This window comes from Strigops habroptila, chromosome Z, assembly GCF_004027225.2.
Source record: "Strigops habroptila isolate Jane chromosome Z, bStrHab1.2.pri, whole genome shotgun sequence".
Lineage (NCBI taxonomy): Eukaryota > Metazoa > Chordata > Aves > Psittaciformes > Psittacidae > Strigops > Strigops habroptila.
Window position 1 is genome coordinate 60,836,774 of NC_044302.2, and position 72,089 is coordinate 60,908,862.

At 41.9% G+C, this 72,089-nt stretch overlaps 2 long non-coding RNA genes across 2 annotated transcripts; one reads left to right on the forward strand and one right to left on the reverse strand.

The window, feature by feature from the left end:
- Positions 1–18,005: 18,005 nt before the first annotated feature.
- LOC115601209 lies at positions 18,006–28,933 on the forward strand. The gene is made up of 3 exons (XR_003989261.1): positions 18,006–18,022; positions 26,827–26,832; positions 28,850–28,933. It is a non-coding gene; the product is annotated as an uncharacterized LOC115601209 (long non-coding RNA).
- Positions 28,934–32,614: 3,681 nt separating this feature from the next.
- LOC115600806 lies at positions 32,615–47,569 on the reverse strand. Its single transcript, XR_003989165.1, has 2 exons — positions 47,535–47,569; positions 32,615–32,725 (listed from the first exon to the last, which is right to left on the reverse strand). It is a non-coding gene; the product is annotated as an uncharacterized LOC115600806 (long non-coding RNA).
- Between the last annotated feature and the right edge of the window lie 24,520 nt (positions 47,570–72,089).

The window sequence follows — 72,089 nt, forward strand, 5'->3', positions numbered from 1 at the left end:
AGCCCTAGTGGCGGTGGAGCCATGGCTTTTTGGTCCATTCTACACTTCACTCATCCAAAATCCATTGTTTTATGTGGCATTTATCCTCCAAAATTTGATACTCCATTGGTTTAGGTTTGTGGTTAAAAGCAGAATTAAATACTGTCTTTAACTTCTTTTAGGTAAAAAATTGAATTGGAATGAATTGATTTATGCAAGTAAATATGTCATAGTTTTCCTTTTGCTCTGTAGGATAGTATTTTGAAGGACTAATATATGCTATCAGTCGTGGTATTTAGAAACTTATAGGATCCCAAGTATACAAAAGAAAAACATATGCATGTAGGTGCTAAATAGATGTAGCTGTAGTCTATCATTTTCAGATGGAAAAAATAGACTGTAAGACTCACTGGACAGGATCATAGAGTTAAGGGAGGCTTACAGTTATTATGAGGTAGCTGTCTGTAGTGATCTTGTGTAGCCTATCTCAGAACTACTGTGCGGAAAAAACTCAAAAATAACTTGCAGCTGAGGTGATTTTGAGTGGCCACATTGTTGTACTTCTAGGGAAAAACACATCCTTTGTATTTATAGCGTAATCAAGCAAAACTGTCAGAACACACCAAGCAGAAGGAGACACACAGAAGATAATGTCCAAAAAGAACATCTACCAATCTAGAAAAAAATGCGTCCTGTACTGTAATGTACATATCTGATGGTATGCACACAAGTGAAAATCTTGGTATTGCTTCATTGAAACAGGAAATGAGTATATTGACATATATTTGCTATGAGGTCACACAATTTTTTTTCAAGGAAGAATATTGTTGCAAGAGTGTCTGAATGAACCTCTCTAAAACAAGTTTTGCCACTACAGCTGAGAATTCTGTGCAGCTGTCGTGGTTTGAGCCCAGCCGGTAACTCAGAACCACACAGCCGCTCGCTCACTCCCCCCCCCCCCCTTCTTCCTCCCCCCGCTCCCGGAGGGATGGGGAGGAGAATGGGAAGAATGTAACTCCCACGGGTTGAGATAAGAGCAGTCCCGCAACTAAGGTATAATACAAAACCACTACTGCTACCACCAATGATAATAACGATTAGTGAAATAACAAGGGGAGAGGATACAATTGCTCACCACCCGCCGACCGATACCCAGCCCGACCCGAGCAGTGATCTAGCCGTTCCGGGTAACTCCCCCCGGTTTATATACTGGGCATGACGTGCTGTGGTATGGAATACCCCTTTGGCCAGTTTGGGTCAGGTGTCCTGTCTCTGCTTCCGCCCGGCTTCCCCTCCTCCCTGGCAAAGCATGAGACTGAGAAAGTCCTTGGTTGGAATAAACATTACTTAGCAACAACTAAAAACATCAGTGTTCTCAGCGTTGTTCCCAGGCTGAAAGTTAAAAAACACAGCACTGCACCAGCTACTAAGCAGGAGAAAAATGACTGCTATAGCTGAACCCAGGACAGTATCCACCCCTTATTCCATACCATTCATGTCATGCTCAGATCCCACATCTCTCAGCACGCCATCACCCCTGTCCCATATATATACACATATATATATACACCCACACCCACACACAGAGAAAGATATCATTCCCTAGTCCATGGACCAATCCCTGTAAAATTGCTGAACTCATCCAGTCCATGATGTCAAGCTCCATCTCTCGTAATAGTCTTTCAGGGCAGGAGGGACGGTATGTAGTGTTGGGTTGTGGCCTGCTGATGATACCGCCAAACTCGTCTGGTCACTGCTGAGCTCATCTGGTTTCCTCAAAATTCATTCTTTGTTGGGGTGATGATCGGAGGGAAGTCAGGGTCAATTGCTGGCGACCTGAAGATATCTGGCTGGTGGGCTATAAAAGTGTTATAGGGCAGGCAACAGCGTACAATTGAGTTCATTGGCTGTTTTCCCCCAAAATCAAATCCCCTTGAGGTACACATCGGACTTCCCCATCTTCCCGCATTACCCACCAAGTATATCCAGGTCCCTGAGCAAAAGCAACCCCACGAGTGGGTTTGCCTTTACCTGAAGCAGGAATAACCCAGACTGTCTTCCCCAACAAATTCTTTATGTGCACCACAGGAACTTTATCCCCCTTCTACAGTACGTAAAAGTTCTGATTGGGCTGGGCCAGCCCTGTTGGCAGATCCCCTACTGTTGACCAACCAGGTGGCTTTTGGTAAATGTGTATCCCAGTGTTTGAAAGTCCCACCACCCATTGCTCTCAGTGTAGTTTTTAACAGCCCATTGTACCGTTCGATTTTCCCAGAGGCTGGTGCATGGTAGGGGATGTGATATACCCACTCAATGCCATGCTCTTTGGCCCAAGTGTCTATGAGGTTGTTCCGGAAATGAGTCCCATTGTCTGACTCAATTCTCTCTGGGGTGCCGTGTCGCCACAAGACTTGTTTCTCAAGGCCCAGGATAGTGTTCCGGGCAGTGGCATGGGACACAGCGTATGTTTCCAGCCAGCCGGTGGTTGCTTCCACCATGGTAAGCACATAGCACTTGCCCTGGCGGGTTGGTGGGAGTGTGATATAGTCAATCTGCCAGGCCTCCCCATACTTGTACTTCAGCCATCGTCCCCCATACCAGAGAGGCTTTAACCGCTTGGCTTGCTTAATTGCAGCACATGTTTCACATTCGTGAATAACCTGGGCAATAGTGTCCATCGTTAAGTCCACCCCTCGATCACGAGCCCATCTATATGTTGCATCTCTGCCTTGATGGCCTGAGGTGTCATGGGCCCACCAGGCTAAAAATAATTCACCCTTATGTTGCCAATCCAAGTCCATCTGAGCCACTTTAATCTTAGCAGCTTTATCCACTTGCTGGTTGTTCTGGTGTTCCTCAGTGGCCCGACTCTTGGGTACATGAGCATCTACGTGGCGTACCTTCACCACCAGGTTCTGCACCCGAGCAGCGATATCTTGCCACAATGCAGCAGCCCAGATGGGTTTACTTCTGCGTTGCCTGTTGCTCTGCTTCCATTGCTGCAACCACCCCCACAGGGCGTTTGCCACCACCCATGAGTCAGTGTAGAGATAAAGCACTGGCCATTTTTCTCGTTCAGCAATGTCCAAGGCCAGCTGGATGGCTTTCACCTCTGCAAACTGACTCGATTCACCCTCTCCCTCAGCAGTTTCTGCAACTTGTCGCAGGGGACTCCACACAGCTGCCTTCCATCTCCGATGCTTTCCCACAATACGGCAGGACCCATCAGTAAACAAGGCATATTGCTTTTCACTCTCTGACAGTTCATTATATGGTGGGGCCTCTTCAGCACGCGTCACCTCCTCTTCTGGTGACATCCCAAAATCTTTGCCCTCTGGCCAGTCCATGATGACTTCTAGAATTCCTGGACGACTGGGATTTCCTATTCGAGCTCGTTGTGTAATTAGTGTGGCCCACTTACTCCATGTAGCATCCGTTGCATGATGTGTAGAGGAGACCCTGCCTTTGAACATCCAGCCCAGCACAGGCAACCGGGGTGCCAGGAGGAGCTGCGCTTCAGTTCCAATCACTTCTGAGGCAGCTCGAACCCCTTCATAGGCTGCCAGTATCTCTTTTTCAGTGGGAGTGTAGCTGGCCTCGGATCCTTTATATCCCCGACTCCAAAAGCCAAGGGGTCGACCTCGAGTCTCCCCTGGAGCTTTCTGCCAGAGGCTCCAGGTAGGACCATTCTCCCCAGCTGCGGTATAGAGCACATTTTTCACATCTGGCCCGGCCCGGACTCGTCCAAGGGCTACTGCATGAACTATTTCTCGTTTAATTTGTTCAAAGGCTTGTTGTTGCTCAGGGCCCCATTTGAAATCATTCTTCTTCCGGGTCACGTGGTAGAGAGGGCTTACAATCAGACTGTAATTTGGGATGTGCATTCTCCAGAACCCCACAACACCTAAGAAAGCTTGTGTTTCTTTCTTGTTAGTTGGTGGAGACATTGCTGTTATCTTGTTGATCACGTCTGTGGGGATCTGGCGGCGTCCATCTTGCCATGTTATTCCCAAAAATTGAATCTCCTGTGCAGGTCCCTTGACCTTATTCCGTTTTATGGCAAAACCGGCCTTCAGCAGGATTTGGATTATTTTCCTCCCTTTCTCAAAAACTTCTGCTGTACCACCCCACACGATGATGTCATCAATGTATTGCAGGTGTTCTGGAGCTTGCCCCTGTTCCAGTGCAGTCTGGATCAATCCATGGCAGATGGTGGGGCTGTGTTTCCACCCCTGGGGCAGTCGGTTCCAAGTGTACTGGACGCCCCTCCAAGTGAAAGCAAACTGTGGCCTGCATTCTGCTGCCAAAGGGATTGAGAAAAATGCATTGGCAATGTCAATTGTGGCATACCACTTGGCTGCCTTTGACTCCAGTTCATACTGAAGTTCTAACATGTCCGGTACGGCAGCACTCAATGGTGGTGTGACTTCGTTCAGGCCACGATAGTCTGCTGTTAATCTCCACTCTCCATTAGACTTTTGCACTGGCCATATGGGGCTATTAAAGTATGACTGGGTCCTGCTGATCACTCCTCAGCTCTCCAGTCTACGGATCAGCTTATGGATGGGAATCAAGGAGTCTCGGTTGGTGCGATATTGCCGCCAGTGCACTGTTGTGGTCGCAATTGGCACTTGTTGTTCTTCGACCTTCAGCAACCCCACAACAGAAGAATCCTCCGAGAGACCGGGTAAGTTGGACAGCTGCTTAATTTCCTCTGTCTCCAAGGCAGCGATACCAAAAGCCCATCGATACCCTTTTGGGTCTTTGAAATACCCTCTCCTGAGATAGTCTATGCCAAGGATGCATGGAGCCCCTGGACCAGTTACAATGGGGTGCTTTTGCCACTTCCTCCCAGTCAGGCTGATTTCAGCTTCCAGCATAGTTAATGCTTGGGATCCTCCTGTCACTCCAGAAATAGAAATGGGTTTCACCCCTTGATACCTTGATGGCATCAGAGTACACTGTGCACCGGTATCTACTAGAGCCTTATACTTCTGTGGGACTGATGTGCCAGGCCATCTGATCCACACAGTCCAGTAAACCCGATTATCCCTCTCCTCCACCTGGCTGGAGGCAGGGCCCCTCTAATAGTGATCACAAAATTCTCCACTTCTGTCTTGTAGAAAGGGATTAGTATTCCTTATCACAGGAGCTGGAGTAAAATCAGCTCTTTCGCTCCATCTGGGAAACTGCTCACCAGAGACTGGAGCAGCAGCTTTCCTGGGAGGATCATCCTTGACCATTGTTCTCCTCTTCAGTTCACGCACCTGTTATTCCAGAGCTGAAGTAGGTTTTCCATCCCACTTTCTCATGTCTTCTCCATGATCCCGCAGGTAAAACCATAGGGTGGCCCGTGGCGTGTACCTCCTATATTTTCTTTCTCGAGCAGTAGGGCGCCTTCTGTTAATAGCTGAGACATGGGTTGGTACACGTGGGGAGCTGGATAGATCGGATAAATCGTCTCTCAATTGTTTGAACTCCTGGGACAGTTTTTCCACAGCTGAAATGATGGAAGGGGTGAGATTGTCTTCGAACTCTCGGAGTTGACGAATCAGGCAATCCACTGTTGGTGATATTCCGTCATTCCAGGTCATTGATGCCAATGTGTGGGCATATGATGATGGCGCACTCCGTGTAAGTTTCCGCCACATGGGTCGTGTACATTCGACTTCATCTGGATCTACGGATGTGTTCCTGGCATCCGGCCTATGATAGATCATCTCTAGAATGGCTGATTCCCTCAGGGACTGGATGCCTTTCTCTATCGTGGTCCAGTTGGCTGAGCGATTCGTAATATCGTCTTTGTAGGGAAACCTTTCCTTCACAGCTGCCAGGAGCCACCTCCAAAGACTGAGGGCTCGCTTCTCTCTTGCAATCGGTTTGTCAATTCCTCCTTCCTCAGCAAGTGATCCCAGCTGCTTGGCTTCCCTACCTTCTAGTTCGTGACCGTCAGCCCCATTGTCTCAGCACCGGAGCAACCAGGTGACAATGTGCTCCCCTGGAAGACGGGTGAAATCTTTTCGCATATTCCGTAGTTCGGTTGAGGTCCGGGGTCGAGAAGTGACCTCTTCTTCTTCTTCCTCTTCCTCTGACCCACGTAGTAGTAACTCTTGTTCAGGTGCTGTTGCATGTAGTAATGGCATTGGGTCTTCATCTTTCTTCGCTTCGCGGGTTGCTTTTTGTGCCTTTCGTCTGCTTTTGCTTACAGGGGCAACAGACATTGTCACAAACTGGACATTTGGTTTAGCTGCAGTGTTTGTCACTGTGGTTGGAGTGGCTGCAGTGTCTGCCACTAGGATTGGAGTGGTTGCCATGTCTATTGCTGGGGTTGGTGCAGCTGTTGTGCTTGGGAGTTGAGTAACACCAACAGCTGCATTATCTGTTGCTGTCGGGGTTTGAGTAGCTACTGTGCATGTCACTGGGGTTGGTGTAGCTGCTGTATTTGAAGTTGGAGTAGTTGCGTTGTCTGGTGTGGTCAGGGTTTGAGTAGCTGCTGTGCTTGTAGTTGGCATAGCTGCATTGTCTGCTGCTTTGCCATCATATCCAGAGACATTTTTTTCCCTTTGAAGGTGTTGGATAGTGTTGAGCAGGGCTCTGTAGGCATAGGCCAAGCCCCAGCACGTTGCCAAGATTTGTCCCTCTCTGGTATAACCAGGACAACAGCACACCTCGTTTAAGTGTTTTACTAGTTTTTCCGGATGTTGCACTTGTTCAGTGGTGAAGTTCCAAAGCACTGGAGGGGCCCACTGGCCTAGGTACTTGCCCATACTATCCCACACACCCTGCCACTCATAACTGTCCAGCCTCAGGGAAAATCTCCTGGTGGTCCTCCTATATCGTCGTCTAACCCTAGACCAGATTCGAACCCTATACTGCTGAATTTTTGACATTAAACGAAATAGGATGTTCCTACGACGGGATGGCCGTGGGTAAAACACACTCCGTATGTTTGCCGACATGCTGATCCCCAGCACAATCAGCAGGCAGGTTTCAAGGGTACTCAAAGGCCATCTAAAACCTTCAGAACTCTCAACTGCTATTGCAAATAGGCTGGTGGGGGAACGGGGGGTGAAAGAGAATGCTTCCTTCGTAAGTTTACCCCCCGAGGAGAAAAAAAAAAGATATGCAATTGCTAAAATATTTCATTATATACCTCCCAAAGTATAGTGGTGATGGCCACGCTGGAAGCACAAACCAGACCAGTTTCATGATCAATGAGTCTATTGTATTACAAGTCATTACCATGAAGTACAGTGAAACAAGAACCTTAGCCCAGGCCCCCCAGCTGATAAACAGCAAATAGTGGCTGTAAGTAAGGTACAACATGCTGAAACTCTGAGATCAAGCGCAACAGCTCTGAGAGCCAATAAATCACCATTGTGACGAGTAGTAACAATGAATGCTTATCACAAATATGATTAAACACACTCTGGTCAGATCTGTCGTTATCTCAACCTTTCGAGCCCCACGTTGGGCACCAAAATGAACTGTCGTGGTTTGAGCCCAGCCTGTAACTCAGAACCACACAGCCGCTCGCTCACCCCCCCCCCCCCCCTTTCTTCCTCCCCCCGCTCCCGGAGGGATGGGGAGGAGAATGGGAAGAATGTAACTCCCACGGGTTGAGATAAGAGCAGTCCCGCAACTAAGGTATAATACAAAACCACTACTGCTACCACCAATGATAATAACGATTAGTGAAATAACAAGGGGAGAGGATACAATTGCTCACCACCCGCCGACCGATACCCAGCCCGACCCGAGCAGTGATCTAGCCGTTCCGGGTAACTCCCCCCGGTTTATATACTGGGCATGACGTGCTGTGGTATGGAATACCCCTTTGGCCAGTTTGGGTCAGGTGTCCTGTCTCTGCTTCCGCCCGGCTTCCCCTCCTCCCTGGCAAAGCATGAGACTGAGAAAGTCCTTGGTTGGAATAAACATTACTTAGCAACAACTAAAAACATCAGTGTTCTCAGCGTTGTTCCCAGGCTGAAAGTTAAAAAACACAGCACTGCACCAGCTACTAAGCAGGAGAAAAATGACTGCTATAGCTGAACCCAGGACAGCAGCAAAGACAAAAGTGATTCTCTTATAAGGAAGGATGCACTCACTGGACTATGTTACATCACTGTCACCCGCGTAGTACCCAGCATCATCTTTGAAACATATAATCTCTATCTGCAAGTGGAGCTTTGACTGGTGTGTGTCTGAAATGTTTATTCATGCTACAGTGTCTTCCCTGACTTATGGTACAAATTGCATGCCTGGAGAAAGGAACAATAACTTCAATATCTCTGTTCTCAGACTCCATTGCTCTTGTATGTGTCCCACTGGGCTGTGAAAATGCAGCATAAATTTAGAGCCACCTACTAGAGGTTAGTGTCTGCTGGGTAGTACCAGAGCTGATGTGGATGATATCCAAGCACTTGCAAAGCAGCCCTCAGTACATATTCCTTATAACACAGCTTTTTAACCATAGCCGATCACCAAAAGATCATAGTTAATAGTATTTCGGCAGGTTATTTGAAGGTCTTTTTGTTGTCAACAATGTTAGGCTTAGAGCTCGGACAATCCCATTACCCCATTACAACTCCAGTTGTGATTTCTTTGCATTCCTTTAAAAAATAATTATGAATTAAAAAGCTTTCTCTTTTGAAATGATGAAAATTGCATGATGCAATACAATTTTCAACACATAGAACATTTACAGAGAAATCATAGAACTAGAGTTCCAGCTGTTTTTATGGTATGCCTTCTGAATATGGTCCACAGTGGCTGGAGAAAAGTTTGTCTAAACATTTTTGTGTTAAAATCTTCGTGAAGACACATACTAAATTATTCAAGAAAATAGAATAAAGGATTTCAAGTTTCCTTGTCTATGTACGAGTGATTTAATGAGAACTACCTTTAGGGATTTTACACTGATAGTTGAAAACATATATCTAAAAATCCTGCACCTAACAAAAAATGATGACTTCATGCTTGAAAATAAAACAGATTTGTTAGTGAGGATATGAATGTAAAGGACAGTAGCATTACGGAACTTCTTTGGAAGAGTGACAAGATCACTTGGCTATGAAAAATAAGAGTAATGGAGAGGTTTTAAAGAGATACCCAAAAGGCACAGTCAGGAAGAATAAGATTATTTTGTTATTTATTTAAATGGAAAGTATATAGGTTGTAAGCACCCATAAAAATATAAAGCTGAAGAGTCAAATACATACTAAAAGAAAATGTTGAGAGTGGATAGCTTTTTATACCTATTTCTGATCAGTGGGGAAAAAAATAAAGGTAACGCCCCACACTCCTCAACTAATTCCTGACAGAGAACATATCCTCCAGAACTGTTTATATAGCAGCTACAGATGCCAGAGGAGTATTTAGGGTATGGATTTCAAAAAAAGGTTTATTTACTCTCCATAAACAGCATTTCCTTTTGTCACTGTCTCTACTGGGCAAGATGGGCCTTTCATCTGCACTAGTAGATGGAAATATTGGAGTAAATGTTTCTGTTATAGAAACAAACTTTTAGAAAAAGCCAGGCAATGTATTTGCATGATGTGGAGATCATGATCAAATGCTTTCAGAAAGACATGAGATAGTGAACTCAATTTTCTTTTTAAGGTCGGGCATTTTAGCTTTTGAATTTTATAACCTATCATCTGAGCTACTAAACTTTCTGGATTGTCTGTGTGTCGTGGAATGCTGGGACAGTTCTGGAGGATGAAAATAAACTAATGCTATGACAATATTTAAAGAGAGTAAACAAAGTTACTCAAGTAATTATAAGCTTGTCTCTCTTGTGTTGCTTGTGGACAACTGGAATGGCAGATAATAGATGTGACTTTTTTTTAAGAGTTAAGAAAAGTTAATTAATGCCAATAAGCACAGATTTATTGAAAAGAGATCTTGTTAAGCTAACTTAGAAAAAAAAAAATGCCACTGTAAGCCTGGATGCTAAAAGTGTTGATGTAATGCAATTAAGGATCTGTAAGGTATTTGAACTCGGTATTGTAAAGCATTTTGTCTAAGGAGCAAAACCAATTCAAATTAATATGTATCAGTCAAGTGAAAACATTACTTAAATTATGTTCTTTGATAAACAATTGATGGAGAACCATCGCTGAGTGGATGTTTCACTGGATTGAGTTCTGCGGCCCATGAGTTGTTCAACAGTTTTATCTATGGCGTAAAATCATTACTGATCAATTCAGTAATGATGTGAAAGCTGGAGGATCAATAAAAAAAAAGTCAGAGCACTGATAGCAAACAACCTAAAATCCTCTCTAAGCTGTGTGTAACCAGCAATATATACATCATACAGGAAGAAACAAATATTGCTGACTGAGTTAGCACGCCTAGTGCTCTGGCATCAGGATCCTCCGGAAATAAAACAGTCCAGTCACCTACAGTATGTCAAAGCCCCCTTTGGCAGAAAGTAGTAGCTCTGAGAAAGACTTGCAACTCATTGTGGATCATCAGCTGAATGGGACTATAGTGCTTTGGCCAAAGAAACACTGTTCGGAAGAGTTCGCCGTTATTTCTGTGCTTTGTTGGCACCCATGTGATTATTGCTGGACTAGTGTACCAAGAGCTCAGTATGGACACTGAAAGCTTGAAAAGGCTTTAAAGAAGAGCTATGGGGATGCCAAAATCTGTAAAAGAAACCTCAGATATCCCAACATCTGACATAGCGGATAATAAACATTAGTGACCAAATTGAAGCAACAAATCTTTATTACTTATGATGTCACAGAATCACAGAATGGTCAAGGTTGGAAGGGACTTCTGGAGGTCACCTGCTTCAACCTCCTTGCTAGAGTAGGACTGCCTAGAACAGGTTGCTCAGAACCATGTCCGTAAAACTTTTTAATATCTCCAAGGATGGAGACTCCGCAACTTCCCTGAGCAACCCGTGCCAGTGCTTGGTCACAAAAAGATGTTCCCTAATGTTTGGGAGGAACCTGCCATGTTTCAATCTGCTCTCATTGCCTTTGGTCCTGCCACTGGACATCACTGGAAAGAGTCTGGCTCAGTCCTTTTTGTACTTTCAGTTATTTGCATACATTAATAAGATTCACACTGACCCTGCTGTTCTCTGGGCTGAACAGTCCCAGCTCTCTCCGCCTTTCCTCACATATGCGATCTTCCCCTCCCTTAATCACCTTCGTGGCCCTTCACTGGAAAATATAATGTCAAATATACAGTAAAACTTTTATGTGAGATGCCACATGAAACCTGTAAAGCAGATTAGGGGAATATAAGTATATAAAAATGAAGCTGTTGCTTTTCAAAAGCAACAGAAATTTGCATATATATGCATGCATACATGTGCAAGCACTTAACACAAGTGTAATGGAAAAAATACCTCTTAGCTTGAGTTAATTGTAAGATTTTGCAAGTCTGCAAATTAATAGATGATTAAACATATGATTTAAACTCAAACCCATATATTAGAATAAAAACACTCTGCTGATCTGTAATCAGACTACTAAACTGCTTACATATACAGCTTTAAATTTTGATAAATTTTGTGTGAAAGAAGAACTAATGAACTAAGAACTAGTTAGTTTGCCTCATACTGCAACTAACCATAGCGTATTATAATTTGTAGTCTAGCATTTTGGAACATATGTATAGCAGAAAAACATAAGTTTTTTCATCAGTAATATGACTGATTTTTATGAGACTTTTATAAACCCCATATTGTTCAGCTTTTTGTTAATTATTACATTAGTAACATTAAATTGCTGTAAAATGCAATAATTCTAAAGATACAGCATTTTTTGAAAACTATTAGCCTTTGAATCCATCATGTGGTTATCTATCCTGATCTACTAACCCAAAATTCTTGGACAGGAAGTAGGTTCATCAGTTCCCTTTGTATTATTTCTAGTGGTGTAAAATGGAGATTACTTGTCAAAAGTCAAAAGGTTACAGCAGTAAAATTAGGTTCCCATATGCCATGGTTTGAGCCTTCCGCTGTACCACCCCACACGATGATGTCATCAATGTATTGCAGGTGTTCTGGAGCTTGCCCCTGTTCCAGTGCAGTCTGGATCAATCCATGGCAGATGGTAGGGCTGTGTTTCCAGCCCTGGGGCAGTCGGTTCCAAGTGTACTGGACACCCCTCCAAGTGAAAGCAAACTGTGGCCTACATTCTGCTGCCAAAGGGATTGAGAAAAACGCATTGGCAATATCAGTTGTGGCATACCACTTGGCTGCCTTTGACTCCAGTTCATACTGAAGTTCTAGCATGTCTGGTACAGCAGCACTCAATGGTGGTGTGACTTCGTTCAGGCCATGATAGTCTACTGTTAATCTCCACTCTCCATTAGACTTTTGCACTGGCCATATGGGGCTATTAAAGTATGACTGGGTCCTGCTGATCACTCCTCAGCTCTCCAGTCTACGGATCAGCTTATGGATGGGAATCAAGGAGTCTCGGTTGGTGCGATATTGCCGCCGGTGCACTGTTGTGGTTGCAATTGACACTTGTTGTTCTTTGACCTTCTGCAACCCCACGACAAAAGGATCCTCCGAGAGACCAGGCAAGGTGGACAGCTGCTTAATTTCCTCTGTCTCCAAGGCAGCGATACCAAAAGCCCATCGATACCCTTTGGGTCTTTGAAGTACCCTCTCCTGAGATAGTCTATGCCAAGGATGCATGGAGCCCCTGGACCAGTTACAATGGGGTGCTTTTGCCACTTCCTCCCAGTCAGGCTGATTTCAGCTTCCAGCATAGTTAACGCTTGGGATCCTCCTGTCACTCCAGAAATAGAAATGGGTTTCACCCCTTGATACCTTGATGGCATCAGAGTACACTGTGCACCGGTATCTACTAGAGCCTTATACTTCTGTGGGACTGATGTGCCAGGCCATCTGATCCACACAGTCCAGTAAACCCGATTATCCCTCTCCTCCACCTGGCTGGAGGCAGGGCCCCTCTAATAATGATCACAAGATTGTCCTCTTCTGTTTTGTAGAAAGGGATTAGTATTCCTTATCACAGGAGCTGGAGTAAAATCAGCTCTTCCACTCCATCTGGGAAACTGCTCACCAGAGACTGGAGCAGTAACTTTCATGGGAGGATCATCCTTGACCATTGCTCTCCTCTTCAGTTCACGCACCTGTTATTCCAGAACTGAGGTAGGTTTTCCATCCCACTTTCTCACGTCTTCTCCGTGATCCCGCAGGTAAAACCATAGGGTGGCCCGTGGCATGTACCTCCTATATTTTCTTTCTCGAGCAGTAGGGCGCCTTCTGTTAGTAGTTGAGACATGGGTTGGTACATGTGTGGAGCTGGATAGATCGGATAAATCGTCTCTCAATTGTTTGAACTCCTGGGACAGTTTTTCCACAGCTGAAATGATGGAAGGGGTGAGATTGTCTTCGAACTCTCGGAGTTGACGAATCAGGAAATCCACTGTTGGTGATATTCCGTCATTCCAGGTCATTGATGCCAATGTGTGGGCATATGATGATGGCGCACTCCGTGTAAGTTTCCGCCACATGGGTCGTGTACATTCGACTTCATCTGGATCTACGGATGTGTTCCTGGCATCCGGCCTATGATAGATCATCTCTAGAATGGCTGATTCCCTCAGGGACTGGATGCCTTTCTCTATTGTGGTCAAGTTGGCTGAGAGACTCGTAATATCGTCTTTGTAGGGAAACCTTTCCTTCACAGCTGCCAGGAGCCACCTCCAAAGGCTGAGGGCTCACTTCTCTCTTGCAATCGGTTTGTCAATTCCTCCTTCCCTAGCAAGGGATCCCAGCTGCTTGACTTCCCTACCTTCTAGTTCATGACTGTCTGCCTCATTGTCCCAGCATTGGAGCAACCAGATGACAATGTGCTCCCCTGGAAGACGGGTGAAATTTTTCGCATATTCCGCAGCTCGTTCGAGGTCCGGGGTCGGGAAGTCACCTCTTCTTCTTCTTCCTCTTCCTCTGATTCACGTAGTAGTAACTCTTGTTCGGATCCTGTTCCGTGTAGTAACTGCATTGAGACTTCATCTTTCTTCACTGCAGGGGTTGCTATTTGTGCTTCTCGTTTGCTTTTGCTTACAGGGGCAACAGACATTGTCACAGACTGGCCATTTGGTTTAGCTGCAATGTTTGTCACTGTGGTTGGAGCAGCTGCAGTGTCTGCCACTAGGGTTGGAGTGACTGCAGTGTCTGCTGCCAGGGTTGGTGCAGCTGTTGTGCTTGGGGGTTGAGTAACAGCAACAGCTGTGTTGTCTGTTGCTGTCGGGGTTTGAGTAGCTACTGTGCTTGCCACTGGGGTTGGTGTAGCTACTGTATTTGAAGTTGGAGTAGTTGCGTTGTCTGTTGTGGTCAGGGTTTGAGTAGCTGCTGTGCTTGTCACCAGGGTTGGTGTAGCTGTTGTGCTTGTAGTTGGAGTAGCTGCGTTGTCTGTTGCTTTGCCATCATATCCAGAGACATTTTTTTCCCTTTGAAGGTGCTGGATAGCGTTGAGCAGGGCTCTGTAGGTATAGACCAAGCCCCACCATGTTGCAGTGAGTTGTCTCTCTCTGGTATAACCAGGACGACAGCACACCTTGTTTAAGTGTTTTCCTAGTTTTTCCAGATGTTGCACTTGTTCAGTGGTGAAGTTCCAAAGCACTGGAGGGGCCCACTGGCCTAGATACTTGCCCATACTATCCCACATACCCTGCCACTCATGACTGTCCAGCCTCAGGGAAAATCTCTTGGTGGTCCTCCTATATCGTCGTCTAACTCTAGACCAGATTTGAACCCTATACTGCTTAACTTTCAAGATTAAACGAATTAGGATGTTCCCAGGGTGGGATGGCCGTGGGTAAAACACACTCCGTATGTGTGCCAACATGCTGATCCCCAGCACAATCAGCAGGCAGGTTTCAAGGGTATTCAAAGGCCATCTAAAACCTTCAGAACTCTCAACTGCTATTGCAAATAGGCTGGTGGGGGAACGGGGGGTGAAAGAGAATGCTTCCTTTGGAGGTTGACCCCCCGAGGAGAAAAAAAAGATATGCAGTTGCTAAAATATTTCATTATATACCTCCCAAAGTATAGAGGTGATGGCCACACCGGAAGCGCAAGCCAGACCAGTTTCATGATCAATGAGTCTATTGTATTACAAGTCATTACCATGAAGTACAGTGAAACAAGAACCTTAGCCCAGGCCCCCCAGCTGATAAACACTAAAACAGTAAATACTGGCTGTAAGTAAGGTACAACATGCTGAAACTCTGAGATCAAGCGCAACAGCTCTGAGAGCCAATAAATCACCATTGTGACGAGTAGTAACAATGAATGCTTATCACAAATATGACTAGACACACTCTGGTCAGATCTGTCGTTATCTCAACCCTTCGTGCCCCACGTTGGGTGCCTAAAAGAACTGTCGTGGTTTGAGCCCAGCTGGTAACTCAGAACCACGCAGCCGCTCGCTCTCTCCCCACCTTCTTCCTCCCCCCGCTCCCGGAGGGATGGGGAGGAGAATCGGAAGAATGCAAATCCCACGGGTTGAGATAAGAGCAGTCCCGCAACTAAGGTATAATACAAAACCACTACTGCTACCACCAATGATAATAATGATAAGGAAAATAACAAGGGGAGAGGATACAATTGCTCACCACCCGCCGACCGATACCCAGCCCGACCCGAGCAGTAATCTGGGCCTTCCGGGTAACTCCCCCCGGTTTATATACTGGGCATAACTTGCCATGGTATGGAATACCCCTTTGGCCAGTTTGGGTCAGGTGTCTTGTCTCTGCTTCCTCCCGGCTTCCCCTTTTCCCTGGCAGAGCATGAGACTGAGAAAGTCCTTGATCGGAGTAAACATTACTTAGCAACAACTAAAAACATCGGTGTTCTCAGCGTTGTTCCCAGGCTGAAAGTTAAAAAACACAGCACTGCACCAGCTACTAAGCAGGAGAAAAATGACTGCTATAGCTGAACCCAGGACACCATCTTAGTGAGTTTGTAAGTGCTGATATCTTCTGGTCACTTTTCCACATATTTTGAGCACTGAATCCTAGGATCATATAATGAGTTTCATGTGAAGCAAGTATGAAAGTAGATTTGGAGTTCAGTTTAAGTGAGGTGATTGTCATTGTGTGAGCCTTACATATCATTTTGAATTTTGACCTTTGACTTTTTGCTTGAAGATGTGCAGTGATTGTGGATTTTAGATGTCTTGCAATGTATGCCTGAGTGGTTGAGATTTAATTTGATTTGTGTGTATTTTCTTGGTTGTTACTAATTAAGCCACCTTTAAAATTAAAATTTCACAAATATTGTTTAGGTTTGGGCTTGTGTTTCTTGCTCTTGTTGTATAAGGAAGATACAAATAAAAAAGTAAAAAGAAATACCTTTTACCATCATTTCAGAAATAAGTGCAAACACGGTTTGTGGGGTGTTTTCTTTTTTTTTTTTTAAACGCGTTTAAAATATCCTTGATGGAAAATAAGGACAAAAGCAAGCTTGAAACACGCTTTAGAGACTCAAAATTAAGATAATCCTAGACAGCGCTGAAAATCCTAAAAGTTAAGGAAAACTTAACTATATACAGGAACATGATGATGGTGAGAAAAAATATGGTGCTGAAATTATTTAAAGTATCTGTTAAGATTCCCCATATGATTAAGAGAAAATAAAGAGGGTATGTAGTCAAATAATACTATAAACACTGTATGATTGTGGACTGTTTTGAGGGAAGATGCAGGTGTTCAGATCTGTGGAAAATTAGGCCGTTAAATGATAAAGTATCTGCTAGATAGATAGAGGTGGCAATACTGGAGAACATATGGCTATAGAAATTAAATCCTCTGTGTACACTTTCTGAGCCAGAGGCAACAATATTAAGAATGAAAACTAGGCAATGCTGCTGATCTTAGCGCCAAATGGTTCGGTGTGTAAGAGAGGTACAGAATCCTAACAAATACTGTTGATGGGAATGGTTCACAAAAGGAGATTTAACTCAAGTTTTCAAAAGCTCCATAGCTGTAGGTATAATCAGTATGCTTAGTTTCTACGTGGTAGGGGCTGAGATGTTACAGGAAAACAACGTCAGCTTGGTCCAAGAAGATACTATTTTTCACTTGGGGAATGTCAGCTGCTTAAGGAAGTCATATAAAATCAAAATTGCTGGTGCAAAGTCTCAAGGAACCAGAGCTGGCTCTCAGGAAAGAAAGTGAAGTGATTAATAAATGCTCATCACAAGTGTTTAAGACATCATGGTGTGTATTGAAATGCAACTTTTGTGAGTGCAATATAATAGCTATGTTTCATCTCTGCAAGTCACTAAAACACCATGTGACTGAGAAATAATATGGTTAAGATTTAGAATTTGTGCAGGCTGGAGGCTCCTAGAACTAAAGCATGATACATACCTTGTTGGTGTGATTCTAACAAATCACTGGGCATAGTAAAAAGGGTAATAAGGGCTTTCATGCTCCACCAGATTTCTGTGGCCACTGGTGCAAAATGCCAACCACTGTCTCAGTAAGGGTCAGTATTCTGAATCGGTATTTCAAGAAAAGATGAACAATTTCTTCTTAAATAATCTGTATTTCTGTCTTTGGTTGGTAACTGCCGTGCAGTAAATGTGGAAAAAGAATACAGTTGCCAATCAGTATGGAGCTGCTGCTGAAGTCTTATGAGATTCTCTAGACAGACAAACTTTGAAGGAACACCTAAGAGCCAATTTTAGTAGTGATTCAGCAACAGGTGATCTGGAACAAGGACAGCTGCTTGAATTACCTTGAGTAAAAGCAGTAGAGGGTAAGTAAAATGACCTTCAAATATAATTTGATGGAGTATATTAAAAGAAAATAGACAGAGATCAGATGGGTTGGATAACCAAAAAAAGACTTACATGTTCCTCTGTGCAATACTCTTCTACTCCAGAAAAAAATCTTCGTTTTACTTCCAAACATCACCTGTTGCAAACTGAACCCCAAAAATTTTGGATTCTGGGAGGAGGTCTGGTAATTTTTAATTTTTTTTTTTCAGTGTATTACAGGTTATAGAATCATAGAATCATAGAATCATAGAATAGTAAGGGTTGGAAAGGACATTAAGATCATCTAGTTCCAACCCCCCTGCCATAGGCAGGGACACCTAGCACTAAACCATGTGGCCCAAGGCTCTGTCCAACCTGGCCTTGAATACCTCCAGGGATGGAGCATCCGCAACCTCCCGTATTCCTTCTCTTCATTTTGGCAGTTTAATGGGGTTTTGTTTCTGAATTTGTACTACTTTTTAATTCAATGAGTACAATAGAAAAAAGCTTAGTAAGTCTATTTCTAAACGTATTTCTTTTTCATGGTACCAGAATATCATTGAACATGAATAAATAAATCTATTTTCTTAAAAAAAAGCCCAACAAAAAAAACAGAAAACTTCCCTGACCTTCCCTAGTATTTTCCAGAAGAACAAGTAAATGTTGTTGCTATATTTGGCAGTATTGATGAGGAACAAAGGTCAAATTATGTCAGACTTCTAGTGATACACAAAAAGGTGTTGAATGTTTCTAAGGTGGAAAGTTCTGCAGGATTATGTGGTGTTTAACACTGTTTCTGGTTTTGATGTGTCTGGAGAATTTGTGGAGAGTTAGGATTTCCTGAAGTTCTCTGCTAAACTGGCAAGTAAAGCCTTTGGGAGTCAATGTGGTAGAATCACCATTAGAGTGAGAAGTTTATTTCCTGCAAAAGCAATGCATCTTTGAAAAGTGATTTCTAGTTGTAAATTCACTGTTCTCAAATGAATTGTGAAGACATAATTGGCTGCAAAATTGAACAAAAATTTGACCCTTTTGACATCAGCTGTAAAGCAGACACTGAATTAACAACCAGATGCAATCAACTCTGCACACAGAACTGTGTGAATATGACTTTGTACGTCTAAAATAGAAGAGAACTTTGATGAAAATTTTCACACCAGCGAAGGTAAGAATATTTAACCTTTACAGCAATATAGGGCTCATCCTGCAAAATGCTTTAAAGTAAAAATTATATTTGACAATTTTGAAAATACATCAGATCTTCTACTGGTTTTCCAGCCTGTAAGATTATATATCATCTATATCAAGTTTTTCCATCTATACATTGATAACGTTAATTTCTGTGGAAGAGAAACAAATCTTGGGTTCCGAGTGGACCAAATACAAAACATAAGCCTAGAGGTCATTGTTGGCTGAAACATAACTGAGTTTCCAGATCTCTCTGCATGGGAACCTGAAGTTCTGCTAAAAAAAGTTAATAAACAGTCATAAAAAACACAATGATGCTAATTGCGTGAGGGAAACGAATTCACTGAGCGATTAAACTTACTGTTAAGGATTGAATGTGAACATCTTACCCCAGCTTTCTGCTAAGGTGATGTGTTGTAATGTGGCCTTTTGAACTCCTTATCTCTGCATAATTAAACAAGAACAATGGCAAAACATACCTTTGGAAGCTTACATGTTGCTGGGAGCCATTGCATGTTTTTCCAGATGCTGTGACCATAGCACAAATGTGCATTTGTTGGCATCATCTAGAATTACAGAACAGAAAAGGGAGCAGGATTGGCAAATGCTTTCCAACCAGCTTTTTACATTTGTTCCTTTTTGGCTTTTGCCTTGTGGATGTTAGAACAGGGAGATTTTTTTTTTTCTTGAGATAACTAAACCCATCTTAAAGAGTAACCGGTAGTTAATTTGGGGGGAATTTTCTAACATAGATTTAGAAAAAATGATCTTTTGGGGAGGAATTGGAGTCCACTTGTTACCTTTTCAAGTACTTAAATCTGAAGAGGAAACTGGTACTAGAAGTGGAAAGGCATGCTTTCAAGATTCCTGTGGGATGGCTTTCTTTATTATCAACTATGTAACGCAACGCTGAATAAAATCAGAGTAAGATTTCTAATTCGGCAGTGAGTAATTTCTCCAGTAAGCTCCTTTTAATAAAATTATTGCTCGGCTGTATTTCTTGACGATGTCTTTTCTATGTGGCATGTCAAGGATGCACTGTCTTAGGAATAAGATCATTAGTAAAAAAATTCTTTTCTCTTGATCAGAGGTTTCTCACATGATTTTAGAGATATCTGCCTTCTGCCCAGTGCTGACATTTTTTATACAAATGCAGACCAATAATGTGTACATTCTAAATAATGTTTGGGGTTTTGGTGGGTTTTTTCTGGTTTTTGTGGGGTTTATTTGTTTCTTTTTTTAATATTTGATGGTATATGCTATAACTTTATAGTTTTTAAACCACCTTAACTTTGGGTAATGAATGGACTGGTCCACTTTTGAGTTTTGATTTTCTAAATGGAAAGTGAATTCAGTAGAATTTAACCTTTTTGCATTAGTAGTTGAAATTTTCCCTGGTTTTCCTTAAACTTAACTGGTTATTGGACACAATTCAAGACTTGAACATTTCCTTACTGAAGATCCTATGATTTTTCAAATAGCAGAGCAATTAGTTGAGGAATATGTTTAATTCAGACAAAAATAATCTAAGCTTGCAGTAAAAGATTATATGTAAAGAATAGTCAGACTTTAAAGAGAACTAGTTACTGCCTAAACTAGGATTATAAACTGAAGAGACTGAAAGTCTACCATAGGAATCTTCCAGGGTTGGTGAAATAAAGCCCGATTTTCATTTGCTATGAAATGTTTTACTGCTTTTGTTATAAAGGAGGTAATGTGAACAATATACCTTACTCTGTGATTATAGTCACTCCTTTGCAGTGCTCGATCAGAAGTTTTTGACGCAACTTGGAGATCACTGTTTTCTCCCTGATACAGAGGTGTGCAAACACAAGCAGCTGTCGCATACATCCAGCTAGTTAACTGTTTAAGCATCTGGCTGTTTCTTAACTGATGTTGTATATGATATTGAGGAATACATTTTTTTTTTTTCCTGTGACTGTGCTGATAAGGTATTAGCTGAAAGCATCTCTTCTGTAGAATATTCCCATAAAAAAGCCATTTTAGATGGCTAGCAAACTCCTTTTACCTTTTATCTGTACTTGGTAGGGAGTACAATGTTTTAATTAGCAGTGGAGGAAGTCTTGTTTTTATAAATTTACTGCTTGGTTGTATTTCTTGGTGATGTCTTTTCTATGTGGCATAGTAGGATTCTAAGAAGGTTTTTGAGAGATTAAAAGGCTGAAGACTACGAAGGTAAAGCTTAAAAAGGAAAGAAAAAGATCATGACTTTGACTTCTTTAGGATGGCAAAACTTGAGGACTGTGCAGAGTTTTACAGGGACTGGTATTGTTCTAATAGTCAACAAGATTTTAGTTGCATATGTAAGCACATACTAAATACTGCTAAATTGTTCTTGTATGAAATTAGATACAAAAAGCCAGTACTGTATTTTACCTTAGAGGTAGCTCATGTGAGATGGTCTGTATAAACAGTGCCATCAGCATTGTTATTCTATATTTAAGGGATGCTGTTTCCTCTGGACATAGGATATTAGCTTCTAGAAATGAGTAATGAAAAAGGGTCTTAGCATTCATTTGTGAAAACTGTGGTGGGAAAACCAAAACACATCAGAATGGAAATAAGGTGCAATGCCAGCATCAGTATAGCATTTCACTGTGTCAGAACAAAGTGCAATAAAAATTCTAGAAGAAAACATGAAATCCCTATTATAATTACGGTATTTGCCATCCAGAGGGACCTTGACACGCACATGAGGTGGGCAGATGCCAACCTTATGAAGTTTAACCCAGCCAAGTGCAAGGTCCTACGCCTGGGTCGGGGCAATCCCAGGCACAGCTACAGGCTGGGTGGAGAAGAGATTCAGAGCAGCCCTGCAGAGAAGGTCTTGGGGGTGTTGGTTGATGAGAAGCTTAACATGAGCCAGCAGTGTGCAGTCGCAGCCCAGAAAGCCAGCCACATCCTGGACTGCATCAAAAGCAGCATGACCAGCAGGTCGAAGGAGGTGATCCTGCCCCTCTACTCTGCTCTCGTGAGACCTCACTTGGAGTACTGCATACAGTTCTGGTGTCCTCAACATAAAAAGGACATGGAGCTGTTGGAGCAAGTCCAGAGGAGGGCCACGAGGATGATAAGGGGGCTGGAGCACATCCCGTATGAAGACAGGCTGAGAGAGTTGGGGCTGTTCAGCCTGGAGAAGAGAAGGCTGCGTGGAAACCTCATAGCAGCCTTCCAGCATCTGAAGGGGGTCTATAAGGATGATGGGGAGGGACTCTTCATTAGTGACCGTAGTGGTAGGACAAGGGGTAATGGGTTCAAACTTAAACAGGGGAAGTTTAGATTAGATATAAGAAAGAAGTTCTTTACAGTGAGGGTGGTGAAGCACTGGAGTGGGTTGCCCAGGGAGGTTGTGGATCCTTCATTCCTGGCAGTGTTCAAGGCCAGATTGGACAGAGCCTTGGGTCACATGGTTTAGTGAGAGGTGTCCCTGCCCATGGCAGAGGAGTTGGAACTAGATGATCTTAAGGTCCTTTCCAACCCTTACTATTCTATGATTCTATGATTCTATGATTCTATTTTTACTTTGTTTCATTCACTCAATTCTAATTTTGGGGTTAAAGGCAATATTTTGAAGCCTATCAAGGGAAGAAATGTACTCACTCCCTTTCAACTTTTACTTTTCATTTTATCTGGTTTATGGAATCTCCATTTCTATAGTTTGAGTAGCCTTTTGTTTTCTCCTGGACATCTGATGCAGGGCTTTATCAGCACTTCTATGGAGCTTTGCTATGAGTTGTGCATATTCTGTGATGGGAACAGAACCCTTTCTCCACCTTTCTCTTACTCCCGTACCTCATACGAGACTTCAATAGCTCTTGCAGAGAGCTATTGAATGTCAACCATACATTCCTCTTTAATTAGAGTTACTGTTCTGGGATGTTTAAAGTTAAAATGCACAACTCTACTTGGGATGTAAGCATAAAAGCCTATGAGTGTAAATACCACAAGCATTGAAAAAACTAATAAAATGTGATATTATAAAATATTGTAATAACTATCATAAAAATGTAAAACAATACAAAAAGTAAAAATGGCAACTAGATTTATCAGCATTACTGGAAGCTCTTCCCCTTCACTGGAGGAAAAAATTCACTTATTTGATTTTTAGTTTGACCTTGGGTATTCTCAGACGTTAGAATAAAATTACAATCAACTGATGAAAGAAATGACCTCCTGATTGAGAAATCACTAATTTTATTGAAAAGTTTATGCAGGCACTTTTTTTGGAAGGGGTTTTACTTAAATTGGAACATGAAAATGCTCTGTCAATGGTACTATCAAATCAAATTGTAGACCTTTTGAAAAAAGAAATGCTGCATTTGCAATCAACAGCCTAACTTTAAATCTGGAACTATCTGGTGCCTGTTAACCACCAACTGTTCAGCAACAGTTCAGTAACACTATAACTTGTCTCTTGGAAAGAATTCTGAAGCATAAGCTGTTTGTCAGGTGTGATCTACTTAAGACAAACTCAGAGTACTGAGTTGAACAATAACTGGATTTTAGTCAAGCATTGCAAAGGAATAACTGTATCTAATGAGACTGCGTAAATCTCTGGGATAATTTATAAACCATCTGATAAAATAGACATTGGCCTAAAAGAATCCTTCTATATCTTTATATTTAACTTTAAACAACTACTTTAAGCTTTCAAAACATTCAAATGTTCTCTCTGGAAATATGAACAGGGAAATACTAGCCATTATTTAGCAGCCAGCGCTAATATAAACAAATGAACTATGCGTGAGAGTAATCTTGTGTTTCTAAGGATGAGAGCACATGGGAGTCTGATATGGACCAGGGGAGTCCTGGCCAACTTTGTGAGTGTCTGTCCATGTGTGTCTGTCCATGCTCATTCATCTGTCTTCAAGCACACATGTGGCAACTAGGGAGACTAGGATCCAGGGACAGCTACTGGGCAAACTGTCTGATCCACGTTGTAAATCAGACTGTCACTTGCACACAGCATAAAAAATGAACTCTCTATTAACAGGCATTATTCAAATTTTTAGCAGCTACAGAAGTGTTACATCTAATTTTTTTTGTTTGGTTTTGTTTTTGGTTTTATTTTTAGTTTCGGCATTTAATTCATAATGATTTGCCAAAGTATTTTATTTCCTTGTTTCAGGCTTTGGGTGTATTTGACTTTGAATGTGTAAAAACAAGTTCATTGATTAAAATTAAAATTAGGTTTACTTCTATAAACTTCAGTGGGACTGCTGATCTGGGATAATCTTCCAAACAAGCAGTTTTAGAAGTGGTTTGGTAGCCAGCTGCTCATGTTTAGCTGTATGGAATGCCCTTAAGAAAATTATTCCAAACCTGCTGGTACTTGTAAGAGTTGTTGACTTGGATTTCCAGATGTAGCTTTACAGATGCAGCGCTATAGGAAAGAATGGATTTGGGTGTTACTGGTTTTGTGTTCTGTGACCCTGATAAACCCAATCACAGTTGTGCTTTCCTGCCAGCTCACAGTGTTTCCCAAACAGTGCTGACTTCTGACTGGCTATTCATCAGTCTGTATTCACGCTTAGTTCTAGTGTTCATCTCAGACTTGGCTTGGATAGCAAGAAAAACCCTGCTTTCTTTCTTTTTCACCTTTTCTTTAATGGGAATTTTCAATGAGCTTCTGAGGAAGTGTAGTGAGACTCTTCAGTAAAACACTGAAGGGGGCAAGTAGGTGATGATGACCTTAAGAAACATGAATAATATTTGGTTTTCCTTCCTTTTCCAAAGTGAACCATGGTCCAAAACCCCTCCAAGATGCAGAAGTTCAGAATAATGATTTAGAGAGCTCAGGAAGCTTTTTGTTTGTTTGTTTTTGAAAGACATTAACTTATTCGTGCTACACGCTTCTATCTAAAGGCTAGTACATCAAAGCAGAATCATTGGTCAGCAGTTCAAGTGATCTTTGAGCCAAAACTGATTCATATTCCTGTTCTGTTGAAAGTTGAGCTCTGTGAGCTCTGAAATATTTTTTCAGCACAGCACACATGGAGTTAGGCAGGTAATAACTATCTATCACTAATAATCAAAGTCAATATGTTAATTCTCAATGCACCCTACTAAATTAATTTCTTTGTTAATGTCGTTTGGAAACTAAACTCACTACTGCTCTTTGGCATGTTGCCTTTAAGCTTATTTGTGGTAGAAGTGTTTGTCACCATGTAGCTTAAGATAGGTTAGCTCTATTTTACAAAAAAAAAAGAGTGTATTGTAGTACTGACATGTCATTGCAAACTAGCTGCTCTAGTAGTTTTCCACACAGACTGTGCAAACACTAGCATACTTACAACTGTAACAATGCACTTGTGGATCATGAATAAATCGGTCATTGCTCACTGCCATTAAGAAAACAGAATATTGGTGATAAGCCTAGTATAATGTGTTTGCTGATTTAGTAATTTATAGACCAATTCTTGCCCAGTCTGATTTCTACAGGTGGCAACTTCACACCTCCCCTAGGCTGCCCTGGAATCTTATAGCACTGACAGTTATAAGTTTTCTGTTTATGGAGTATTTAGGATAATGTTTGTATCATCATCATTGGCTGATGAGAATAATTGATTGTCTTCAATTTAGAATATTCCTTTATGCACTAGTAGTTACTGCATCATCACTGTCATCTTCCATGGACTTAAGATTTAACATAATTGTACCATATTTTCAATATAGTTTACGCTGTGTCTTACTTTTCTTTGAATGCTCCAAATTTCTTATTTTTGCCTTAGCATTTGGCAATAAAAAATGAACCACCCACAGTTGAATCTACTGCTCTAGACTGAGATCTAACCAGTCCAAAATGAAATAGTTAGCTTATTTGTTTGTTACACAATTCTTAGAACTATACAGCACTGTAGGATTTGACATTTTTGCAATAGTATATTCATATTACTTTATTTTTAGTCCATTTATATTGCTCCATACAAATCTGTAATGCTACCAACTAGCTTGTGTTCCCAATTTATTTGCTTTTGGTTCTCCTCTCCTAGTAACTGCTTTAGCTGTTATCTTTATAACAAATGTTAATATTATTGCTTTTACTGAAATTTTACATATTAGTATCCTCCAGTACTGACTTTTACAGTATTTGATGTCTTTCCCAACTTCAAATCTTATTTCTTGGGAACACCATCAACATTAATCATACAATCTGTCCCATTAGTAATGAAAATACTGAAGTGTATTGAGAGCTGGACATTTTATTCTCATGACACAACTCTGTTCCTATCACCACATTTGAGTTTCTTAGTTAATCATACAATATTTCACAGTCAAAAATACTTTTTAGCTGTCCTAACCTAAGTCCTTCTTCTGCTACATATGCTAATTATCTTGCATTTAATATTTCATGAACTTTCTTATAGCTGTGTCCTTTGGCTGTTTATCAAGCTTACAGTGCTTCTTCTCTATTGGCACAGGATGCATCTCCATACAGAATATGAAGCAAGTTATCCAATATATGCAGTATATACTGCTTTATTTCACAGATGTCTAAAAGACTGTAGTTTTCTCTTACTCATATCTAATTTGTTTATAGTTACATAGTGCTGTTGGTGAGAATATATCTTTCCAGGCCAAATTTATCCTTTTACTGTGTAACTTATCTGCAAAAATATGTGAAGACTTGCTATCACTCTTAAAGTCTAATTTATAATACTCAGCTGCTCAAAATTCAAAGTCCAGAATTCCACTAAAGTATTTGCATTGTGCAAAGATAGAATAAAAACATACGACTTGCAACAAAGAGCAAATGTGTAAATATAAAAAGTGTTACATCTAGGGAAATAATGCTGCATTGTTCAGTGAGAAAAGTGATAGTTTTAACAGATGAGGAGCCTAACATTTACTCTTGCTTGTAAGCAAGGAGCTGTAGGTTCCAATTTGACAGAAAGTAATGTGGGAATGCTATGGGTCATTGTTGTGATCCTTGAACCTGTCCTAAGCTGGTGAGGACCTGCCTATGATGTAGGAGTAAGGAACAATCTTTTTTCTGAGGATATTTGAGGCCTAGTGTTAAAACTGGGTAGTTATCCAGAAAAAAGTGTGCTAAATAAAAGTCAGCTTGAGTACTGAAAGTTTCTGAACTTCACTGTGAATTTGAGAGCCTGTCTTCAAAACTAGAGCATAGAATAGAATTGTAGAATTGTAGAATAGTTTGGGTTAGAAGGGACCTTCAAATGTCACCTAGTCCAATGCCTCTGCAACGAGCAGGGACATCTTTGACTAGATCAGGTTGCCCAGAAACACATCCAGCCTGGCCTTGAATGTCTCAAGGGATGACACATCCACTCTGGGCAACCTGTGCCAGTGTTTTACCACCCTCATTGTAAAGTATTTCTTCCTCATGTCCAGCTGAATCTTCCCTCTTTTAGTTTAAAACCTCACCCCTCGTCCTACCAAAACAGGCCCTGCTAAAAAGTCTTTCCCCATCTTTCTTTTAGGCCCCTTTCAAGAACTGTAAGGCTGCAATAAGATGTCCCCAGCGTCTTCTCCTGGCTGAACAACCCCAACTCTCTCAGCCTTTCCTCTAGGAGAGGTGCTCCATTCCTCTGACCATTTTTGTCTCCCTCCTCAGCTCCCTGTCCAACAGGTCCATGTCTTTCCTGTACTGAGAACTCCAGAGCTGGACGCAGTACTGCAGGTGGGGTCTCACCAGAGCAGAGTAGAGGGGCAGAATCACCTCCCTCGACCTGCTGGCCACACTCCTTTGGATGCAGCCCAAGATATAATTGGCATCTGAGCTGCAAGTGCACATTGCCAGGTCATACATATCCAATATTTCATCCACCAGTACCCCTAAGTCCTTCTCTTCTGGGGTACTCCCAATCCCTTCATCCCCCAACCGGTATTGATACCAGGAGTTGCCCTGACCCAGATGCAGGATCCTGCACTAGCCCCCTTTGAACTTCCTGAGGTTCTCATGGGCCCACCTCTTGAACCTGTCCAAATTCCTCTGGATGGCATCCCTTTCCTTGGGGTGTCAACTGCACTTGGTGTCATCTGCGAACTTGCTGACAGCACACTCAATCCCACTGTCTATGTTGTTGATAAGATATTAAACAGTATTGGTCCCAGTATAGACCCCTGAAGGACGCCACTTGTCACTGGTGTCCATCCAGACATTGAGACATTGACCACTATCCTCTGGATGCAACCATCCAGCCAATTCCTCATCCACTGAACAGTCCACCCATCAAATCCATGTCTCCCCAGTTTAGAGAGAAAAAAGTTGTGGGGGACTATGTCAAAGGCTTTACAGAAGTCCAGATAGACTACATCTATAGGCCTTCCTTTGTCCACTGATGTAATAACTACATCATAGAAGGCCACTAGGTTAGTCAGGCAGGACTTGCCCTTGGCAAAGCCATGCTGGCTTGAGTCACCTCCCTGTCTTGCATGTGCCTTAACATGGCTCCTAGAAGGATCTGTTCCATGATCTTCCCCGGCACAGAGGTGAAGATGACAGGTCAGTAGTTCCCCGGGTCCTCTCTCTACCCTTTTGAAAAGTGGGTGTGATATTGCCCTTTTTCCAGTCACCAGGGACCTCGCCTGACTGCCATGACTTCTCAAATATCATGGGGAGTGGCTTGGCAACTACATCAGCCAATTCCCTCAGGACTCTGGAATAGATCTCATCAGGTCCCATAGACTTATGTATGTTCAGGTTCCTCAGATGGTCATGAACCTGATTTCTCTTACAGTAGGAGGGACTTTGCTCCCCCAGTTCCCGCCTTGCAATTCATCCACTTGAGAGATGTGGGGAGAGGGCCAGTGAAGACTGAGGCAAAAAAGCTGTTGAGTACCTCAGCCTTCTCCTTGTCCATTGTTACCAGTTTACCAGCCTTGTTCATCATTCTTCAACCTTCCTCTTCTGGCTAACCTATCTGCAGAAGCCTTTCTTGTTATTCTTTGCATCCCTTGCCAAGTTCAGCTCCAGCCATGCCTTGGCCTTCCTGACCCCATCTCTGCACTACTGGGCAGTGTCCCTATACTCTTTCCAGGATATCTGTCCTTGCTTCCACTGCCTGTGCATTTTCTTCTTGCCCTTTAGGTCGACCAGCACGTCTTGGCTCATCCATGCTGGCCTCTTGCCTTCCTATCTCCATTTCTTACACCTGGGCATCACAAGCTCTTGTGCTCTGTGGAAAGCATCCTTAAAGAGCTGACAGCTCTGTTCTGTTCCCTTGTCCCTGAGGGCAGTTTCCCAGGGGTTCCTATTGACTAACTCCTTGAAGAGCTGGAAGATGGCTTTCCTAAAACTCACGGTCCTCACTCTTTGCCTGTCTCATCTCTCTCCAGACTGTGACTCCGTGAATGCATGATTACTGCAGCCCAGGCTGTCTCCAATCTTAATATCACTGATGGTGATGAATGAACCATGCATGACAAATTAACTAGCATGGCTCATTGATCTTTCTGTATGTATATGTGTCACCCCTAGCCTTACCCACCTGATACATACTAAATGATCTATTGGAATTTAACTACGGCAGTGCCAATGTTTACTCTTAAAGGGATAATCATATAGCATTGTTCTAGAATGCTTGTTGATTTGAAGAATTTTTTTACCATCCATAGTTTGCTTCACTGCCTGACAATGAATCCACAGAGGAATACAGCCCTGGCCATACAGTACTTTTACAAGCTTATGTGAATGTGGAAACAAGGGTGTGATATTTTGAAGGCTGCCTTTCAGGCCACATCTGAGTCTTCTGGTCATTGGAGCAGAATTAAATTTTTTCTTTATCTCTTTCTCAATGCACAGGAAGGTGGGGTCTACCATAATCCTTTGAAGAGATGAGTCTTCCAATGGTATTAGATAAATGGCATCTAAACATAAAAACATGTGGGAGATATTGTAAAAGTTTAAATTATGTAGGCCCAATTGCTTTCTATTCGTACAGTCTACCCCAGGCAGTTTGCTGGTGGACCTGCTACTCACTACTAACTCTAGCATCTCTTCAAATGAGAAATCATGCAGCTTGTAGGAAAAAAAGGACCTTAATGGTCCTCTGTCCTTCTCCTTACAAATGAGAACTGAAATGAGTAGTTGAAAACTTGTGTATAAGAGCTTGTGTATAAGAGCTTGTGTATACTCTTGCTTGTTGCAGCATCATTATATCTTTCTTGTGTTGCATTTGTCTGCTTTTTATAAGCAAAGAGACCACAGCTAGTAAGTAACAGGGTAAAAAGTATGTTCATGGCCTAAAATTCTGATTGGTTTTGGCCTGGGCAAAATGTAGGCTTCTGTTTATCGTTTTGAGTTTTTGCTGCAAACACTTGCTCTGGAAAGACTTTTGTTTATATGAATATTGAGGAACTACTGTTCTTCAGAAGAATATTCATGTGCATATAAACCCAATGACATTTGTTTGGGAATATGCTTTTCATGCTGAAATGATCTGCCTCCTGTTTTACAAAGATTTTCTTCAGTCAAGTAACTGGCAAGCAGAAACAATGCCATGTGACTTGTGTGATTTAGTCACCCAGCACAAATAATGAATAAAAAGATAGTCAAAGGAATATAGTAAGTAACCAAAGTAATAGGCTGCAGTAGATCCTTGGGCAGATATTGTCCCATAAAGTGTTTATGGTGAAACAATGAATATACTCAGAAAACAGACTGTTCACAGATCACTTAACAGAACAAAAACAAAGAACAAAAAATCTTTAAGTAATTTTTTGCACATACATTTTATCATGGAAAAAGAAATAAAAGGATTCCATAGGGAATATAATAATGTTCATTGAAGCTGTCTGGGAGAGAAAGTCCAAGGAATGGTCATTGGTTTAAATTGTGTAACCTTTGTATATTTCCTTTTCACAGGCTCTGATGTAGTCAAGTCATAAAAATACACATATTCTGAAGTATTAGACACATAGGGAATTCTTTTTGCTGGGCATTTGTAATATGTCTAGAAGTGTAGGTTATTCCTGAAACAACTTGACATAATTTCAGTACAAATATGTAGTAATGGTACATTTCCAAGCCCACACATCATCAGTTTCAACAGATCTACTTTTCATTCATGTTCAGTGTGTCATGAAGAATAAGCTACAGACAATCAGTAAAATGCAAGGTTGTTTAATGATTTTATTCTACCTAGGGCATAGAAGTAAGTGAATTAAAACAAAAGAAAATCAGAATTTGTTTTTCCCTCTATAATTACTCTCCTACCCTCTAAAAACAGCATTTGGGCTTCCACCTCACAAATACCATATTTACAAGAACTGATGGTTGAAGTAAGCAGTGAGAGATTAATGACTCTTTCACTACTGAAAGCTAGTGTTAGCTAAATAGATAAATAAAATATAATTCAGAATACTTAGAGCCTGACACTTCGATAAGGAATTACAGGAAGTAAGGCCTTTCATAGGAATGATGCATATTTTACGTGTTTGTTGCCTGATTTTTTTCAAGATTCTGAAAGGCTTTTTGCATTGAATAATTGTGTGTGTATGTGTTTTTAAGCATATTGGAGATCAATTTGAAATGGAAATAAAATTTATTCTGTTCTTAATAGCAAAATCTTGTCCCCAAATTTTTGCTGCAAGGTTCAAGGTTTCATTTGCTTCCTAGCATGAATTTTCAGCCTAGTTGTCAGGTGTTAAAATATCTTTTTCCCACATGAGGGCATCGGAGTTGTTCCAACATGATATATGGAAGACACCTTGTTATGCTATTCAGATTCCTATTTTCAGAACATTGTACCCATAAAAGTACACGTAGCAATCCTATACAGTTGTCTTCAGTTTTACAGAGCAAAAGAAGTATTTAGATACTTCTAGATGATTCCTGTTTTATTTCAAAATGGTGTGAACAATAAGATCCCTGTGGGTTAAATTATTTTAGTAGAACTCATGGAAGTAGATCATAAGAGTATAACAACTAGACTGTAAGCTACTGTTTGACTTATGCAAGATGCAATAGTAACAGCAGGCTGTAATAAGAATAGGGATCTCATCAAATTAGTACATATGTAAGTGCCTGCAACTTACTGTTTGAATCTCACAACTAGTGGTGGGGTGTGGCAGTGGAGGGGTCTAAAACCAGACAAAGTGGTTTTTTTGCTGTTTTGCTCCTGTCAGCTGTCTAAGTGAAGATGTGGAAAATTAGCTGTGCCTTAGTGGGGCAGTAATAGAGGACAGAGGGGAATGGGTCTGTTTTCAGGGCTTTTTTTAGAGTAAGTACTTATTTATAGCTACTAATACCAATAACTGTTTCATTTCTGTGCCCACATAGTGCATTGCCCACTGTGGGAATGATAGAAGGCAATTGCAAAGGGCCAGATGCTGTGCATCCTTGCGAAAGTGTGATAATCTTTCTCTTATCAGTCATCTGAGTTCTGTTTCACAATCACAGTTTTCACGGTTCTCTTAGCTTTTAAAATTCTCATATGCCTGTTCCATTTAATTTTGCTGACTTCCTATCCAGCTCAGCAAGTCTTTTAGTTGATCAAGCTGCTCCTCCTTGCTGTATCTTATTCTGTATTTCTTTTTTTCAGTTGTGGCGCTTATACATGTGCTCTAAACAAAATTCATTATTACCCAGATGTGTTCCAGTTGATGATCATCATCAGGACCATGTTTTAATTGTGTTATTATTTTTTAGGAAAGCTGAGGAGTGTCTTGTATTACTTTTAAAATCATATAGAATCATAGAATGATTAGGGTTAGAAAGGAACCTAAGCTCATCTAGTTCCAACCCCGCTGCAATGGGCAGGCATGCCTTGCGCTAGACCATGTCACTCAAGGCTCTGACCAGCCTAGTCTTACTATATAGCTTACTATCGAGGAATAATAATACATATTATTATACATTACCTCCAATAATAATATATATTATTAAATACTTCCTCCAATGCCTCTGGATTGGAGGTAAATCCAATCCAGAAGATCTCTTCCAGATGAGTGCAGGTATCTTCCCATAACAAGTTGGTACAACATTTAATCTTTTTCATATAGTTATTCTTCTGCACCTGAAAAATATTAAATAAGACTGTGACTAAAGAAGAATGCAGGTTATTAACCCAGATTACACTTCCCAGATATAACATAAAGAATCCATTTCATGGTATTTGGGGTCAGCAAATAACTGGAACAGAACATCTGCCCAGATGAAGTTTGGCTCTGGTTACATGTATCCTGTGGGCTTGGACCTGTTCAGATCTCAAAGCTGAGCTAATCTCTAATGTAAGTTGACAGAAGATTTATAAAATCGTATTTGAAGTAAGGTACCCTATCATTAATTAATAGTATTTTCCTATAGAAGAAAATAATTGAACTTCTGCTTAAAACCCAGGAGTGCTAGTTCTGTGCTACAGTAAATCAAAGAAACTGACATAAATAATATTGTTCATTTCCTCTACTAGCTTAAGGCTACTAGTTTATAGGAAAGCATAGTTGTGCTGAAAAAACTTACGCTCACGGAATGTAACATTTTCATCTTAAAGATCTATATCTATAACAAATTTTTCTGAGATGCACAATAAAAGTGGTGCATCCCTAGAGTGAAAATGAACAAATAGTTTGACAAAGCCTTTTTTTTACCCAAATTTTCCTGCATTTTCTTCCCCAGCCGCTTCATAACTTTACATTTCTAGCCCATTGTATAAATAAGTATGTGTTCTTGAGCCTGTGTTTGGGCATGAGGTGCATTTGTTTGAGTAGATGAATATGAATCAAATCTCTCTCATGAGAAATGGTTGAGTAGATTCCCAGTGCTATTCTCTCTGCTCTAAGTGAGCAGAGTTTGTTTAATTTTATTTTTTACTGATTCTTCAATCAAAATCTACAGATAATCTGTGACAAACTCAGGAAAGTTAAGGGAGACCATATAATAGCTCCTTAGATAGCACAACTGACAACTCTCACTGACACACTTACAAATCGTCCCTGAAGCAGACATCTATTGATTTCTTTGTTTTCCACCTTCACAAGTCATAGATTTCCCTGTCTATCTCCAAGGAAAGAATATAGTCAAACTAATTATATGCTTAATTTGAAAAAGCAGAAGGGCAACAGGTAGTGAAAAATGTTTGCAATGTGTTAGATGAATAGGAACTTGCTTCTATATTTTTCATTCTTATTCAGCTTATCAAAAGTATTCTGACAAAGAGTAAATGAACCTCCTATCCAGCTTAGTCAAGTTTAAATTATAGAGCTACAGGAGTGGATATACAAACTTTGCACTTTAACTGTTGAAGACAGAATGGGATATCAGTATTTCCAATTTTCTTCATTTAATTTTCAGAAGGAAGCCAGGGATTTGGATCTAATGAAAAGCTTAGAACAGAGATTGACGAGAGTCTTATTTTCAGACTGTTAGAATTCACAGGCCTGATAAAATTGCCTCCTGTCAAAGCTTCTAAGCACTAGGAACAAAATCAACCTGCAAATGGCATTGGTTCCAGTACTCATGTGGTGTCCACTTGATGCTGAAAAAGCGATCTTGGGAAAATAGGAGGAGGATGGAGAGCCATACATTTAATGTGCATCATTTTACACCATGCCTAAAATATTAATAATAATAATAGTAATAATAATAGCAGTAATAATAATAACAATAGTGTTATAATGAAGGCAAATGAGAGAAAGACAAAGCATGAGAGGCTGAAAAATGGCAAAAAAAAGGCAAGTGTTAAGTTGGAGTAGCCTACCTTTACACTGGAGATCATAACCTTACACTATGAGAACTGGGAATTAAAAAAAAAAAAAACAAATCCAAACCCAAAACCACCTCCTGTAAATTAGCATACCCTAGAAGAGGAAACTTAATATGTCCTAAAAATCAAATTATTTTTACACTACACTACAACCTCATGATTTTTATTCCCATTCTGCTCCTTTGTGAATTCACTAAAACTTTCTAATTTTCTGCGTTTTCTGTATTGTGTTGCTAGTGTTGTAAAATGATTCTCAGTACCTAAAGAAATTAATAGTAGCCAAATGTAGAACAGGTAAATGTCCCTATACGTTGTGTATTTCATAAACCCTAGAGTCTGATGTTGTTACATTTTTTTTTCCTTGCCAATATTCACTTTTTCCTCAGCATAGGCAATCAATGGGAAACAGATTTTGTGGCCCATAGAAAGGTGCACTGAGATCACTAGGCTTATTGTGTTGAGAGCATTATGTTCATTTAATCATCTCAAAACTCATTTCAGAAAGAAGTGCCAATAACATGAAAGGCTAGTGGCTGATCATCTGCTCAGCCAATTTTCTTCTTTCCTGAGAACATGCTCATCACGTAAACAGTTTCACTCAATGGTACAGACATCATGTGTCATCACTTGGAACCTCTCAAAATCAGGAAGTGTGACTTGATACATCATACTAAGAAATGTGATCACCTCTTCAAGCTATTTTTAATCAAAACACATGGAATGGATTCTAATTATTTGAAAACAATTAGATTTATCTGCTTAGCATGATTTATCTTGATTACTTGGGTAAGGGGGTGATTGGTGGCAGCCAACATAGCTTCACTAGAGGAAAATCTTGCCTGACAAAATTAGTGGCCTTCCATGATGGGGCCACAACATTGATGGATAAAGGAAGAGTGACTGATGTCATCTACCTGGAAATGTGCAAGGCTTTTGACACTTTTTGACACCGCACAACGTCCTTGTCTCTAAACTGGAGAGGCACAGATTTGATGGATGGACCACTTGAGGGATAAGGAATTGACTGCCTGGTTGCACTCAGAGAGTTGGAGTCAATGGCCAGTGGAGATCAGTGACAAGTGGTGTTCCTCAGGGGTTGGTATTGAGTCTGACGAAGTTCAACATCTTTGTTGGCAACATGGACAGTGGGATGGAGTGCACCCTTCACAAGTTTGCTGATGACCAAGCTGTGTGGTGTGATCAGCAGGCTGGAGGGAAGAGATGCCATCCAGAGGGACCTGGGCAGGCTCAAGAGGTGGGCCAGTACAAACCTCGTGAAGTTAAACAAGGTCAAGCGCAAGGTCCTGCACCTGGGTTGGGGCAATCCCAGGCACAACTCCAGGCTGGGCAGAGAATGGATTGAAAGCAGCCCAGAGGAGAAGGTCTTGGAAGTGTTGGTTGAGGAGAAGGTCTTGGAAGTGTTGGTTGAGGAGAAGTTCAACACGGCCCAGCAGTGTGCCCTTGCAGCCTAGAAACCAACCGTACGCTGGGCTGCATCAAAAGAAGCATGATCAGCAGGTCGAAGGAGGTGATCTTGCCCTTCTACTCCACTCTCATGAGACCCCACCTGCAGTACTTTGTTCAGCTCTGGGGTCCCCAACACAAGAGGGACGTGGACCTGTTTGAGCAAGTCCAGAGAAGGTCACGAAGATGATCAGAAGGCTGGAGCACCTCTCCTATGGAGACAGGCTGAGAGTGTTGGTCTTGTTCAGCCTAGAGAAGAGGAACCTCTCGGCGGACCTTAGGGCAGCCTTCCAGTACTTAAATGGGGCCTACAAGAAAGCTGGAGAGGGACTTTTTACAAGGGCACGTAGTGACAGGACAAGAGGGAATGGCTTTAAAATGAAAGAAGGGAGATTTAGATCAGTCATTAGGAAAAAATTCTTTACCATGAGGGTGATGAGGCACTGGCACAGGTTGCCCAAAGCAGCTGTGGCTGCCCCATCACTGGAAGTGTTCAAGGCCAGGCTTGATGAGGATTTGAGTAACCTGGAGTAGTGGAAGGTTTCTCTACCTGTGGCGGGTGGCTTGGAACTAGATAATTTTTAAGGTCTTTTCCAACTCTAACCATTCAATCATTCTATGATTCTACTTACCAAATAATAGAGACTAAACTTTGCTGCAGCTTAGTTCTCCACAGAGTGGTCAAGTTTTTACTGACTCCACTGTTCCTGGAGTGTCAGGTAATCCTGTGTTTTTTGCCTGATCATCCTGTGTTAGACCTGAGTGGGTAAAAAGGGAAGACATCTGGTCTATGTTAATCTAAATATGCCTTTCTCTTTTCCTAAAACACAAGGTCCAACAATTTGCTTGCCAGTATTTACTTTGCCAAGGCTGGCCCAAGGCCACAGTTTGTCTACCAGCTTGCTTTCATACATTTATCTTTCCAAAGGAGTGGTTCTTTCCTGTCAGACTCAAAACTACATGTTAAGCAAGCCTTGTATCAGCAAGCAGGAAAGCAGAAACATACACAAGGGACAGGGAAGCTTTATTTTTTATTTTGTTCTCAGCTGACCTGGGAAACCTCAGCAAAAGCTTGAAAATTGGATGGCCATGGACAAAATAGCTCCTTTATGGTCTTTACCGAAGATGCGTTGTATAAACCTGTGATACTTTTATAAGTGGCTCTGTCTTCCCTACCCAGCTCAGACAAGATCCCTATCAGGATGCCAGAGAGGCTTGCTGAGTGCAGATCCCTTCTTTGATAAGGAAAAGAAGGGATGCATTTCTGGTCTTGAAAGCAAGATTTTATAATCAAACTAAGTTCAGTTAAGTCAATTGACTCATATTTCAACTGGTTTCCTCCTAAATTTGGATATCTTTTTCCTATCTAAAGCTCAGCATTAGGGAAAACTGAATCTTTTCCGCTTGATTGTTTTGAAGTAACACTCAACACCTTTGTGTGTGCTCACAGTTCACCCAAATTGCAGTTGTTTTCAATAATCTTCCCTTTAGTGATTCAGAATGGATGTATTTTTTATTTTATTTTCTTGTTTTAAATACTTAGCTGAAAAGACTCTTGCAATGTTTTAACTTTTTAGTTGCCTTCCTCTTCCTTTCTGTGTCTCTCTCCCCCTCTCTTTTCCCTTTCTCTCTCTTTCTGCTTAAATAAATGAACCCATGAAGGTGGAATGTAAATTCCAACAGAATCCATAATATAAACAAACAGTGAACACACACTTCTCAATTTTGTTTCTGCCATTTTTTGGAGGAAATTGAGTGTGCATATCCAATGACTAAATAAACAGCATTTATGGGAAATCCTAGTTTTGGATCCCATACTACCACTGCCGTCTTCCCTAGCTCTGAGCTACAGAATGTTGGAAGGCCAGCTTATGCTGAGATATATCCATCTGCTCATTTTATTTGTAGCTTGCACTCTTTTGCCATTGCGGCTCTTAGAAAGTGACTAAACCTAACACTGACTGGGTAACTCTGCCTTCTTTTACCTCAAATGATAATAATGTTTTCTCTATTTTATGACGGTCTCTTGAGATTGTGACGGATTTGCATATTCTCTAACACTTAATTAACAATGTCACTTTCCCAGTGCGTTGAAAACAGTTTTCATTTTTGTCCTCGGCAGGCTTCCAACAATTACCTCCCACATTTTCTGCTGCAGTCCTTTTTATTACTTTAATGACAAATAATTGGACAGATTGTGAGCAATGAGGGTGAGAGCCAAAGGACTGTTGCATAGGAGATGGCTGCTTGTTACAAGACACTTTTAGTGGTCTCTAAATCAGATAGACAAGTAGAGTAATGATCATCTTGCAGTAATGAGACACAATTAAGAATCATTGCAGCAAATGACAGAGCAGTCCATTGAACAATAACCTCCCTCTTCCTTTTTTTCCAAAGAAGATCGAAGCTTAATTATAGCATCGCCATTTGCAACGCTATAGTTAAAGTTGTGTCAGCATTTCCATTATAAACCTGCTACTTTCCAGGGTTTATAACTCACCGAAGAAAAAAAAGTCTGACTTACGCTGGAAATTTCCTTGCAAAGCCTTTAGGTTTGTTATTTATTTTTTATCATTTATTTTTAAATTTTACAAAGCGGGCCAGGTCCAAGTCTGTTTTAACTAGCCATAGCCTCACTGGTGTGACTGAAGCTATGATTTGCATTTGCTAAGGACCCGTTCAGATGCTGTATGAGACCACATGTACCAATGCACAGAAATGTGGCATAAGCTGCGGAGCAGCAATAGCTGCTTTTCAGAAAAAGACTCCCCTGTGCTGCTTTTGTGGTGGGGAGGAAAGGAGTGCCTTGCATTCAGTGCCTTGCAGAGGTGGCCTATACAGCCAAGTTCTCCAGAGAGGTCAGCTCCCATTTAAGTGGGCAGCTTTTCAATATAATAACCATTTTAAGTGTTTCTGAGTGCTCATGTATCTTGAACTGCTTTGCGAGATTCATCCTTGAGGTGATTCTGATGTCATAATCTGTCGTTCAATGCATATGTCACTGGGTTCTTGTCATTGCTGAATAGACCAGGCAGGAAAGAGAAGGTTGATTGGAAAGCAGGCACTGTTTTAGGCATAAATATCCTCTATAATGAGCATAGATTAAAAGAGAGAGCGAGAAAGAAGTAAATGGCAGCATAATGAGCTTTGGGTAAAATATGCTGTGCTTGACTGTTTTCATGAGTATGAGTGGCTATTTAAGTTGCAAGGGTGACAGAAGCAACACAATCTAGTGAATTCTAAATAATGGCTAATGCTTCATGTGTGCCTTGAACCTTTCCACCTTGTCTCCACAATGAGTTAGAAATAGATGCTTCTGCCTTGCTAGTGAATTCACTGGTTGTTGGCCTTTGCTATAATCTTAAATTTATGTAAAGAAGAGTAATCTGCATTTTTTCTGCATGCTTTGAAATTGATTATGGTTCTCTACAAAAACTAACAGGGTGATGGGCTTTACATTTTCGTGGTGTAATCACAACAGGTGCTTTGGTCACATTATTGAGCCAATAAACCAATTTTGTGAAAACTCCATAATTACAGGTCATCAGTTAATGTAACATGCAGTGACTGCTGTTCACTATAAAAAGCAAAGTAAACTCATTACATTATTGGCCAGATCCTAAGCCTAAGTCAGGTATCTCAGTTTAGCTATTCTGCAGCATAGGGTAATTGTTCTAAAATGGCAATTTTATTAGTTTTTATGAGTGAATCTTGCGTATAATTCTTTTGTAAATGAGTAGTTATGGACAATCCCATGTTAACATGTAAGAGAGAGATCAAGCAAATATATCTTTATTGTAGTATTTCACGTTGAGAAGAGAGACAACTTTTGACTAATGATTTTAATGAATCATGGAATTACTTTAGCTAACTTTCGTTTGCACAATTTCACATTTGGAATGTGAAAAATATGAGTTTGCCTCATTTTGTAACGTATGCATTTTATATGTTTATTTGGTTGTTTAAACTTTATATTCGGAGCACTGTAAGGACACCTTGTAGCTCTGTTGTTCTTCCCTGAGAATAAGGCATTTCAAAATGTCTGTGAAACGGGAATCCAAAACCTGAAGGTCCTTCAGTAGTTACATTTTAAATTTGTGTTTTGCAAATATGGTGACTTCGTGATTACAACTGTCAATTCAGTTGTACATAAGAACACTCCGTAACTATTAATATTTTTATATGCTCTCCCATTCACAGAATCACAGAAAGGTTGAAACTGGAAAAGATGTCCAGCTGACATATTGTACAACCCCCCTACTTAAAAGATGTCTGCTGGAAGGGGCTGCCTTTGCTCAGTGCCCACAGCTGCTGCTCTCCCCCCATGCCAAAGCTCAAAGGTTGTGTTGGAGCTGGAACACCTTGTGTGTGCACCTGCAGAAGCTCTGAACAAAATGTGTGGGGACAGAGCCTATGGCTGATGAAGAACAGTGAGGCCAAAGACAGGTTGCCCAGAACAGTGTCCAGGTGGCTTTTGAATAACCCTTGTAATGCAGACTCAAAAATCTCCCTGAGCAACCTGTGCTGGTGCTCAGGTCACCATCACAGTGCTTTCTGATGTTCAGGAAGAACCCCCATTTCAGTTTGTGCCCATTGCTTTTGGTCCTGTCACTGGTGATCACTGGAAAGAGCCTGGGTCTGTCCACTTTGCACTCTCTCTTCAGGTATTTATACATATTAATAAATTAAGGTAGACGATATCAATGCCTCTCCCCTCCACCCACCTACTGAGCAGGTTATTTCATCTTAAAAAGTTATCGAGTTGGTCAAGGATGACATCTCCTTTGTAAATACGTGGTGACTACTACTGATTACCACCTTGTCCTTCATGCGCCTGGGAATGCTTTCCAGGATTAGCTGTTTTATAACTTTTCCAGGGATTAAGGTGGGGCTGACCAGCCTGTAGTTTCCTGGATCCTCCTTGCCATTCTTGAAGACAGGAGGGACATTTGCTTTCCTCCAGTCTTCAGGTACCTCTTTCATTTGCCATTACCATTCAGAGACTATTGAGAGTGACCTTGAAGTGACACCAGTCAGCTTCTCCAATACTCATGAGTGTAGCCCATCAGGCCCCATGGACTTACATATGCCCAGTCTGCTTAACGGTTCTCTAACCTGACCCTCTTTCACCAAAGGCAAGTCTTTCTTGTTCCACACTATCTCCCAAATCTCTGGGGCCTGAGACTCCTGAAAATCAGTCTTGCTCATTAAGAGTAAGGTGAAGAAGGTATTCAGTACCTCAGTCTTTTCCATGCTCTGTGTAACCAGATCTCCAGTCTTGTAGCGAGATGGGCCTACTTTTCCCTAATCTTCCTTCTGTCACCCATGTATTTATACAAGCTCTTCTTTTTGTCTTTGTCACTTTGGCAAATTCAATTCCATTTGGGCTTTTAGCTTTTCTCCCAGGTTACCTGTCATTGCTTCCACCTTCTTTTTTCAAAAGAAAAATAGGTTTTCTTTTTACATTTAAGTTAGGCCAGGAGATCCTTGTTCCTCTGTTCAGGCCTCCTGCCATTTTTGCCTGACTTCATATTCATTGGGATGGACTGCTTTTGAGCTTAGAACAGGTGAGTTTTGAATGTTAACCATCTTTCTTGGGCCCCTCTTCCCTCCAGGGCCTTATCCAATCTTCTAAGCAGATCCTCAGAGGTCAAAGTCTGCTCTACTGAAGTGCAAGGTTATGAGCTTGCTTTTTCACCCTTATCCCTGCCCTCAGGATCCTGAACTCCACCATCTTATGGTCCTCCATCCAAGGCTGCCTTTGACCTTCACATCCTCAACAAGCCCCTCCTTGTTGGTGTGTATGAGGTCCAGCAGAACACCTTTCCTCATCGGCTCCTCTATCACTTGGAGAAGGAATTTATCATCAATGCACTCCTGGGTTGATATTGCCCTGCTTTGTTGTCCCACCAGCAGTGGGTAGTGGTTAGAGTTCCCCCAGAGGACTAGGGCCTGTGAATATAAGTCTACTCCTATCTGTCTGCAGAAGGCCTGATTCTCTTGTTCTTCCCTGTTAGCGGACATATACTAGACACCCACTATAATGACACCATTACCTGTCCTTTCTTTAATCCTAACCTATAAGCTCTCCTCATCCATTTGTAGGCAGAGCTCCATGCTATCTAGCTGTTCTCTCACATAAAGGACAACTCCTCCTGCTCTTACCATCCTGTCCTTCCTAAAAAGCCTGTATCCCTCTGTTACAAGACTCCAGTCATGGGAGCCATACCACCACATCTCCATGATCCCAATACAATCATAGCCATGCGACTGCACACAGTCTCTATTTTGTCAGGTTTATTCACAACCTGAATTGTTTATGCATTAGTATACCAGCACTTTAGAGGGACACCCCAGCATGCTGAGTGTCTGAAGACTGCTTACTCTGTCCCTCTCCTGCCATTCTTAGTTTAAAGTCATCTCTATAAGGTCAGCCATCCCTCTGGTGACAATAGATTTCCCCAGCTCTGCGTGGAGTTGGAAAGAAGCTATGGCTATGTCTGGTCTGTGCAAACTGTGTTCATTGGCTTAAATGCACCATTGTAAAAAACAAGTTTGCCTCAGCAGCTATGTAATGTTAGCTCTTCAGCACTAGGTGAATAGTTTGATTTGATTGATAAAACCTGCAAACGAAAGGGACTTATTCAGCGTATACTGACCCATTTAAAGGTAAATAAAGACTGACTTCATTTTTAACTGCTCCTATGCAGCAGTTCCCTAGTAGGTAAGAGAGTGATTAGATTAAAAAAACCCAACAAAACCAACTCTGCCATAATTTTGACTTCTTTGATGGCTTTCTACAAAATCTAAACATTAGACACATGGCTAAGACTATGACTAGCAGATACTCCTTAAAACTTGTTCTATCCTTGCCCTGACTTTTTCACAAGCAGTATATATCTGTATGTATGCACGTATGTATGTATGTATAAATTCACACACTGGTTAAAAAAAAGCTAGACTCTTCAAAACAGGTGGTCCCTCTATTTCTCACTCCCAGAGGGATGGGGAAGAAAATCAAAAGAATATAAGCCCCCTGGGCTGAGATAAAAACACTCCAGTAACTAAAGTATAATACAAAACCACTAGTGCTACCACCAATAACAATAATAATAAGGGAAATGACAAGGGGAGAGGATACAATTGCTCACCACCCGCCGACCGATACCCAGCCCAACCCGAGCAGTAATCTGGGCCTTCTGGGTAACTCCCCCAGTTTATATACTGGACATAACATGCTGTGGTATGGAATATCCCTTTGTCTAGTTTGGGTCAGGTGTCCTGTCTTTGCTTCCTCTCAGCTTCTTGTGCCCCTCCTCACTGGCACAGCATGAGACTGAAAAGTCCTTGATCAGAGTAAGCATTACGTAGCAACAACTAAAACACTGGTGTGTTATCAATCAGCACTGTTCTCAGGCTAAAGCTGAAACACAGCACTGTAACAGCTACTGAGAATGAGAAAAATAACTGTTACAACTGAACTCAGGACAGACAATTAGGGATATACAACTCCATGAGACAAGATGGGAAGCATCCAAGGGTTATGAAGGCGCTAGCCCATGTCATTGTGAGGTAGCTCTCTGTCATATTCAAAAGGATAGAGGAACCTTTGAAATAAGGCTCCTAATGATTGAAAGAAGGCAAATGTTGCAACCAACTTCAGAAAATGCAAGAGGTGGGATCCAGGCAACTCCTGGAAAGGAGCAAATTCTCTCAGAAGTAATTTCTAAACATTGGAGGATCAAGAAGTCTTTTGTCATATGCCAACATAGGTTTACCAATGGATTTACTATAATGCCTGACCAACCCAACTGCTTTCCATGGTGATGTGACTGGCACTGTGAACAAGGCAGTGAGTGTTACATACTTTGACTTTATCAAGACTTGTGACAGTCTCCCAGTCTCATTATCACCAACTTGGTAAGATGCAAGCTGCTTAAGTGAGTGACAGGGGATTGGAAAATTGCCTGGACTAATGAAAAAAAAGTGCGCATAGCAGTGGCACAAAGTCCAGTTGGCAGCCAGTAACTAGTACCATCTCTCAGGGATCAATATGGTGAACAAAGCTAATGTCTTCATCAGCATCTTGGATGATAAGATGGTGTGCATCCTCAGCAGGTTTGTGGACAAAATCAAACTGACTTCAGTGGTCAGTACACTGAAGGGCAGGGCCCCAAGACAAAGAAACCTGGACAAGCTGGAGAGATGGACTGGCAGGTGTTTCACGAAGTTTAACAAATGCTGAATCCTGCATCTGAGGTGGAATAACCCCATGCAACAATACAGGCTGAGGACCAGTTGGAAGGAAAATAGTTCTATGGAAGAGTACCTAGGGGTCCTAGTGCACAATAAGTTGAACGTGACCCAGAGAAGGCCACTTGCATCTTCAGCTGTTAGGAATTTTCTTTTTTTTTTTTTTTCTCCTCATCAGGATGATCAAATTCTGAAGCAAATGGACAAAGAGGATGTGGAATATCTGCCCTTGGCATTGTTCAGGACTCCACTAGACATGCCCCAGAGCACCCTTGCCTAATTAGATCTGCACCGAGCAAGAGTTTTGTCTAATGACCTCTGGAGATCCCTCCCAACCTAAATTATTCTGTGATTCTATAGATATCACTAAAATTAATATTTTTGAGTTCTCAGCTTTGCAAAAAATTGGACTATGCTTAAAAATTCCAAAACCACAATATATATTCCTGTGGCATACATAAGAAAACACTCATTGTGCTACAGAACATGCAACTGGTCATTTAAGAAATTAGAAGACCCAGTGCTGACTGCACAAATTTAAAATGTCCAGAAGGGTTTAATGTAATATCCTAGCACAGCTTCCTTGTAATTTCTGTTCGTTATATTTCCTGTTTGGTTAGATGGTTGTGTTTTGGGATTTTTTTATGTATGGTTTGGTTTGAGTGTTTTTTAGGTTGTTTTTGGTTGGTTGGTTGGTTGATTTTTGTTTTGGTTGGTTTGGGGTTTTTTTTTGCCTTTATATATATATTTTTTTAACTTTTTTTTTTTTTTGTAGTAAACAGCACATACCTGCTGCCAAGTTTTAAGTAGATATGTGGAACATTTATTAACAATTTGAGACTAAATCAGTTTTCTATTCATTACCAAATCTTTTTCACTGTAACTCTGTAACTTTTCATAAAATTATGCCCTGTTGTGTTTATATGTGTGTAACTGCATGCGTCTTCTAAAGACGAGCAATTCTCCCTGTTTCATAACTTTTTGATACTTTTGAATTTGAATTATATAAGACAATATACTTTATTCAGCATATTTGTTTTAATCTAATTACATAGGTGAATAAAAATTGCTGCATGCTGTTGCATCTAATGTAAGTTATCTATTATTCACACCACATTTACTTTTAATATTCATACAGATTCCCTTTGACATAACCTACTGTGTCACAGTTAATCCAATAAAGATAAAATATAGCTCAGCAAAACACCAGTCGATTCCAGCATTCTGGTAATTATTAAAGACTATTTCACACCGGTTCTTTCAATCAATGCATTTCCCCTTGGATGTGATAGTGTTCCTCTTTGAAGCTTTCAATCCTCCCAGTGGATTCAGGGGAACATTCAGGCACTTTTTTAGTCTCTGGATCTCCGAGGCGTTTCAAAGAGCACAACAAGCCATCACTGGTTTATCCTCAAAGGCTGACACTGTCTGTTTGATGTATGGTGACTTAAAAAGTCATCTCTAGCAAAGCACGTGTTTGCTACCAGTCTATTGAATCAGCCATTTATCAGCTAATCTCTATGCACCCAGCACGCCTGCTAACAGATCCAAGCATAGAACACAGTCTCCTCCTGGACCTACTATTGATTTCATTTCCCTTTTTAATTTCATAGTGGTTTTGGTGTCCAGTTACTGAAGCAACCTTTTACCTTTTAAAATGAACATGTATTCAGCATTCTCGTGGTTGTTTCTGTGCAAGAGATAAGAGTTAATATTTTGCAGTGAAGAAAGTTCCAGCAGGACATGCCTGTTGCTTGATCATACAATCATAGAATCAACTAGGTCAGAAAAGGCCTTCAAGATCATAAAATCCAACTGTTATCCCAGGACTGCCAAGTCCACCACTAAACCATGTCCCTAAAGGCCTTGTCTACACATTTTTTGAACACTTCCGGGGACGGTGATTCCACCACTGCCCTGGGCAGCCTGTTCCAATGCCTGATCACCCTCTCTGAGAAGAAATTTTTCCTAATATCCAATCTAAACCTCCCCTGGTGTAGCTTGAGGACATTTCCTCTAGTCTTATCACTTGTTACTTGGGAGAAGAGACTGACTCCCATCTCACTACAACCTCCTTTCAGGCAGTTGTAGAGAGCGATAAGGTCCCCCTGAGCCTTCTTTTCTCCAAACTAAACCCCGCCAGGTCCCTCATCAGACTTGTGCTCCAGACCGTTCACCAGCTTTGTTGTCCTTCTCTGGACCTGCTCCAGCACCTCAATGTCGCTCTTGTAATGAGGGGCCCAGAAGTGAACACAGTATTCAAGGTGCAGCCTCACCAGTGCTGAGTACTGGGGGAAAAGGATCTTCAGTAGCCTGCAGCCCCTCCCTTCCAGGGTTCATGAGACAAACAAGTGCTGCTGTATTTTGTTTTATAAATTTTAACTCTAGGGCTGTCAATGTTGAGGCAGTAACATCCAAGTATGTGTGAATTTATAACAAAGATCAACAGCATTGTTTCACTTTTTTATTGGTCAGCAATTGGCAATAATCGGCTTTTGTCACTTGCTGACAGAGTATGAATATTTTTTATGTATTCCATATTTTACTATGTACCACAATCTGGAAGAAATTATCTAGTACTAGTTACAATCTGGTGCATTTTTTTTTATAGATAGCTGTGGCTTTGTCCTGTCACACAAAACCAAACTCATTGAAAAGATTTTTACCTAATGAAGAACTTCATATAATTTTCTATAAGTGTCTCTTTGTATCTTAAAACAGTAGTGGTGGTGGTGACTCTGTCCTCCACCATAGCTGCTAACATTCCTTACAGGTACAAGAAAGATGAACATTTGTGGACCCTGTGTGCTTTTTTCAGAGCAGCAATCTAATTCTTGCTGATGGTGTGAATTGGCCATTTCTGTGATCACATAAAGGCAGAAACAGTTCACTTGTATCTTTTCCTGCAATCTTTCTCTTGGAAAGATTATGTCTGAACTCAGTGAACTGAGTTACGGTAAATACCAAGGCTGTATTTCCCTTCAGTCTTGCCCTGAAGCATAGTCAGTGACACAGAGTGGATACAATGGGCAGAGTTCAATATGAATGAGAACATAGTGTGATCTTAGAATAGAATCATAGAATTGTATAATAGTTAGGGTTGGAAAGGACCTTAAGATCATCTAGTTCCAACTCCTCTGCCATGGGCAGGGACACCTCTCACTAAACCATGTTGCCCAAGGCTCTGTCCAACCTGGCCTTGAACACTGCCAGGGATGGAGCATTCACAACTTCCTTGGGCAACCCACTCCAGTGCCTCACCACCCTCACTGTAAAGAACTTCTTCCTTATATCTAGTCTAAACTTCCCCTGTTTAAGTTTGAACCCATTACCCCTTGTCTTACCACTACGGTCACTAATGAAGAGTCCCTCTCCAGCATCACTGTAGGCCCCCTTCAGATACTGGAAGGCTGCTATGAATGAGGTCTCCACGCAGCCTTCTCTTCTCCAGGCTGAACAGCCCCAACTCTCTCAGCCTGTCTTCATACGGGATGTGCTCCAGCCCCCTTATCATCCTCGTGGCCCTCCTCTGGACTTGCTCCAACAGCTCCATGTCCTTTTTATGTTGAGGACACCAGAACTGTATGCAGTACTCCAAGTGAGGTCTCACGAGAGCAGAGTAGAGGGGCAGGGTCACCTCCTTCGACCTGCTGGTCACGCTTCTTTTGATGCAGCCCAGGATACGGTTGGCTTTCTGGGCTGCAAGTGCACACTGCCGGTTCATGTTAAGCTGCTCATCAACCAACACCCCCAAGTCCTTCTCTGCAGGGCTGCTCTGAATCTCTTCTCCACCCAGCCTGTAGCTGTGCCTGGGATTGCCCCGACCCAGGTGTAGGACCTTGCACTTGGCTGGGTTAAACTTCATAAGGTTGGCATCGGCCCATCTCACAAGCACGTCAAGATCCCTCTGGATGGCATCCCTCGCCTCCAGTGTATCAACCGAATCACACAGCTTGGTGTCATCGGAAAAATTGCTAAGGGCACACTCAATCCCACTGTCCATGTCGCTGGCAAAAATGTTGAACAGAACCGGTCCCAATACCGATCCCTGAGGGGCACCACTCATTACTGTTTTCCAACTGGACACTGAGCCATTTACCACAATTCTTTGTGTGTGGCCATCGAGCTAGTTCTTAATCCACTGAGTGGCCCGTCTATCAAATTGATGTCTCTCCAATTTAGAGACAAGGATGTCGTGCTGGACAGTGCCTAATGCTTTGCACAAGTCCAGGTAGATGACGTCAACTGCTCTGCCACTGTCCATCAGTTCCGTAGCCCCATCATAGAAGGCCACCAAATTGGTCAGGCAGGATTTCCCCTTAGTGAAACCATGTTGGCTGTCACCAACCACCTCGTTGTTTTTCATGTGCCTTAGCATGCTTTCCAGGAGAATCTTCTCCAAGATTTTGCCAGGCACAGGGGTGGGCAGACTGGTCTGTAGTTCCCTGGGTCTTCCACCTTCCCCTTCTTGAAAATGGGGCTTATATTACCCTTCTTCCAGTCATCAGGAACTTCATCTGACTGCCATGATTTTTCAAATATGATAGACAATGGCTTACTAACTTCATTCACCACCTCCTTCAGGACCCGCGAATGGCTTTCATCAGACCCCAAGGACTTGCGCATGTTCAGGTTCTTAAGATGGTCTCGAACCTGATCCTCTCCTACAGTGGGCCTAAGATCTTCATTCTCACAGTCCCTGCATCTGCTTTCCAAGGCTTGGGTTGTGTGGTCAGAGCATTTGCTAGTGAAGACTGAGGCAAAGAAGTCACTAAGAACTTCAGCCTTCTCCAAATCCATGGTAGCCAGTTCTCCCGACAGCTTTCGGAGAGGGCCCATGTTGTCTCTAGTCTGTCTTTTATTTGCTACATACCTATAGAAGCCTTTCCTGTTATCTTTCACATCCCTTGCCAGATTTAATTCTAACTGGGCCTTAGCTTTCCCAACCTGGTCCCTAGTTTCCCGGGCAACGTTCCTGTATTCTTTCCAGGCCGCCTGTCCTCACCTACACCTTTTATAAGCTTCTTTTTTCCTTCTAAGTTTCCTCAGCAGCTCCTTATCCATCCATGGAGGTCTCCTGGCCCTCCTGCCGCACTTCCTTCTAGTTGGGACGCGACACTCTTGAGCATGTAGCAGGTGATCCTTGAATACCAACCAGCAGTCTTGGGCCCCTGTGCCCTCTAGAACTATATCCCATGGAACCTTACTAAGCAGGTTCCTGAAGAGGCCAAAGTCTGCTTTCTTGAAGTCCAGGGCAGTGAGCTTACTCCATGCTCTTCTCACTGTCCTGAGAATCTCGAACTCGACCATCTCATGATCGCTACAGCCAAGGCTGCTGATGTGTCATAGAGAGAGACATCTGATTTACATTCAGTTTAATGTTTTGGGGTTTTTTTGGAAATGTTTTTTTCATAGCTGTCAGGTACAAACTTGCCTTTCCACTTATTCAAATGTTAAGGAGGATGTGAAAGTGGTGCTTATATCTCTGTTGCACTCTTGGTGTCAGCAGGACATTTATGACTGCTTTTAATCTGTTCGGGCTCTCATTGTAGGCATACTTTACAACTCTTAATATGTTATAAAAGTGAGCTTTGGCCCAACTTTATTGTAGGACAGGTTTCTCAGTTACAATTAGCTCAACAAAACAAATGAGATTCTGAATTACATTAAAAAGTATGGTAAAGTGTGCAAATATCAGCCTTTTGCCTTGCTTGGTTTTAACACAGTACAAAAGGGACTGAGAACACTGCTCTAAAGTACTTGTACAAAAGTAGGGACAAGCCTGTCTGGAACAACAGCAACAAAATACTATTGGATGGTTCCAGTGTCACAGAACGTGCAGATCATGAAGAAAATACCTGAATGGTTAATGTCAAGAAGAGGTCACTCATCACATACTTCATCATGAATGCAAAACTAGTGCATTTGACCAAAAATTAAGTGGATTAAACAGTTTTGTAGGTTTTTTTTTTACAATTTTGGGATTTTTTCCCCCCAATTATTTTCTTATTTTTATTTTTTTTTTCAATTTGCTATTTTTACTGATTTTTCACTTCTTTGTTTGAGAAGTGTCAGATACAAAGATATAAGGCTACTCAGTGGTATTCATGAGGAATGGATTCCAAAACCAGCAGTTCTGGGGCTAGTAGGATGACTTTTGTAATCCCTTGGGAAATGCAAGCTTTGCTGCTCATGAGGACTAAATCACTGACATCATGGCAAGCACACATGCCATTTACAAATATCCCATGTGGACTAACTTTGTTCCTAAGTTTACATATCTTTTACAATTAAATGTAAGGCAAGATGGCAGAAAATCTTTTAAAATCCCTCTTTCCTAGCGGAGCAAAGGTAAAACTACACATGCTAAATTTACAGAGCTTTTTATCAGCTCCTGAAGTTTCTACAAAAGCTTGTTGCTGACCAGGAAACTAGGTCATGCAATTGTTCTTCAATAAAGATTATCTTTTGATGTGTCTCAGCAGCAGCCTTTCTTTAACAGGAGTCTTGCGGTTTGAACTCTTCACAAATTGAGCTTCATGCCACAGATATTCCTTTTGCTTTAATGAAATCCTTCCATCTGACTCAAGTTCTGTGATTGATGTGTCCCATTCATGCCGTGAGGTTACTCTGTGTGCCATTTATTCAATTATTGAAACATATTTTCAGATGGACTCTCCTAAAGTTTAGAACTATGTTTACAAGGGCTTCTGCCAAGTTAACACCTGAGATATACACTATATATTGCCAGAGCAAGAACACTAAACATTAGCAAGACCAGGCAACAAGTGGTGACAAACAGCCATAAAATTCAGTTAAAACTGATCTTCTGTGATCACCAGGAGCATTTTGCGAGTCTAATTTTTCAAGAACCTATGTTTTTAAACTTTCTAACGCTCAGAAGAAATAAAATAATTTTTTCTTTTGGTGGCTGTTTTAAATTGACTATGTTAGCAAATACACAGGGAAATATGTATAACTCATTTGATCAGACACTCCTTAGTATGGGTATGAATTATGAATCAATGAAAGGAACTGTCACTGACTAAGTTTCCTAGATATTAATAGGTGTCGTGGTTTGAGCCCAGCCGGTAACTCAGAACCACACAGCCGCTCGCTCACTCCCCCCCCCCCCTTCTTCCTCCCCCCGCTCCCGGAGGGATGGGGAGGAGAATGGGAAGAATGTAACTCCCACGGGTTGAGATAAGAGCAGTCCCGCAACTAAGGTATAACACAAAACCACTACTGCTACCACCAATGATAATAACGATTAGTGAAATAACAAGGGGAGAGGATACAATTGCTCACCACCCGCCGACCGATACCCAGCCCGACCCGAGCAGTGATCTGGGCCTTCCGGGTAACTCCCCCCGGTTTATATATACTGGGCATGACGTGCTGTGGTATGGAATACCCCTTTGGCTAGTTTGGGTCAGGTGTCCTGTCTCTGCTTCCTCCCGGCTTCCCCTCCTCCCTGGCAAAGCATGAGACTGAGAAAGTCCTTGGTTGGAATAAACATTACTTAGAAACAACTAAAAACATCGGTGTTATCAGCGTTGTTCCCAGGCTGAAAGTTAAAAAACACAGCACTGCACCAGCTACTAAGCAGGAGAAAAATGACTGCTATAGCTGAACCCAGGACAGTATCCACCCCTTATTCCATACCATTCACGTCATGCTCAGATCCCACATCTCTCAGCACACCATCACCCCTGTCCCATATATACACATATATATACACCCACACCCACACACAGAGAAAGATATCATTCCCTAGTCCATGGACCAATCCCTGTAAAATTGCTGAACTCATCCAGTCCATGATGTCAGGCTCCATCTCTTGTAATAGTCTTTCAGGGCAGGAGGGACGGTACATAGTGTTGGGTTGTGGCCTGCTGATGATACCGCCAAACTCATCTGGTCACTGCTGAGCTCGTCTGGTTTCCTCAAAATTCATTCTTTGTTGAGGTGATGATCGGAGGGAAGTCAGGGTCAATGGCTGGTGACCTGAAGATATCTAGCTGGTGGGCTATAAAAGTGTTATAGAGCAGGCAACAGCGTACAATTGAGTTCATTGGCTGTTTTCCCCCAAAATCAAATCCCCTTGAGGTACACATCGGACTTCCCCATCTTCCCGCATTACCCACCAAGTATATCCAGGTCCCTGAGCAAAAGCAACCCCACGAGTGGGTTTGCCTTTACCTGAAGCAGGAATAACCCAGACTGTCTTCCCCAACAAATTCTTTATGTGCACCACAGGAACTTTATCCCCCTCTACAGTACGTAAAAGTTCTGATTGGGCTGGGCCAGCCCTGTTGGCAGATCCCCTACTGTTGACCAACCAGGTGGCTTTTGGTAAATGTGTATCCCAGTGTTTGAAAGTCCCACCACCCATTGCTCTCAGTGTAGTTTTTAACAGCCCATTGTACCGTTCGATTTTCCCAGAGGCTGGTGCATGGTAGGGGATGTGGTATACCCACTCAATGCCATGCTCTTTGGCCCAAGTGTCTATGAGGTTGTTCCGGAAATGAGTCCCATTGTCTGACTCAATTCTCTCTGGGGTGCCGTGTCGCCACAAGACTTGTTTCTCAAGGCCCAGGATAGTGTTCCGGGCAGTGGCATGGGACACAGCGTATGTTTCCAGCCAGCCGGTGGTTGCTTCCACCATGGTAAGCACATAGCGCTTGCCCTGGCGGGTTGGTGGGAGTGTGATATAGTCAATCTGCCAGGCCTCCCCATATTTGTACTTCAGCCATCGTCCTCCATACCAGAGAGGCTTTAACCGCTTGGCTTGCTTAATTGCAGCACATGTTTCACATTCGTGAATAACCTGGGCAATAGTGTCCATCGTTAAGTCCACCCCTCGATCACGAGCCCATCTATATGTTGCATCTCTGCCTTGATGGCCTGAGGTGTCATGGGCCCACCGGGCTAAAAATAATTCACCCTTATGTTGCCAATCCAAGTCCATCTGAGCCACTTTAATCTTAGCAGCTTTATCCACTTGCTGGTTATTCTGGTGTTCCTCAGTGGCCCGACTCTTGGGTACATGAGCATCTACGTGGCGTACCTTCACCACCAGGTTCTGCACCCGAGCAGCGATATCTTGCCACAATGCAGCAGCCCAGATGGGTTTACTTCTGCGTTGCCTGTTGCTCTGCTTCCATTGCTGCAACCACCCCCACAGGGCATTTGCCACCATCCATGAGTCAGTGTAGAGATAAAGTACTGGCCATTTTTCTCGTTCAGCAATGTCCAAGGCCAGCTGGATGGCTTTCACCTCTGCAAATTGACTCGATTCACCCTCTCCCTCAGCAGTTTCTGCAACTTGTCGCAGGGGACTCCACACAGCTGCCTTCCATCTCCGATGCTTTCCCACAATACGGCAGGACCCATCAGTAAACAAGGCATATTGCTTTTCACTCTCTGACAGTTCATTATATGGTGGGGCCTCTTCAGCACGCGTCACCACCTCTTCTGGTGACATCCCAAAATCTTTGCCCTCTGGCCAGTCCATGATGACTTCTAGAATTCCTGGACGACTGGGATTTCCTATTCGAGCTCGTTGTGTAATTAGTGCGGCCCACTTACTCCATGTAGCATCAGTTGCATGATGTGTAGAGGGGACCCTGCCTTTGAACATCCAGCCCAGCACAGGCAACCGGGGTGCCAGGAGGAGCTGCGCTTCAGTTCCAATCACTTCTGAGGCAGCTCGAACCCCTTCATAGGCTGCCAGTATCTCTTTTTCAGTGGGAGTGTAGCTGGCCTCGGATCCTTTATATCCCCGACTCCAAAAGCCAAGGGGTCGACCTCGAGTCTCCCCTGGAGCTTTCTGCCAGAGGCTCCAGGTAGGACCATTCTCCCCAGCTGCGGTATAGAGCACATTTTTCACATCTGGCCCGGCCCGGACTCGTCCAAGGGCTACTGCATGAACTATTTCTCGTTTAATTTGTTCAAAGGCTTGTTGTTGCTCAGGGCCCCATTTGAAATCATTCTTCTTCCGGGTCACGTGGTAGAGAGGGCTTACAATCAGACTGTAATTTGGGATGTGCATTCTCCAGAACCCCACAACACCTAAGAAAGCTTGTGTTTCTTTCTTGTTAGTTGGTGGAGACATTGCTGTTATCTTGTTGATCACGTCTGTGGGGATCTGGCGGCGTCCATCTTGCCATTTTATTCCCAAAAATTGAATCTCCTGTGCAGGTCCCTTGACCTTATTCCGTTTTATGGCAAAACCGGCCTTCAGCAGGATTTGGATTATTTTCCTCCCTTTCTCAAAAACTTCTTCCGCTGTATCACCCCACACGATGATGTCATCAATGTATTGCAGGTGTTCTGGAGCTTGCCCCTGTTCCAGTGCAGTCTGGATCAATCCATGGCAGATGGTAGGGCTGTGTTTCCACCCCTGGGGCAGTCGGTTCCAAGTGTACTGGACGCCCCTCCAAGTGAAAGCAAACTGTGGCCTGCATTCTGCTGCCAAAGGGATTTAGAAAAATGCATTGGCAATGTCAATTGTGGCATACCACTTGGCTGCCTTTGACTCCAGTTCATACTGAAGTTCTAACATGTCCGGTACGGCAGCACTCAATGGTGGTGTGACTTCGTTCAGGCCACGATAGTCTACTGTTAATCTCCACTCTCCATTAGACTTTTGCACTGGCCATATGGGGCTATTAAAGGGTGAGCGGGTCCTGCTGATCACTCCTTGGCTCTCCAGTCTGCGGATCAGCTTATGGATGGGAATCAAGGAGTCTCGGTTGGTGCGATATTGCCGCCGGTGCACTGTTGTGGTCGCAATTGGCACTTGTTGTTCTTCGACCTTCAGCAACCCCACAACAGAAGGATCCTCTGAGAGACCGGGTAAGGTGGACAGCTGCTTAATTTCCTCTGTCTCCAAGGCAGCGATACCAAAAGCCCATCTATACCCTTTTGGGTCTTTGAAATACCCTCTCCTGAGATAGTCTATGCCAAGGATGCATGGAGCCCCTGGACCAGTTACAATGGGGTGCTTTTGCCACTTCCTCCCAGTCAGGCTGATTTCAGCTTCCAGCATAGTTAACGCTTGGGATCCTCCTGTCACTCCAGAAATAGAAATGGGTTTCACCCCTTGATACCTTGATGGCATCAGAGTACACTGTGCACCGGTATCTACTAGAGCCTTATACTTCTGTGGGACTGACGTGCCAGGCCATCTGATCCACACAGTCCAGTAAACCCGATTATCCCTCTCCTCCACCTGGCTGGAGGCAGGGCCCCTCTAATAGTGATCACAAAATTCTCCACTTCTGTCTTGTAGAAAGGGATTAGTATTCCTTATCACAGGAGCTGGAGTAAAATCAGCTCTTTCGCTCCATCTGGGAAACTGCTCGCCAGAGACTGGAGCAGCAGCTTTCCTGGGAGGATCATCCTTGACCATTGTTCTCCTCTTCAGTTCACGCACCCGTTGCTCCAGAGCTGAAGTAGGTTTTCCATCCCACTTTCTCATGTCTTCTCCATGATCCCGCAGGTAAAACCATAGGGTGGCCCGTGGCGTGTACCTCCTATATTTTCTTTCTCGAGCAGTAGGGCGCCTTCTGTTGATAGCTGAGACATGGGTTGGTACGCGTGGGGAGCTGGATAGATCGGATAAATCGTCTCTCAATTCTTGTTGCAAATAGGCTGGTGGGGGAACGGGGGGTGAAAGAGAATGCTTCCTTCGTAAGTTTACCCCCCGAGGAGAATAAAAAAGATATGCAATTGCTAAAATATTTCATTATATACCTCCCAATGTATAGTGGTGATGGCCACGCTGGAAGCACAAACCAGACCAGTTTCATGATCAATGAGTCTATTGTATTACAAGTCATTACCATGAAGTACAGTGAAACAAGAACCTTAGCCCAGGCCCCCCAGCCGATAAACACTAAAACAGCAAATAGTGGCTGTAAGTAAGGTACAACATGCTGAAACTCTGAGATCAAGCGCAACACGTCTGAGAGCCAATAAATCACCATTGTGACGAGTAGTAACAATGAATGCTTATCACAAATATGATTAAACACACTCTGGTCAGATCTGTCGTTATCTCAACCTTTCGTGCCCCACGTTGGGCGCCAAAAAGAACTGTCGTGGTTTGAGCCCAGCCGGTAACTCAGAACCACACAGCCGCTCGCTCACTCCCCCCTCCCCCCTTCTTCCTCCCCCCGCTCCCGGAGGGATGGGGAGGAGAATGGGAAGAATGTAACTCCCACGGGTTGAGATAAGAGCAGTCCCGCAACTAAGGTATAACACAAAACCACTACTGCTACCACCAATGATAATAACGATTAGTGAAATAACAAGGGGAGAGGATACAATTGCTCACCACCCGCCGACCGATACCCAGCCCGACCCGAGCAGTGATCTGGGCCTTCCGGGTAACTCCCCCCGGTTTATATATACTGGGCATGACGTGCTGTGGTATGGAATACCCCTTTGGCTAGTTTGGGTCAGGTGTCCTGTCTCTGCTTCCTCCCGGCTTCCCCTCCTCCCTGGCAAAGCATGAGACTGAGAAAGTCCTTGGTTGGAATAAACATTACTTAGCAACAACTAAAAACATCGGTGTTATCAGCGTTGTTCCCAGGCTGAAAGTTAAAAAACACAGCACTGCACCAGCTACTAAGCAGGAGAAAAATGACTGCTATAGCTGAACCCAGGACAATAGGATAAGAAGGCAAAGTTGAAAGCATCTGGGATAAATTTCATGATAGAAGCCCTTTATTTTAAGAGTAATACATGCATACCACACACACAAACATGCAGAAATTATTTATGAATAAGGCTTTTGACTTCAGTCCAAATAATCTAATCAGTTTGTGAGGGTTCTCATCTGATAAAAGTCCTGCTTAAATCATTCAACCTGGGCAAAAATACATCAACACTTGGCGAACTGTGTCTGCCTCAACATCTTTGAATACATTAGCCGTTATAAACCCCTAATATTTATTTTGTTGAAAGAAAAAAATTCTTTTTTTGTCTCCTGTTGTGGGTCTAGGAATTTAAGCACTGAATTGCCACTATCTTGTTGTGCTTTTAACATGGTTAAGAAAAAGAAAACACTGTTGAATACATTTATACATCAATAGAAACATTTTAGTAAGGTGTATATCTTCTTTTCTAAAGTTTAAGCTGTTGAATATCTTGGAAAAGCTGTAATATATTTGCAGGTTACTATGAATGTGTGTAAGATCCACTTCATATTATCATTGAAGCAAAGACTTGAACTCTTATCTTCCCACTGATTTTGTTTAAACTTGATATCAAGGCTTTCTTATGTAAATTTAGAGGCAATCCAACTAAAGTGGCTTTCTGTTTTCTGTGTTCAGACAGAAGATGTCTCCGCCCCTTCAGAAACATCATGGTCCTTGTATATTGATGAAGAGAGAATGTTTGTTTTTTTTTTATTGAGGGCCAGATCCACGCCTGTGACTACTTGGAGAGTTAAAAAAAAAGACTTCTGTATTTTGATAGTTTTGAAAATTCATGAGCTTACTGCTAATACCATTTAGTAAATAGAAACGGGACTCTTTAACACTCCAAAACCATGAGGAAAATTTTATATGAAAAAAAACCAAAAACCTCAAACAAAAAACCCAAAAAAAACAGATAAGTGAAGCAGACCTTCCTTCATATCTGTTTGTATGACAAATATGGGATTTCATTAAGTTATATTGTTATTGAGAGCTTAGGCATTAGAAAAAGCTGTTATCCCTCCTCGGTAATAAAAGGAAAAGAGATTTGCCTCAAGCATATATCCACATCACCTGTGCTGTATGATTTCTTTTTAAAGAAGTCCAAGTAACAACTGTAATGAGCTAATCCCATTTGGCAGGTAAACCTTCACACAGTCACTTGTAGATTTCCCCCCAGTGAGATAGGGAAGAGGATAGGAAGGGCAAAAGCAAGAAAAACTTATGAGTCAATATAAAGGCAGTATAACAAGAGAATCAAAGCTGCACATCAAAGCAAAGCAAAATAAGGAATTCATTCACTGCTTCTGCTGGGCAGGCAGAGATTTAGCTTCTTCCTGGAAAGCGGGGCCTCAGTACACATACATAACAGGTACTTGGGAAAACAAATGCTACATCACTAAAGGTGTTATTTATTTAGCTCTTCCTCCTCCTTTCCCTGAGCTTTTATTGCTGCATACAATGTCATATGGCGTGGGGTATCCCCCTGATCTGTTGAGTTCAGCTGTCCCATCCAACTTCTTGTGCAACCCCCAGCCTACTCCCTGCAGGGCAAAGTAGGAAGAAGACAAGACCTTGACGCTGTGAAAAAAACTGTTCAGCAGTACATAAAACACTGGTATGTTATCAAACCCAGTTGTGAGGAAAAGCACATGCTGAAATTATACTTATGGCAATTTTGCATGCTGCGAGCATAGCAGAATCTTGCAATTTTTGATACTGTTAGGAAAAATATGACATGGGCTAAATGATGTATTGGGAATTAAGCATACAAATTCACCTTCATGGGATTTTTGACATATGTCTTTCACTTTCTTTGAAAATCAGGATTGAAAAGAAAGGAAGAAGGAAAGGTATTGGTCTATCAGAGGCTGTAAAAATATAGGGGAGGGTCAACAACTAGACTATTCTGCATCTTAGTGGCAAAGTCATGAAAATCTTGTTCACTTGAAGTGATGGCAAGCACATAAGTGTGCTAATAACAGAGGAGAACTAACTTGCACTGTGTACCGTAACTCCTTAGTAAGGTTAACAAACTACATTAACCATTCACTCATCTGTAGCTCATAATTAATCACTCCTTGAAAATTACATTGTATAATAAATGCGGACAGACATGACTCATTAAAACTTCTAATTAATTCTATTTAATACTTTCATAGTTCATTGGTAAGTGCTGAGAGAAGGATAATGTCATAGGATATTTGATGCATTACTGCCAAAGAAGTAAATAGGGCAAACATAATCCAGAATGCAGCGTGAATATTTGCAAATGTAAATACCAGTAGTTTATCTCTAGTAGTGTTGGATCTATACTTTGTGTCTATTAACACCTTCACTGCCAATTTAGATTTACGTTGATCTATAACCCAGCTGTAGAAATGGAGAGTAGGCTCAAACCTTTGTTCTCTTCAGAGCAAGTATACTGCCTCCTCCCTCATCAAATCTACTAGAAAAGTAAATTTAAGAATAGCATTTTTAGTCTTGGTAGGACCAAGCATTTTGTTGCATCAGGAAAATCTGAATATAATGTTTTCAACTAAATGATAAAAGTTGAATGCTTTAAAAGGTCAAAATAGTGATGAAGGCTGACCAGGAAACACTGCTGTCTGAAAATAATTTTTTCTATGAGGTCAAAAACCTCAGTTTGGTTTATACACTTACTTTTAATTTATTTCAAAAATCTGGAGTTCCATCATGGTAAATGCTGCATGAATTTGCAATAAGGATCTGTGCTGGAGACACGTGACTCCTACCTGTACTTTGGATCAGGCTGACTAAGAAGCAATAGTTCTCATGTCCTTGGGATGAAATTGTGAGCCGGAAAGTCCATGGCTCATATACAAGGGAATGAAGGTGTCTTGAAAAATATTTCAAAAGGTGGTTCATAAACCCAAACCTGCAAGATAACCAAAGTACAGAAGAAGATACCAGAGCTAAAAAAAGGAAATCCATCTCATCTATACTGTTGCCTAGTAGCCAACTACTTTTCTCTATAAATATTATCTTTAAGATGAGCCCAATTGGAGCTCTTCCTGAATTGCAGCTGGACTGCACTATAGGTGACTCTCCCATTGATCAGGAATGCCTCTCAAGGTTAGAGATTCCTTGTCTCAGACTAAAAGATCCTTCCTTAACCAAAGCAAAGAGATCCCTTACCCACAACAGATCCGTGGTACATGACTGATAGCATGCTGAATTAATACGAGTGTGGAACAAGTAGCAAGCTAATCCATATAGCTACTTAATATTATAAATATTGTATAGATAATTCCATTAGACATAAAATGTTGAGCAAGTCTGAGACTAAGATTATATCCAGCTGCACCTAGGCTCCAAAAGGAGTTCACAAAGAAAGGTCACTGGCTTTGTTTGGATGTTTCTTTAAGCTAAGCTCTAAACTCCTCAGAATTGGAAAGAAGAGCAGTAAGCTTCCTCTCTGTGTTTGCTCTGGTATTTTCAAAGAACGTGGTTCTCTGCTACCATTTCACAAAAATGTGAAACAATATCACACTATGATCAGCAGTGACCCCAAAGATACAGTTGTAGTATTCTGTTCTCTGTGAGAATTTCACTTATACTGTCACTCTCTGTTGTTTACTGGTCAAAAGCATCGAAAAGATGATTTGATGTAAACACAGATGCCAACAGGCTTACAACAGATTTTCTGAGCAAGTGTAAACATGTAGATAAAAGGAAAAAAACCCAAAATCAAAAAACAAACGACTTGGATGAGGGTTGCTGCATGAAGTCTTTCCAGCTCAGCTTACATGACAAGTGCCTTATTTAACCTTGGTTGGTCCTGGTGCAAAACCACTCTAGCTTTACTATGAGAGTAAAGATGCAGCTTAACTCTTTATGAAAAGCATCTTTAGTAAACTTCTCTTTGTCATTTGACATCCTTTGCCATCAGTTTTTTTGAGATATATTTCCATGAAACATTTAGTAAATTCAAAACACTCAAGCTAGTAATGTCAAAATGACAAAATAGTAATTTCCTAATCTAGGCTATGTATACACATTTAAAAAAAGGGATTTGGAAAATATCTTTCCTTTTTTATTTTTTTTTCTGATGGTTGTTTTTGACAAGTCAAATCTGCTCCAAATTGGGTAAAACTACTTACCATAGTTAGAGAAATTTAGTGGCGCACTCTCTCAGCTTGAGAATGAGGCTTTTTCATGGCATATTGGCAATTCAGTGTCAATTCGAGTAAAAATAAACAGTATAGAACTTTGAATTACAGTTAAAAGTAGACTAGGAGAGTAACAGTGAAGCTTTGGAAAAGTTTGCTTTGGCTTTCCTTACAAGACTGAAATAATATTGTTCAAGTTGCTCTTCTTATACAGTGTCAAATAATTATTGTTCTGTCAGAAATTTGTGGACATGGAAATTATAAGAGAGAAACTTAGAGAGAAGAATGTTGTGGGGTCTGTGTCAAAGACCTTACAGAAGTCCAGATAGACAACATCCATAACTCTTGTTGTCCAGTGACGTAGTCACTCCATCATGGAATGTTACTAGGCTGGTAAGGTAAGACCTGCTCTTGGTAAAGCCATGCTGATTGTCTCAAATAATTTCCCTGTTGTCCCTGTGCCTTCAAATAGCTTCTAAGAGGATCTGGGTACACCGCAGCCTGTGCTTTTTTCCCAGGTACAAGACCTTACATTTTATTTGTTGAATTTCACAAAGTTCTTGTTAGCCCACTCTTCCAGGCTATTCAGGTCTTCCTGCAGGGCATCTCTGCATTTTGCCAGTGTCCATTTTCTGACTCAGTTTGGTATCATTAGCAAAATTTGTCAGAGTACACTTGATCCCATCTTCCAGATCATTTATGCAGATATTAAATAGCATTTGCCCCAATATTAATCCCTAAGAAACCTCATGTGATGAGGTTTAGAGCCTCTGGGTGAGGATAAGGGAGATGGAAAACAAAGATGTTATAGTGGGTGTCTACTACTGGTTGCACAGTCAGGATGTAAGCACTGATGAGTTATTCTCTAGGCAATTAGGAGAAAATTCTGGATTGGTAGCTCTTGCCCTGGGAGATTTCAACTTCCCAGAAAATAGCTGGGAATGTAATACTGCTGTGATGAGCAGGTGTTGGAAATTCTTAAAGTTTGTAGGAGGCAGCTTCTTGTCAAAAATACATGGTGTCCCAGCTTGGAAAGCCTTCTAGGCTTGCTGTTTGAGAATACAGGACTCATGGGGAACGTGATGGTTGGTGGCTGTCTTAGCCACAGTGATCATTATATTGTTGAGTTTAAATTTTTCAATGTAATTAGAAGAAAAGGCTAGCAGAGTTGCCACGCAGGACTTCAGGACTTCAATAAGGCTCCCTCAGGGCTTTCTGACCATTTTTTTATTCATTACAGCTGTATGTTATAATGGACTATGATGTCTCGACTTCCAATGTAGACTGCTGGGCACCTTCTAAAAACACAGAATGTTCCTGCCAGATTGAACATCAAATATTAAAACTTTCAAAATCAACAGTTTCTGTAAAAATCTTGGACCTTCTATCTCAGCTCCCTATCTTGTTTAAATTGATGATTAATGTGATAATGTGTCATTTGCATCATTTGCAATGTCTTCTTCCAGGTCACTACTATTTGAATGTTTTTGTGTGGTACAAACTAAACCACACAGAAACAACTTGGAACAAATGTGTCACCTACACATTATAGCTGTGGGAATTTTCTCTAAGATTCTTTTTCTGCCTCATCAGAAACCCTTTTACACCTACTATAAACTGAACTTTTGAACTCACAATGCAGAAATGGATTTAAATTAGAAAAAATCATGGTTGTCATCCTTTATTTCAAATAGTGTTCCCCATTTAGATACTGAAGTGGTCACATTAATAAAAAATATATTCTTTCTCTGTTTCTCTCTCTCTGTTTATTCACTATACCTACTACTGATGCTCCAAGAGAGTGAGATTAATGAATCAGGTCATAAGAGATAGTTTTCACAGCTTCTCTCAGGGAGCAAATATGTATAACAGTGGAAATACTCTTGATTGCGTTCCATTTATTCCTACAGAAACTCATTTCTCCTATTGCTTGTTGTAAAGTTTAAAACAACATCAATTTTTAAGGACTTGAAAGTGCTTTTCTATTTAAAATCAAACAAGATAAGCATAATTTTAATTCCAGTACTGTGTGTTTGCTTCTTGAAGTCTGCTGAATATAGAGATACCCACCAAAAATAATAAGGTAAAAAGGAAAAGGCGGGGGGAGGGGGGAGAAAAGCTAAGTGATGGAAATGAGTAATTGCTTGGCAGCAAGTCTCCAGGGAGCGAGCTGACACTGTACAACTCATATTTCATGAATAATGCGAGGAGTCTCAGTGCTGTGCAATCACTGCCTATTGGGTCAGAAATTTCACATTAGTGGATTCATCAGAGCAGATCAGTGTCATAAAGACATTCTTTCCCGAGGTAAACATACCTTTTCCTTCACTGAACTGTCATCTCCTAGTTTGGTTAGAGAGTACAGAGTAAGGCCTTATAAGATCTATTAGAGGGATATCTGGAACTGGGAGCACTTCAGCTATGATTTTACTAGTTTGTTTATTATACAAGAAGGAAATTACATAACCAGACATGTCTATAGGTATGTGTAAAGCTCACACATATAATTCCACTTAGTCTAGACAAAACTGTGCATATGTGGTTAATGATGGTTTAAGTAAAGCGTTTTGTCAAAAGGCAGGAACATCTGGCTTTTGCAAATCCATCTTGTCTATGCTTCCTAGAGTACCTTCGTGCATTTTTTGCTTTTTCTGTTTACTTCTTTATTCAAAGCAAAGTAAGTACTCCATTTTATCTTTAATTTTCAGGGGATACGCCACTTAGATGTATCTCATACGAGGGTCATCTGGTTTTGCTGGAGTAGGAAATACCTGTGAAGGACTAACGGATTGAAAAGTCAGTTTGTGTTAGAATTCTCTGTGAGTGAATTCTCTGAAGCACATTTTGAATCATGTATTCTTCACTTGACACACTGTTTTCCGAACACTATGTTCTCACTTTGTTTATGTTGTATTTACAGAAATCCATAAACCAAAATAGTCAGGGATGTCGAAGTGAAGTAAAAGGTGCAAGGCAAGTTAAAACCTATTATTTGGTGTTCAGGCAGTACAAACAGTTTAAAAGATTGCCTTTACCCTTGGAAGGGTCATAATTCTGTTTACTTGAAAATGAACGGTTAAGCAAGTAGCTAGAGCCTTTTTTACTTGGCTAAAGAAGTTAGGACGGTTTCTTTGCACATGAACCTCATTAGGTGCTTTCAAGAAATTTGTGGCACAGCCTCTGTCCCAGCCTTACTGTCAAAATGAACTGGAGCAGGAGCACCTGTTACTAGCACTTTCCTGATTGCACAAAGTTCCTGTTAAGATTTTTTGAGTGGCTTGGGAAATTGTTATTGGTTGTTTTATAGTTTTGTTTAGTTGTTTTTTTCCCTTTTTTTTCCCCTTCCTTTTTAGTGGAAGACAGAGGAGACACTGGGGAGAAGACACCCACTCTCCATGTCCGTAACTGTTTGACTGATCTTCCTCTATTGAATTGAAGAGGATGGATAAATTCAGTCCATGCTAGTCAACAAGGTCTGAAAAAATACTGAAAACAAACCTGTGGGAGAAGATGTCTCCTGAGTGATTCTATTCAGGAAATGTGAACTTACAATATACCTTAAGCGAGGCTGAAAGACATAGGAAAATCACATGCAGTATTAAAAAAGTATATTTTTTAACACATAGTGATTAATAGCAAAGCTTTAGCTTTCTCCTTGAAGAAAGGTTTTAACGGGAAAACAACATGATTCTGCAGGGAAACCTTGCAATTGGAATCACCCTGTTTCTGTTACTTATAATGAAGTAGGAAACATGTTTTTCCAAACTTTTTGGAAACAATTGATGGGAAGAGCAGTTTGTGAGAACTTGAGTGAACAACTTCTGGTGCAGTGTCTTGATTTTATTAAAACTCGGTCTTGAAAAAGACTAGGTTATCAACAGTAGTGAACTATTGGTATGATTTACAGTTAAAGGTTTAATCTGGGCTAGGATTCCTTGGAAATGTCTCTGTTGAACACCTAATCTCCAACAACAAATGCAGTATTGTCACAATGAGGACAAACACCCACCAAACCAACAACAAGGCAAACCCAAAGTATAAGACGTGTTCTTCCAATTTATTCTCTGTAAAATAGAAAAGAGGCATAAAAATTAAAGCTTATGTTCTAAAAATATTCTTTTTTTTATTTGTTGGGAAGATAATGTTATGGAAGGCTAGCCTCCTCTTTCCCTTTCAGTTTGCAGTCTGTGCAGAAGAGAACTACCTTTGGTGTCTCATGATAGAAATGAATGGGCCTAGAGCATGTTAATCCATACAGTAACATAAATAGTGGAGACATTCAGGAGGGTATCAGCTCACTGAGAATTTCCTGTAGGGAGCAGGAATGAAACGTTAGGGCATACAGATTTGAGGAGCAATAGGAGCCTCTGCTGTGCAGCTGTGGAAAAATAATTAAAAAATCTACAGAGTAGGACTGGAAATCAAATATACCCCTCTACTGAAAGAGACCCAACAGCAGCATGTGCACAGTAGACCTGTTTCTGAAGAGTAGGTCTTTCCCCTAGCATTTCTGAGACTTAAGCTTGTTGATGAGCATGATCTGGTGCATGTGTATTTATTGTGCCTAACAATATATTCTTGTAAGTGGGCTTAGCAAGGCCTTGGTTGAAGCTAGCAATCAGTTTCCTTCTGCTTGCTTTCTCTGAGTAACATGGCACAGCCTAAAATCCTTATGTTCTGATGGAAAATTCTGAATTGTTCATCAGCCGGTTAATGGCAGGTGATGAGGTCTTTTCATGGTACAGCTCTGTCAGTAGGTGTTTATTGGTCTGTTTCACCAGCAGCCTTGCTATTACTGTGGGACCAGAAGAACCCCACATAGAGGCATGACATTTATCAGTAGAGATAGCTCTTTAAAGACTCTCTTTTGCTTGGGAGGTCATCTGAAAGTTATTATGAACAAATTATTTCTTCATTTCCTCAGACTGAGTAGATACCCTTAATGATCTGTCACCTAGCAATAGGCTGCCTGTTAAAACATAAAGAATGGCATACTGATGGCCTATAACTAGAATCAGTTCATTTTAGCTATTCTCTTGTCAAGCATGTTTCCAAGATACATACAGTATTTACATATTCATGAACCTTTGCAGACATTGACGCCATGAGGGGGCCTGTCTGATAATATGATACAAGTTTGTACTGCATCCTGAGGCACTTAAAGTCTATTAAGTGAGTGAAATCTCTTCAGTTCTGTTCTTCCTATGTGGTGTTCTTGGCCTAAAGGAGTGGGACTGCAATCAACATTTGTGTACAGTACCTTACTTTTTTCCTGTCCACCTACCTCTTTTCCTTGTTGAAAATGAATTCCATTTTATAGAAAGGCATTATGCTGAGCCAAACTACCTCTTGGAAAGCCAGAGCATCACTTTCTCATGCTACTGCTGCTCAGAGATGTAGTTGTGATTGTTTGGCTGCAGGCAGGGAAAGCCACCCGCCCAAGAAAAAATGCCTTTAAAAAAGATATTTTTTTAACTCTACTGAGATAAATGGGTTGTAGGATGTGGGATGGGAAAACAGAAAAGAGAAAAAGAGAATGGATCTTCCCCACTGAAACAGCAAAGGACCCTGGATTTCTCTTGGCAGTCAGAACCTTCGCTGTCTTCCGTGTTAGTACACCATGTATCTGCTAGTATCTTGCTATTTTCACCAGAGATGAAGTTAAAACATGCCAGCTAGTAGAAATGAAAGCATGAATAACAGCACAAATTGGAATGTGACTTGGGCTATTTTTCTGAGCTTAAGAAAGCTGGGTAAAAAAGGATCATCTGCTGGTGGCATCATTTGCTTTTTCATTTGGAAGTTTGTGTCATTTACAGTTCCTGTCTTTTCTTAAGAAAGAGAAAAGTGGGGATACTCCAGAATGTAGAAAAATAAAGAAAGTATAAAAGAGACAAACTGCCATTTCCCTCCATCTTTCAAAAGATGGAAGATCTGAGAGGCAACAAGTGTTCTTACTACTTGCCACCAGGTACTGACATGTGTGACAGCATTCAGGAGAGGTCAGAGGAAGAGATAGAAGGCTAAATAGACACTGATATTATAGTACATTCTTTTGGTAGATCTTAGTGTAAAAATTTTTGGTAGCAGCACAGAGCAATTCTGCTTCCGTAAGGACTAAACTACAGCTTAAATATGTGGTGTTAACAGCAAAACAAATAACAAGCTGTTTATGACCTGTGTTTGACGCTGCAAGCTCCACACAGACAAGGTTTACAATCAGAGAAGGAAGTGTATTGAGAAGCTGTATAGGAGCTACTGGTGTAAATTAAAATATTGCTAACCCTGCCTGGCCCCCAAACATAAATAGACTTTTATACAAATTCAATCACTTTCACTAAGGACATTTCACATTTACATATGAAAGAGCATTTTAAATGGATAGGCTGATGTCTTCCCTATTTTTGAAATGATAGTTTTAAGTGCTAAAGTGAAAATAAAACATTTCATTTTAGGACAATCAAACCATTTTTCCAAAGAAAACTTTTACCTTTTTTTTTTTTTTTTTTTTTTTTTCCCCTTTATATTAAGACTTGTATTTGGTTTCGGTCTTCATAAATTAATCAAAAAAACTGTTTCTGATTTTTTTTGCCCAGTTGCTATTAATTAGAACTTGACTTTCAAAAAATATTTGTTATGGCTGACAAACTTATTTTTTCAAAAAATTCACAATGCAATATTTAAATTACTTCTGTCAGAAATGTCTAATTTTTTCAAATGAAAATGACACCACAAGCCACAAAGGAGGAACTACTTAGAAATTCATCAGATTGACTCTATGATGGCATCTTGATAAGGTGGATATAAGGTTGCATCTGGAAAGTGCGTAAATTATGTCAATTTAAATGCTTACTGCCACAGGGAGAAGTAAAATGAATGCTGGAACAAGGAGGATCTCAATATACAAAGATAAATACAAAAAAAACCTTAACTAGCCAGCGGAACTCATCCTTTGGTTTAGCCCAGTAGCTTCTTCTCCAATGTTCTCTGACTACTTGGTATCCTGAAAGAACAAAAAAGGGAACAAAAAAGTACAGAAAAGCTGGTTTGTGACAAACAGTATCAGATAGTGATAATTAATACACACTTCAGATTACTGTACTAAGCCAGAGGCATACATAGGACTAGAATTTGGTTCACTGTTAATTCGTTAATTTCTTCCTTTGCCCACTCATTATTTTTTCACTTTTTGCTAGCTGTATCATAAATATGTTTTATTCAGAGCATCACTTTGTGTCTTTAAAATTCTTAAGGAAAAACAAAGCTCTGTGCTTCCAGTATCCTTGTTTTGCTTATGAATTTAAAAAAAATAAAATAAAAAGAAATCCTATTACTTGTAAAGAAATTTGGTTCAATTATCCTGTGAAGCACACCTGTTTTAATAAAAAGGGGCCGCAGAGCAAGATGCTTTCAATTTAGTCAGTACTAGGGGGCAGTATGTAGTTGCTTGAAGTTTTACGGAGTATTGTTGAATGCAGAAGAGGTAGAAATTTCTTTTTAATCTCATCTTTCTTCCTTAATATGGTACAGACTAAAATTCATTATGGATCTGATTCCATATGCTTCAAATTCTGCCAAAGATGTGATATATTCTCACCCCCGGCTGAAGTGAGGATTTGTGCAAAGCTGTCCACGGATGTATTGAGCTCAAACAGCTTTAACAGAATGTGGTCTTAGTGACAACCTCTGTAGTTAGAGAATGATGTTGTCCAAAAGACTGCTACAAAAGAACATACTGACAACAAGGCGCTGAAGAGAACTCATATTTATTTCTGATCATAAGTGTAGAGGCCAAACAAACAGTGAATGTCTCCACTGATGCGAATGGTACAATTTCAAATGTGACTAGTAAAACTCCTCTGGTTTCTTGGGAAAGCATTTTTCTTTCTTTGATTTTTAAATTCTCTATTTTTAATCTTATACTATGTGTCTTTTATCTTACTGGATTAAACGCAGATTAAATACAGATTTTATGTAGCCTTCCTGAATATATCAAGCCTTTTCAATGAGGCTTTGGTCTATTTTGAAGCCTTTGAAACCTGACATGGATGAAATGTCAAGGTATTCATGGTGTAATGCAGTGAGGAGCATGGAAGCTTCTATTACTATCTTGGAGAGTTTATTAGAGAGGTGCAATTGCCGAGGTATCTCCAGAGAGGACGCCCTTGAACACCGGAGCGGGGGGAAGCACAGCGTCCCGGAGCCTCAGTTCGGAGCGGCAAGAGCGATTGGTGGAGCCTCAAGTCCTCGACAGGACTTGCCCAGGAGCCGGCAGCTCAGCTGACGCGAGCAGCTGACTCACAGGGGGCGGCACCAGGAGTGAAGGCACCAGTCCTCAGTGGGTAAAAACCCATCCCAGGGAGCGCGAGCGACCAGGGTGTGGCACGGCAGTTCACGGGATGGTGAGCACTCGCCTCAGGACCAGGGCCCGCCCTGGGAGCTCTGCCCTGGCGGTGGCCAGCGTAGGCACCCAGACAGAGCCGATGAGAGGGGAGGCTGTGGCGCAGACCTCGGAGTGTAGAGAGTGCCTCGACTGGTCTCGTGAGGCGGGGGTGCACGATGGACAGGGCTGCACTCGGTGCGCCCTGGTGGAGGTCCTCCTGCAGCAGGTGGCTGAGCTGCGGGAGGCTGTTGAAGAGCCAAAAGATGTCAGGGAAGCTGAGAGGAAGCTGGGCTGCTTGCTCCAGGCCCAAACTGCGCAGGGGCTGCAAACGTCTAGCACTGCTCATATAGGAAAGAAGGAGGGCAGCAACCCAGGAAGCTGGGAATTAGTCACGAGAAAAACGAACAAAAAAAGGAGGAAGAGGACAATTAACGACAAGGGGCTTCCTCCTAAATCTGATGTCCCCACCCAGAACCGCTTCGCAGTTCTGCAGGGGACTAATGAGAAAGCACGACCACACCTAATGAGCACTCTGCTGATGCACCACTAAAGAGGATCGCTACTGGTGCCTCCACGAAAAAGAGGAGTGTCATAGTAGTAGGGGACTCTACTTTGAAAGGCACAGAGGCACTCATCTGCCGGCCTGATCCAGTCTCGAGGGAGGTGTGTTGCCTGCTGGGGGCTCAGATCAGGGATGTTGCTGAGAGGCTGCCTGCTCTAGTAAGTCCTGCTGACTATTACCTCCTCCTAGTGGTCCGTGTGGGTGCTAGAGATATAGATAGCAGTAGCCTGGAAAACATTAAGAAGGACTACAGAGCCCTGGGAGAGGTGGTTAGGGGCTCTGGAGCTCAGATAGTTTTTTCATCGATTCTCCAGGGCAAAGGGGAGGACCTTAAAAAAGCTAGGCGTGTTTGGCAGGTTAATAAATGGTTAGAATGCTGGTGCCATAGTCAGGGGTTTGGCTATTTAGAACATGGGGCTCCATTTGGGAGGCCAGATCTACTGGAGGCTGGTGGAGCTGGTCTGACAAAGAAGGGGAAGAGCTGTTTTGGTAGGAGGCTTGCCAGGCTGGTCAGGAAAGCTTTAAACTAGATGTGTTGGGGGAGGGGAGCATTGATCCATCCCAACACTCCTGGTCAGTTGCCAGCATCTGTAATAAGTGCTTGGAGCAATGTAGAGATGTTCCAGCTGCCCCAGCCATTGAGTCGGCTTCATTTGGAGCTCGGCTAAGGTGCCCCTATACAAACACCCGTAGTATGGGGAACAAACAAGAGGAATTAGAGATGTGTGCAAGGCTACGGGAATATGATGTCATTGGTATCACAGAAACATGGTGGGATGGCTCCTTTGACTGGAGTGTTGGAATGGAAGGTTACAGGCTGTTTAGAAAAGACAGGCCAGGCAGACGGGGAGGGGGTGTTGCTATCTATGTCAGTGATAGGCTAGAGAGTATGGAACTCTGTCTGGGGACGGGTGATGAGGTAACAGAGTGTTTGTGGGTCAGGATCAAAGGGAAAACAGCAACGGGGGACATTACGGTGGGGATCTGTTACAGGCCGCCTGATCAAGAGGACTCTGTGGATGAAGCGCTCTACAGACAGACAGGAGCAGCCTCACGCTTGCAGGCCCTGGTCCTCATGGGGGACTTCAACTATCCTGACATCTGTTGGAGGGACGGTACGGCCCGGCACAAGCAATCCAGGAGGTTCCTCGATTGTGTGGAAGACAACTTCCTCTTTCAAGCAGTAGAGGAGCCGACGAGGAGAGGTGCCATGCTGGACCTTGTGCTTACCACCAGGGAGGGACTGGTTGGAAATGTAACGCTCCAGGGCAGCCTTGGCTCTAGTGATCACGAGATGGTTGAGTTTGAGATCCTCAGGATGGTGAGAAGAGCGTGCAGCAAGCTCACTGCCCTGGACTTCAAGAAAGCAGACTTTGGCCTCTTCAGGAACCTCCTTAGTAAGGTTTCATGGGATACAGTCCTAGAGGGCAGGGGGGCCCAAGACTGCTGGTCCTATTCAAGGATCACCTGCTACATGCTCAAGAGTGTCGCGTCCCGACTAGAAGGAAGTGCGGCAGGAGGGCCAGGAGACCTCCATGGATGGACAAGGAGCTGCTGAGGAAACTTAGAGGGAAAAAAGAAGCTTATAGAAGGTGGAAGCGAGGACAGGCGGACTGGGAAGAATATAGGAGCATTGCCCGAGAAGCTAGGGACCAGGTTGGGAAAGCTAAGGCCCAGCTAGAATTAAGTTTGGCAAGGGATGTAAAAGATAACAGGAAAGGATTCTATAGATACGTAGCAAATAAAAGACAGACTAGGGACAATGTAGGCCCTCTCCAGAAGCTATCAGGAGAACTGGCTACCATGGATTTGGAGAAGGCTGAGGTTCTTAATGACTTCTTTGCCTCAGTCTTCACCAGCAAATGCTCTGACCACACAACCCAAGTCTTGGAAAGCAAATGCAGGGACTGTGAGAACGAAGGCCTTAGGCCCACTGTAGGAGAGGATCAGGTTCGAGACCATC